At 46.1% G+C, this 72,089-nt stretch overlaps 1 long non-coding RNA gene across 3 annotated transcripts; it reads right to left on the reverse strand.

The window, feature by feature from the left end:
- Window positions 1-16,495: 16,495 nt before the first annotated feature.
- LOC140604481 (uncharacterized) lies at window positions 16,496-51,511 on the reverse strand. 3 transcript variants are annotated; one of them, XR_012007344.1, is made up of 5 exons: window positions 51,384-51,511; window positions 51,060-51,154; window positions 38,953-39,689; window positions 17,888-18,023; window positions 16,496-16,828 (listed from the first exon to the last, which is right to left on the reverse strand). It is a non-coding gene; the product is annotated as an uncharacterized lncRNA (long non-coding RNA). The 3 variants fall into 3 exon arrangements; XR_012007346.1 differs by lacking the exon at window positions 51,384-51,511 and having other exon boundaries at window positions 38,953-39,684; window positions 51,060-51,240; XR_012007345.1 differs by lacking the exons at window positions 38,953-39,689; window positions 51,384-51,511 and having other exon boundaries at window positions 51,060-51,240.
- Between the last annotated feature and the right edge of the window lie 20,578 nt (window positions 51,512-72,089).

Here is a 72,089-nt window from a genome sequence, read left to right on the forward strand (position 1 = left end):
AGGTGGGCCTTGCTCAGCCATTAGAAAAGACAAATGGCCACCATTTGATTCAACGTGGATGGAACAGGAAGGTATCATGCTGAGTGAAGTAAGTCAATCGGAGAAGGTAAACATTGTATGTTCTCATTCACTTGGGGAATATAAATAAGAGTGAAAGGGAATATAAGGGAAGGGAGAAGAAATGTGTGGAAAATATCAGAAATGGAGACAGAACATGAAGACTCCTAACTCTGAGAAATGAACTAGGGGTGATGGAAGGGGAGGAGGATGGGGGTGGGGGTGAATGGGTGACGTGTACTGAGGGGGGCACTTGACGGGATGAGCACTGGGTGTTATTCTGTATGTGGGCAAATTGAACACCAATAAAAAGTAAATTTATTATTAGAAAGAAAGAAAGAAAAAGTGGCATCTGGGTGGCTCAGTCAGTTAAGCTTCTGCCTTAGGCTCAGATCATGATCCAGGTCCCAAGGCAGGCTCCATGAAGCAGGGAACGTGCTTCTCCCTCTCCATCTGCCCCTCTCACTAATTGTTTTTCTCTCCTCTCTCTCTCAAATAAATAAATAACATCCTGTAAAAGAAACAAACAGAAGGAAGAGAAATCTCCCATGTATTAGAATTTCAAAGAAGTTGTCCAGACATTCCACCCTCAAGTTGATTAGCATAGCTTCCCACTCTTATGTGTGGAATACACATAGTAACTTCCTTCTACAAAATATAATATGAAAATCTTAATATAAAAATAATAATAATAATAATAATAATAATAATAATAAAATCACTTTACTATGGAGAAAGCTGACAAACACTACCTCAGCAAGATGATCAGATCAATACCAAGACTGATAAATCATGTTGATAATATCTATCCTTTATATGATATAATAAAAATGGCAGTATATCTCTGTATATAATCCACAAAAACAGTTCAATGATGAGATAAACAACAGACATGTCCCAACTGAGGTAAATTTTACAAAATACTCTACTTCTCAAAGTGTTCCAGTTCAACAACAACAAGGAAAGGCTGAAAGACTGTCACAATCCAGAGGAGCCTAAGAAAACACGAGTACAAATGCAATGTGATATGAAGGATAGTAACTTAGCAAAATCTAAGGAAATCTGAATAACGTATGGTCTTTGGTTAATGCGACTATTTTAATATTGATTCATTAGCTAATATTTGTACCGGATTAATATAACACCACAATCATATCCCTGCCCCACACCATTCACCACCACACCACTGGCCTCCAGCAAGGACCCAGTGCAGCTGCCCCCCTGTGGGACATGCTCAGCCTCCCCAGGGTTCTCTGGATACCCTGCTCCCATCAGAAGCCCGATTGTCCCATAGAGAACCCAGGGCTTGCAGGGAGGAGGGAAGGCAATGATCCCTGAAATGGTGGGTGCAGGTGAGTGGTGCAGAGGACACATTGGGCCCTGCCTCCGCCCACTGTCCCTCCTGGAGGTCGACACACCCTGCACAGGACACCAGCCCCTAACCCAAAGGGACCTGGGCTGACCTGGCCCCGTGCTCTGTGGGGGCTGAGGTGATTTGAGCCCCACCCAGGCCCAACACAAAGACTAATGGGATCCAGGCCCCCATGGTCCTGGCTAGCCCTGGATTCTGGCACAGGATGAGTGAGCCCTCTCACAGCTGGACGTGGCCTCTTGGGCCCTGTGTGTGCCACACAGATCCAGGTCACTGACCTAGGGCAGGCTAGGGGATCCCGGGACAACCCATGGTGGGGAGAGGATGGATAGGCCGGTTGGCCCCACCTGACCCCACACCAGGAGGCAGGCTCCAGGTATTGGGTATTGGGGCCCCAGAGGGCCCAAGGCCAGGGTCCAGCTGCCCTGTGGGTCCCAGTACAGGAGCCCATGAGCTGCAGGTCCAGGTCATCTCTGCTGTCCTCAAAACAGTCACTCAGGCTGAAAACTCAGGACACACGCCCCCACCCAGAGTCCACACATGCTCCCACAATGTGGACCCTAGCACCCACCCCCCCCCACACTGTGTGATTCTTGCCCTCCCCTAAAGGACAGAAAGGTCTCCCTCCCCAGGGGAAGGCTCACATTAGGCTCTGAGCCTGTTTGCTGTAAAAAATCAATAAAGTTTTGTGGTGCGAAAATGCATAGCCAGGCCATTTCTGTGTCTCCCAGAACTCTGCATGGGGCGTGGAGAGATACCCAGAGAGGAGGAGGGGGCACCATCCAGGCCCCAAACAGCCCCTGCAGGGGCGCCACCAGGTACACAGAGCTGACGTCCCCACGTGCCTTCCAGGGGCGGCCAGATGCCGGGGTCAGGACCCACAGACTTTCCTGGGACTCAGGCTCTGCCCACTGGACCAGGAGGGGCTGGGACAGAGTGACAGCCAGGGAGCTTCAGGTCACCAGGGTCTGTGCACAGTGACCTGGGAGGTCTGTGCTCCCTCTGTCCTGATGAACGAGGATGGCCGAGTTCTGGGGCACTTATTCCCCTCCCCACATCCCCGTGCCTGTGTGCCTGGGGCACAGAGGGCCTGTGGGGCGGTCAGCGTGGCCCTGGAAGGGATGCCAGGACACCAGGCCCTAGTGTTGTGCCCAAGATTGTAAATCAGGGAAACCACCAAGGAGCCAACACCGATGGAAACTCCCGAGGGTTTCTTTACAAGCTGGAGCTTGGGTGAAATTGCACCCAACACAGCGGAGCAGGGACATGGATCCCGAGACTAAGAGGCATAGCAGCTTTATAGGGGCCAGTGGCACATGGGATTCGCAGAAAGTTGCACGATCATGCCGGTCCACAAGCTGGTGGCTGATTGAATTACACCTTACCCTATAGTATCCAATTGAGCTGGCCTATTACTTTGGTCAGAATCGTCGCACAGTTTTGGGGGACACAAAGCAGGGTTACATTGTTATAAGCCGATTTCCAATTAGGGTGTGCCCAGCGGCCTGACTAGGGTGGGGCAGCACCTTAAGCAATAAGCAGGTCATGTGGGGGTCATAGGGGAGGTGGCGGGTGTAGCACAAAATGGAATCAGTTCTGCCCTGCTTGTCCAGGAGTAGGGGATTTTTGTTAACTTTCCTGGGTCCCACACTTGCAGCTCATGCACCTCGGCTACCCTGACCAGGTGGACTCAGCCTGCACACCTTGTGGTGCTGGATCTCTCACACCAGCGTGTGGAGGGCACCCTCCTTGCCCTAGTGAGCAGGGGCTGGATGAGCATGGGGCTCGCCACAAGGCCAGGCAGCACAGGGGACCGAAAACCCCAGCCCTCACCCCAACTTGACTCCCACACACAGGCAGCAACAGGGCTCTCCGCCATGGGCAGCTCCTCAGGATCTCCCCCAGGCAGCGCTGAGGTCTGGCTCCCTGATAGAGAGGCATCAGGGAGAAGAGAAGCAGCCTGCGCTCAGCGGGACCCCCTGCTGGACATGGGAATGTGGCCGAGTCAGAACTTCAAGCTCAGCTGACCCTCCAGAGGAAAGTCACTGCAGGAGCGAGCCCCGAGTAAGCAAGGAGAACCCAGCTATCTGCCCAGCTACAGCACCAGAAATGATGTTGGCCAACCATTTCGGCATTTGGGTGACCCAGCCAGAGGATCAGATACCTGCACGTGATATCTGCATGTGATAGACACACACACAACCCAAAACCAACAAAAGTCGGAATCCCCCAATGTTGTCAAACAGCAGTCAGATGGTTACATACACGACGCTGTGGTCCCCAATAGGATACATGGAAGACGCTATAAACCATGACTGCAGAGGTAGTGGAGGCACGGAGATGTGCCTGCTGGGTTTCAAAAAGGAGCACAGAGAGGTTGGAAGCATCCTACGGAGGGGGTGCCCCTCCTAGGATAGGACACCAGGTCCCTGTGAAGGCTACGGATGGTGAAATCTGTCCTCCTCTCTTTCACCTTCTGGTTTTCCTCCTCTTTTGTTCTTCCTAATTCTAGTTTAGCGTCCACCCTGCATCCAAGACAATGACCAAAGAGGCTTCGTTATGACATCACGTCCTAAAGGAGGCCGAGCTCTGGCTACCGGGTACAGAAATGGTCATTGCCTAGGTGTATGCTGATCCCCCGAAGTCGTGGCTTCACGGCTCTTCTCTCCCTGCAGAACGAGGGGAACCACAGGTCTTACAATGAAAGATGCCCACTTACACTGAGGCAGGACTATCCCTTGTGGAGGACGTCATCTGGGCTAAGTAGGATTAGTGGGGCGATCAAGAATAGTTCGCAGGTGAGACATAAGCAAACACTTACCTTTGAAGTCATGCTTTATTTGTTCATCCATTTATTATTTGTTAAATATTTTCATTTCATGTCCTCTCTATACCCAACATGGAGTTCAAACTCACAACCCTGAGATCAAGATCCCCCAACCAGGCCAGCCAGGCACCCCAGTGCCATGTTTCATAACTCTTTGCTTCCTTGCCTATCTCTGCATCGAACTGGAACATTAAGTCCTGGACGGGAAGCTTTAGTTACCTCCGAATCCTAGAATGTTCTCACTGTATCCCAATCCTAGATTGACATTTACCATTGAATAGCACTTTAAATAAATAGTCAGTAAAATAACTACTACAGTAAAGGAAATTATCAACTATTCACGTGTGTGGGCCCTGCTCCCTGGGCTCCCAGGGAAGCTATGGTTTCTTTCACATTGATCAGGTCCAAATGACTCCACCACACCTCAAAGCGTGGGCTCAGTTTCTGCCCTGACACATGCAAGACCCCTGCTTCAATTAACATGTATCAATCAATCAAAGAGAGCCTGACCGGCTCAGTGTGGTTCATAAGAACATGGGACTCTTGTTCTTGGGGTAGCAAGTTCAAGCCCCATGTTGGTTGTAGAGATTACAGAAAAATAAAATCTTAAAAAAATCAATCAGTTGATCTTGGAGAGACAGAGCCCCGGATCCCACAAGGGCAGAGAGCCAACCTACGAATCTACTCACAATATTATAAGCAGCAGTGCACAAAAATTGTACTTTCAGAAGTCTCCTAGAGTTGGGGACACACCAGCCTTAAGGTGTTCAAGTGGAGAAGTGGGGGGCAGTCCCTGGAGCGACAGGGTGGGCTCAGGATCCCAGGGGTCCCAAGGACAGTGGTGCCAACTGTTCCCAGGCACAGGAGCAGGAACCTGGCTGAGAGCAGTGGGGCTCGGGCCAGCTGTCTGCCCTGTGTGGCCATAAGCTGCAAACCCCTGTGCAGTTATGGGGCCCAGTTCCTGGGACAGAGCAGCAAAGGCCAGGAGTGCGTGGACACCCTCCCGGGCAGGAAGAGAACAGGTCTCCACAAGGGCAGCCCCTAAAATTTGGAGTTTTAAACTTCAGTCACTTGTCTGTGGGGAGGCTGAGAAAATTGAGGCCGTTCCACTTTAAGTTCACAGTTAGCACAAGTACTGCCATTCCAGGACCCTGTGTATAAGAGCTAAAATTTACATTACTTCAGTTACAGGAAAAAAAGAAAAAAAACTTACAGCTTAAGGTCCCAGAAAGCCCCATATTAGAATGAGAACAAAGCTCAATGCCCTTGAAGGCCTCATATCAAAATGTAAACAGAGCTTGAGGAATTGCTCCAGCCCTTCTGGAGGACCCTGAGACCAGCCCTTAAAACTAAGCTAAAACCCACCTCGGGGTCCAAGTCCCTGCTCTGCTGTGTGGGATATACTTGGACCCAACCTTGAGTTTGTAAATCAACCTTCGTGTGTTTGCATCGGTGTCTGCTTGGACAATCTTGGGCACAACACCCCCAAGTGTTGGGCACTTGCAATCTTGGGCACAACACCCCCGAGTCCCCTCCCCACCTGGGCTGATACCCTGTCCCCTCCCACCCAGGCTGACCCTCAGTCACCTCCCGCCCACAGCGGCTCACCACAGCCCCTCACAGAGGTCCCACAGCCACGGTCGGCACTCTGGCCATCCCCGGCCTCCCAGGAGAAGAAAGGAGATTTCAGCAGGACACACTCCTATGGTGGTCCCAGGGCTCCCTGCCCAGGATGGCAGCTGGTGACTGGCCGGTGTCTGTGTCCCTGACGCCGGCTCCTCCTCCCCGGTTTTCCCGCAGGAAATGAAGGAGGAGGCCTCGACTCCTCCAGGGACATCACACAGATAGACCTGGACATCAACAAGATGTTTAGCAGGCAAATTAAGTTTTGGGACTGCTAGAGGGTGGGGAGAGGCTGTTGAGTCAGGGGGCTTCTAGGCCCCGGGGGAGGCCCAAGGGCTTCTGGGTAGGGAACACGGGGCTTAAGAGGCCGGGGAAGCAACAGCAACCAGCAACACACCACTGTATGGTTGGGTGCAGGGGATGACACCCATGCCCCAATCCCCGGGGTTTGGGGGTTGAGGGGGTCACTAGGTCGGTGCCTCTAGGGGTTTCCATGGGAGCTGAACCACACAGGGGCGAGGGACGGCCCCTTGAAAAGCAGGGGGCTGCGGTGGGGCCCGTGGAGGGCAGTAACCGGACCTGCGGGCCAGGCGGCATGGCCGTGGCTGGAGCAGGACACACATCGTTCCCATGAGGGTCGGACGGGTCAGGGTGACACCCACACTCGGTGTTTTATATATATCTAAATTCTATGCATTTAATTTGAGACAATTTGCAATTTGTAAGCATACATAGTATGATGACCCCCAGATAATGCCCCCGGTCCAGCCAGTGTCCTGCACTGACCACACGGTGCCCCAGGGGCAGGTGTCACAGCAAACCCCAGACTGGGATCGCCTTTATCTCTAGACGTATCCATGTGCGTCTGAGAGAAAGTAGATGCCCTGTGTCGGCAGGCCCCCCATGTCATCCCCTCTTTCCCCACCCCTACAGCATCCCCCTTCATCATCATCCCCAATGGCATCCCACCTATATCATCCCCCTCACACTGACACAGCCCCACACAATCCCCACCCACACTATTCCCCCCACCATCCCCCCTGCACCATCCCCCACACTCCACCACCATCATGCCCTTGCCCCCACAACATCCACCCCCACAGCATCTGTCCCCAGCAAGGACCCTGGGCAGCTGCCCCCTGTGGGACATACTCAGCCTCACCGGGGTTCTCTGGATACCCTGCTCCCATCAGAAGACCGGGTTTCCCATAGAGTACCCAGGGGTTGCAGGAAGGAGGGAAGGCAGAGAGCCCCAGACAGGGTGGGTGCAGGTGAGTGGTGCAGAGGACCCACTGTGCCCTGCCTCCACCCACTGTCCCTCCTGGAGGGCAGCACACCCTGCATAGGACACGCCCCTAACCCAGAGGGACATGGGGTGGCCTGGCCCCAGGCTCTGTGGGGTTGGGGTGATTTGAGCCCCCCCAGGCCCAACACAAAGACTAATGGGATCCAGCCCCCCATGGCCCTGGCCAGCCCTGGATTCTGGCCCCAGGCTGAGAGAGCCCTCCCACAGCTGGATGTGGCCTCTTGGGCCCTGGGTGTGCCCCACAGATCCAGGTCGCTGACCTAGGGCAGCCCTAGGAATCCCGGGACACCCAATGTTGGGGAGAGAAGGGGTAGGCTGGTGGGCCCCACCCACACCCACACTAGGAGACAGGCTCCACCAGGTTCTGGGGCCCCAGGGCCCCGAGACCGGGGTCCAGCTACACTGCGGGGAACAGTGCAGGAGTTCATGAGCTCAGGTCCAGCTCAGCTCTGTTGCCCTCAGAACCGTCTCTCTTGCTGAAACCTCAAGACATGTCCCCACCCGGAGTCCAAACATGCTCCCAGGTGGGGGACTCCAGCACCCGTCCCCACTCCACATGTGATTCTTGCCCTCCCCTAAAGGACAGAAAGGTCTCCCTCCCCAGGGGAAAGCACGTGCCCTCGGCTCTGAGCCCCATTGCTGTAGATCGTCAATAAAGTGTTGTGGTGCGAAAATGCACAGCCAGTCCATTTATGTGTATCCCAGAACTCTGAGCAGAGGGCGTGGAGAGACCCCGAGAGAGGAGGAGGGGCTACATCCATGCCCCAAACAGCCCCTACAGTGGCGCTGCCAGTCACACCCAGCTGACATCCTCACATGCCTTCCAGGGGCTGCCAGACACCAGGGTCAGGCACCATAGACTTTACTGGGACTCAGCCTGTGCCCAGCAGGCCAGGAGGGGCTGGGACAGAGTGACAGCCAGGGAGCCTCAGGGTACCAGTGTCTGTGGAAGAGACCTGGGTGGTCTGTGCTCTCTCTGTCCAGGGGGCCAGGGCTGGCTGGGTTCCGGGGCACTTCCTCCCCTCCCCGTATCCCCGTGCCTGTGTGCCTGGGGCACAGAGGGCCTGCGGGGCGGTAGCGTGGCCCTGGAAGGGATGTCAGGACAACAGGCCCTTGTGTTGTGCCCAAGATTGCTAATCCGATAAACCACCAAGGAGCCCACACCGATGCAAACTCCCGAGGGTTTCTTTACAAGCTGGAGCTTGGGTCCAAGTGCACCGGACACAGAGGTGTAGGGATTTGGACCCCGAGACTAAGAGATGTAGCAGCTTTATAGGAGCCAGTGGCACATGGGAATGCTGAAAGATGTGTAGTCATGTTTGTCCACACGCAGGTGGCTGGTTGAATTACACTTTACCCTATAGTATCGACTTGAACTGGCCTATTACTTTGGTCAGAATTGGGCGCAGCTTTGTGTGGCACAATGCAGGGTTACAATGTGATGACCCGATTTCAGATTAGGGTGTGCCCAGCGGCTTGAGTCGGGTGGGACAGCACCTTAAGCCATAAGCAGGTAACGTGGGGTCATAGGGGAGATGGCTGGTGGAGCACAAAATGGAATCAGTCCTGCTCTGCTTGTCCAGGGGTAAGGGATTTTTGTTAAATTTACTGGGTCCCACACTGCAGCTCACGCACGTGGGCCACCCTCGCAAGGTGTACTCGGCGTGCACACCTTGTGGTGCTAGATCTCTCACACCAGCATGTGGAGGGCACCCTCCTCGCCTTAGTGAATAGGGGCTGGGTGAGCATGGGGCTCAGCCTGAAGGCCAGGCAGCACAGGGGACCAAAGAACCCCAGCCCCGTCCCCACCCAGACTCCCAAACACAGGCAGTCCCAGGGCTCCCCAGCCATGGGCAGCTGGCTCCTCAGGAGCTCCCACCAGGATGGCCCCGAGGTCTAGCTCCCTGCTGGAGAGGCATCAGGGAGAAGATAAGCAGCCAGCACATGGCAGGACCCACTTCCGCACATGGGAATATGGCCAAGCCGGACCTTCCAGCTCAGCCTACCCTGCAGCGGAAAATCACTGCACGCGCGAGCCGTTGGTCTGCCATGAGAGCCTAGCTAGCTGCCCAGCGCCAGCACCAGAAATGATGTTGTGCCAACCATTTCGGCATTTGGGTGAGCCAGCCAGAGAATCCAATAGCTGCACGTGATAGCTACATGTGATAGACACACACACACCACAAAACCAACAAAAGTTGGAATCCACCCAATGTTGTCTAACAGCAGCCGGATGGTTACATACACGACGCTGTGGTCCCCAATATGATACATGAAAGACGCAATAAACCATGACTGCAGAGGTGCTAGAGGCACAGAGATGTGCCTGCTGGGTTCCAACAAGGAGCACAGAGGGGCAGGAAGCATCCTACGGAGGGGAGGCCCCTCCTTGGAAAGGACATCATGTCCCTGTGAAGGCTACGGATGGTGAAATCTGTCCTCCACTCTTTCAGCTTCTGGTTTACCTCCTACATGCCATTTTCCTCAATCATAAGACCAAAAATTTATTTTATGTTTTTAAATTTCTTTTATTGGAGTCCAATTTGTATGAATTCTTGCTTCAGCAAGGGTGTCATTCAGGAGGAGAGGAGAGATAATGATTTTCTCAGACAGGCAAAATATAAAGGAGTTCATGACCATTTAACCAGTCCAGTAAGGAATTTTAAGAGGGACTTTTCTAGTGGGGGAAAAAAAGAGACCAAAAACAACAACTCTAGAAAGGCCCAGAGTACGTCACCAGAAACACCAACTCTTCCGGTAACACAAAATCACAAAGTTCATATCTTTGAATAATCACTCTGAATGCTGATAGACTAAGTAATCCATTCAAAAGATATAGGGTATCAGAGTGGCTTAAAAAACAGGATCTGGGATGCCTGGGTGGCTCAAGGTGTTGAGCATCTGCCTTTGACTCAGGGTGTGATCCTGGAGTCTGGGATCGAGTCCCATATGGGGCTCCTGGTGGGGAGTCTGCTTCTCTTTCTCCCTAATTTTTGGCCTCTCTCTCTCTCTCTCTCATAAATAAAATCGTTATTAAAAAAACAAGATCCATCTGTATGCTGCCTACAAGATGCTCACCTTAGACCTAGACACACCAGCAGATTGATAGTCAGGGGAGGGAAAATCATCTACCACGCTAATGGATATCAGACGAAAGCTGGAGGACCCATACTTATATCAGACAAATGAGATTTGAAACCAAACCCTGGGGGACACCTGGTGGCTCAGTTGTTGAGCATCTGCCTTCGGCTCAGGGTGTGATCCTGGGATCCCAGGATCGAGTCCCACATCGGACTCCCTTAGGGGAGCCTGCCTCTCCCTCTGCCTATGTTTCTGCCTCTGCTTCTCTGTGTATCTCTAATGAAAAAATAAATAAAATATTTAAATCTCAAAAAGGAAGAACAAATACTGTAAGAAGAGATGAAGAAGAACATTATTTCATAATTAAAAAGACACTCTATCAAGATCAAACAACTAAATATTTATGCTGCCAACATGAGAGTACCTAAATATAGAAACCAATTAACAACAAACGTACAGGAAATCACTGGTAATAATACACTGACAGGGGATTTCAACACCCACTTATGGCAATGGACCAATCATCTAGCAGAATCAACAAGTGAACAATAGCCTTGACACACTGGACCACAGGAATTCAACAGATATAGTCAGAATATTCGATCAGAAAGCAGAATACACATTCCTTTCAACTGCACATTGGACATTCTCCAGAACAGATAATATCAAGGCCCACAAAACAGCTCTCAACAGGTACAACAGTAACAAGAAGGTTGATATCACACCCTGTACATTTTTGGACCACAACGCTATGAAACTTGAAGACGACAGTAAGAAAAAATTTGGACAGACCAAAAATATGTTGAGTTTATGATCATCCTATTAGAGAATGAATGGAGCAACCAGGAAATTAAAGAGGAAATATAAAACAAACGAAAATTAAAACATGTTTCTCCAAACCTCTGGGATGTAGCAAAGGCAGTCCTAAGAGGGAAGTACATAGCAATACAGGCCTACCTCAAGAAACAAGAAGTCTCCAATACACATCGTAACCCTACACCTGAAGGAGCTGAAAAAGAAATAGCAAACATAGCCTAAAGCCTACAGAAGAAGGGAAAAAATAAAAAAGAGAGCAGAAATAAACAATATAGGAAAAACAAAACAGTAGAATGGAAAAACAAAACTGAGAGCTGGTTCTTTAAAATAATTAATAAAATGGATCAAGCCCTAGCAAGCCTTATCAACAAGAAAAGAGAAAAGACCTAAATAAATAAAATCACAAATGAGAGAAGAGAGATCACAATCAACACCAGAAAAATAAGACAATTATAAGGGAATACTATGAAAGATTATATGCAAACAAACTGGGAGACCTGGAAGAAATGGACAAATCCCTAGAAATGAGCAAATGAGCAGAACTGAAATAGGAAGAAATAGAAAGTGTGAACAGACCCATAACTAGCAAAGGAATTGAATCAGCAAGGCACCTGGGTGCCTCAGTGGTTGAGCATGTGCTTTGGCTCAGGTCATGATTCCGGGGTCCTGGGGGATCAAGTCCCACATCAGGCTCCCCACATGGAGCCTCATTTTCCTTCTGCCTATAACTCTGCCCCTCTGTGTCTCACATGAATACATAAATAAAATCTTTAAAAAAGACAACAAAGATGTGAAAGGACCTAAATAAAATCACAAATGAGAAAAGAGAAATAACAACCAACACTAGAGAAATACAAACGATTATAAGAGAACATTATGAAAAATTATATGCCAGCAACCTAGAACCTGGAAGAAATAGATCAATTCCTGGAAATATATAACATAGCAAAAATGAAAAAGGAAGAAATAAGAAACTTGAACAGACAGATAACCAGCAAAGAAATTGAATCTGCAATCAAGAATCTCCCAACAGGAGATGCTTAGATCAATAGAACAGAATGGAAAGCCGAAACAAGATACAAACCTGTAACTCTATGATCCATTAATCGACAACAAGGCAGCAAGGAATATCCAACGGCACAAAGACAGTCTCTTCAACAAACCCTAACCCTGACCGCAGGATAAGAACAAATGGTGTTGGGAAAACCAGGCAGCCAAATGCAGAAGAATGAAACTGGACCACTTTCTTACTCCATATATATAAAAAATAAATTCAAAATGGATGAAAGACCTAACTGTGAGACCTGAAACCATACAAAGAAGAAAAGATAGGCAGCAAAGTCTTTGACATTGGCCATTGGATGTTCTTTCTAGATATGCCTCTGAGGTGAGGGAAACAAAAGCAAAAATCCTATTGGGACTTTAAGAAATTCAAAAGCTTCCACAAAGTGAAGGAAACAACCAAAGCTAAAAGGCAACATACAAAATGAAAGGAGATATTGGTAAACAACACATCCAATAAAGAGTTAGTATGCAAAACACATAAAGCAAATATAAATCTCAAGATCCTAAAAACAAATTATGCAACTGGAGATGGGCAGAAAAATGAATGGACTTTCTCTCTGAAAGACTGCCAGATGGCGACCAGACACAAGGAAAGACACTAAGCATCACCCATCATCAAGGAAATGCAAATCAAAACCACAATGATAGTTCACCTGACAGCCGTCATAATGGCTAATATTAACAACACAAGAAAAAACAAGTTTTAGTGAGGCTATGGAGAAGGGGTCGCTCCCTTACACTCCTGGTGGGCATGCGAACAGATGTAGTCACTGTGGAAAACAGTGTGGAGGGTCCTCTAGTAGTTAAAAATAGGTGATCCCTGGGTGGTGCAGTGGTTTGGTGCCTGTCTTTGGCCCAGGGCATGATCCTGGAGACCGGGGATCGAATCCCACATTGGGCTCCCGGTGCATGGAGCCTGCTTCTCCCTCTGCCTGTGTCTCTGCCTCTCTCTCTGTGACTATCATAAAAAAAATTTAAAAAAAAGTTAAAAATAGAGCTAACCTACGATTCCAAATTTGCAGAGCTAGGTATTTACCCTGAGGACATAAAAGTACTTTAGTAGATTCGAGGGGGACACGCAGCCCAGTGTTTCTAGCAGCGTTATCAACAACAGCCAAACTGTGGATACAGCCCTACGTCCATCGGCAGATGAACGGGCAGAGACAGTGTGGTAAATATACACACTGCGACATCACTCGGTCATCAGAAGGGATGAAATGAAGCCATTTACAATGATGTGGAAGGAGTGGAAAGAATTTATGCTAAATGAACTCAGAGAAAGATAGATACCAAATACCATACAATTGCATTCACAGGTGAATTTTAAGAAACCAAACAAACTGGCAAAGGGGCTCAGGGGGGATGAGAGAAGCAAGCCAAGATACCCACTCTTAACCACAGAGAATAAACTAATAAATACCAGAGGAGGGTGAGGGGATTGGGAATCAAGGGATGGGGACAGTGGAGGGCACCTGTGACCAGTACCAGGCGTTGTATCCAAGTGTTGAATCACTAAGTGGTAAACCTGAAACTATATCATACTGTGTTTACAAACAGGAATTCAAGTAAAACTTTAAAATAATAATTGGTAGTATTGATGAAACATGTGCGCACTAGAGAAAAAATCAGAAAGGCAACTAAAAATCCAAATAAAGAGTATTTAGAGCCACAAATCCCCTCCTTAGCTCAGCTTGGAAGAAGTCTGTAATGTCTATTCTGACCCCAGCAGAAGCCTGGATTTTGAGTCTCTGGGGAGGCCACTAATTTGGTGGAGTCAGGTTATCTTTGAACCCAAAACCTAAATAGAGTGCATAAAACTCAACGACCCAAGATACTAGGAGTCCCAGTGCAGGCACATGCCAGGACCCAAACTCTAACCATACACAGACATAACCCTAACCCTACACTTAATCCTAATGTTAAACTAACCCTTAAACAAGACCCATCACTAATCGACAACCAAACACAAACCCCAAGACCAAAACACATTCAGTGAACCTTCCTGCCAACCCTCACCCTAACTCCTAAAACTATTCGAAACCCTTATCCCTGACCCCTGTCTTAAATCTAACCCTAACCTCAACTTAATGTACTCAAATCCTATTCCTAACCTTAACCTGTACCCTAACCCTAACCCTCTAATACTAATCCTATCTCATACCCCAAATGGTACTCTAATTTGTACCCTAAAACTAACTCCTAAACCACTCCCTAAACCTATCTCTTACCCTGACCTGACCCTAATCCCTAACTAAACACTAACCCTAACCCTAGCCCTAACCCCTATCCTAAACCTAATCCTTGCCCTAACCCTAAACATAGCCATAACTTTTACCCTAACCCCTAACACTTACCCCTAACCCTAACTCACACCCTAACCCCTAACCCTAAATGCAAACCTAAGCCCAACCCTAACTGTAACCATAACCCTAACCCCACCTCCAAACCTCCTGTCCTAATCCCTGAAGCCTAAACCCTAAACCTAACTGTAAACCCTGTCACTAACCCTAACCCCTTTCCCTAATCCCTAACCCCCATCTTAACTCCTAACCACTGACTCTTAACCTTATCCCTCACCCTAACCTGTATTCCTGTATACAGCTTAATCACAAACACCTAACATCTAACCTAAGCCTAACCACCAACTGCCTCCCCTCCCGACCCTACCATTCATTCTACCCATTCACTTACCCTGTGGTTCTGAGTAGTCCCTTCTGATGTGGACGTGACCCCCAACAGCGCCTCCAGAGTCCTCCAGGGGGTCCTGAGGAAGCAGGGCTCCTGTGAGTATGGACGTGGCCCCAATTGTTCCTGAGTCATAGTCAGAGGGTCCTGAGGATGCTGGGTCTCCTGTCACTGTGGACTATGCCTCACATCGTCTGGAAGCCTCACAGCAGGTCCTCAGGTGGCCCGGGGCTCCTGTCAGCCTGGACATGGCCACACGTCCCCCAGAAAACTCACCACACGTCCTGAGGAGCTGTGGGCTCCTGTCAGCATAGACGCAGCCCCATATTTCCCGAAGCCAAAGTGCATGTCCTGAGGAGGACGGGGGTCCTGTTAGTGTTGAGGTGGCCCAACATTTTCCTCAAGCCTCACCAGAAGACCTGAGGATGCTGGGGGCTCCTGTCAGCATAGATGTGGCCCCAAATCTTCTCAAACCTTCACAGTGGGTCCTGAGGAGGCTGGAGACTCTTGTCAGTGTGGATGCGGCACCCACATTTTTCTTAGGCCTCACCACAGGCCCTGACAAGCCTGGGGTCTTCTGTCCGCATGGATGCATCCCATATTTCCCCAAGTCAACACCAGGGATCCTAAGGATTCAGCATCCTGTTGTGTCGATGTGACACAACGTCCTCCCGAAGCATCACCGAGGGTTCTGAGGAGGCCGGGGCTCCTGCCACCATTAATGCGGCCCGCAGCTTCCAGAAGCCTCAACTTATGTCCTGAGGTGGCCCAGGGGCTCCTGTCAGCGTGGATGCGGGCCCACATCTTCCTGAAGCTGTGGCTCATCAGCGTGGACGTGTCCCCACGTCCTCCTCAGGCCTCCCCAGCACAGGCTGGCTCCTGTTAGTGCAGGCAGAGGAGGCCTACTGCACATTCATGCCCGCTGGGTGGGGCCTGGGCTCGGGCGCCCCCTGCAGGACGCTCAGGCGCTGTAGGAGGCTGTGCAGAAGGCAGCAGGCGCTCCAGGGGCTGCACCTGCCTCCTTCCAGGCTCCTGCTGTGGCCTGTTAGCTTTAGAAACGTCTCACTGAAACGGAGCCCAACACCTGGCTTCCCCAGAAATACTTAAGGACAAGGAATTGGAGCCCACAGGATGCAAAATGAAATGTGGACCAGGGTTTTACCACGTCCCGCAAAACCCACCCAACCCTCTTCCACTGTGGGCGGGATTGCGGGCTGGTGCAGCCACCCTGGAAACAGTGTGGAGGCTCTGCAGGGCGACTCTATTTGTAACATCCTGTGAACAGCAGGTGAACGGCCTGATTTCACTCCGAAGATACAGATGCAGTGAGACTTGGGACACCTGCACCCCAATGTATACAGCAGCCGGGTCCACAGTAGCCACACTGTGGGAGGAGCCTCGGTGACCTGTGGCAGATGATGGATAAAAAGGATGGGAGATAGATGATGGTCATAGAGAGAGGAATGGAACTCAGCTATCAAAGAGAAGGAAATATTGCCATTTGCAATGACGTGGATAGAACTAGAGGGATCATGTTAAATGAAATAAGTCAGTCAGGAAAGAGAATGACCGTGTGGTGTCATTCATAGGTGGAATTAAAAAGCAAAGCATATAACAACTGTGAAGGGAAGGAAAAACAAATAAGATGAAAACAGTTGCAGGAAATACAGACTCTTTTTTTTAATTTTTATTTATTTATGATAGTCACAGAGAGAAAGAGAGAGGCAGAGACATAGGCAGAGGGAGAAGCAGGCTCCATGCACCAGGAGCCCGATGTGGGATTCGATCCCGGGTTTCCAGGATCGCGCCCTGGGCCAAAGGCAGGCGCCAAACCGCAGCGCCACCCAGGGATCCCCGAAATACAGACTCTTAATGATAGGAAACAAAATGATGGTCGTTGGAGGCGGGGAGGTTAACAGAGGACCTGCATGAAGGAGGTCACGTGATGTCACGAGCATTGCTGTTATCTCCAACTGGTGAATCCCTGATTCTTCCTCTGAAAGTATAATACACTATCCGTTAATTAATTGGGTTTAAATTAAATTAAGTTAAAAAAATCCATTGTATCAGAGCACATTTCCTTCTGGACTCTCTGTTTTGCTCCTTCAGCTTATGCCCGAACCACCCCCCATGGGACTGGTTTGACTAAGTAGGCTCCACGCACCGTCCATGGCCCAGCCCAGGGCTAGAACTCATGACCCCTGAGATGAGTACCGGAGGTGAGGTCAGGAGTCAGATGCTTAACCAACGGAGCCAGCTGGGGGCCCGAGAACCACACTGCTTTATCCTTTGTGTCTGTGACATCGTTTGAAATAGGAAAGTGCTGCCTCCCACTCTCTCCTGCTCCTCCAGTACTGATTTGCTGTCCGGGGTCATTTGTGGGGGCAGATTGATGTTATGTTTTTTTTTTTTTTTTTTTTTTTTTGCTATTTCTAAGATATGCCACCATGATTTTGATAGGAATGACTTTGAAACTGAGGGTGGCTTCAGAAACTGTGGACATTTTCACAAGATGAGGCTCCCACCCCTCGAACCCAGGACGGCCTCCCAGAACAGAGCCATGTATGGCTCAGTGAACAAGTCTTGTGCTCCTATGGTTCAGTCTCATTATTTATTCTCCTTGATGCTCCTGAGAAGGGAGTCACGTCCTTCCTTTCCTTCCTGAGTGCTCATTGTCGGGACAGAGCAAGGCTACTCTGCTCTGTAGGGTCAGTTTGTGTCCGTGACTTTACTGAACTCACTCCTTAGTTCTAACAGGTTTTGGTGGAGGCTCCCAGGTTTCCTGTTTCCAGTATCGTGTCTTCAGCATATAGGGACAGTGTGACGTCCCCCTTCCAGGTGTGGAACCTTTTCTGTTTACAGCTTAATGTCCTAGAAAGCCCCACAATAGAATCAAAACTGAGCCCAGGCCAAGGGCAGGAAGCCCCTATTAGAATGAGAACAGAGCTCAATGCCCTTGAAGGCCCCATATAAAAATGTACACAGAACTTGAGGAATTGCTCTAGCCCTTCTGGAGGTCCCCAAGACAAGCCCTTAAACCTAAGCAAAAACTCACCTCGGGATCGAAGTCCCTGCTCCGCATTGTCAGTATACTTGGACACAAGCTCGAGCTTGTAAATAAACCCTCGTGTGTTTGCTTCGGTGTGGGCTTCTCCATGGTTTTTCGGATTCGCAATCTTGGGCACAACAGTCTGAGATAAAAAAAACAAAACCAAAAGCATTTCGGACGCGGGCAAAGTGAAAGCAGGGTTCTGAGAGATGCGCTTGGGGGCTCTTCTGTGGAGGGCTTGCAGACTGGGGGGTGGGATGCTTAGCCCCAGAACCAGAGGACCCAGTGTCCCCTCCCAAATCACGCCAAACAGCGCCAATCTCAGGGAGCACCACTGCGCCACCTGCTGGAGGCCAGAGGCGCTGAAGACCACCCCAACCCTGACACCGCAGGTGCATCTCCCAGGCAGATGTGCACCTGACAATCAGCACCATGGGCCATCCCCAGACCCCACACAGACCTTTCTCTGCCACCAAGTTGTCAGACCCAAGAGGCTGCAGAGCTTCAGCGCTGCCTGGAAAGAAGGGTCTAGCTTCCTTTGTATTTTATGCTTTATTTTCATTTATTTTTTTTATTCTATTTTATTAATTGCCTTATTTTATTTTTTATGTATGTACCTTATATATTTCTTATTTTTACTTTCATGGAACATTAATTGTGTTTGTTATTTTGGGATTTAGAATCTTTTTACAAGGAGGCCAAAATAATCTAGTGGTTTTTTTGGGGGAGGGCAGTTGTTATTGTTTTTCTTGGTTTTTCTTTTTCTTCCTACTTTCTTTTCTGGAAAATATAATGAGATCGAGAAATTCACCTCCATAAAATAACATGAGGTAGTATTCACAGCCATGAAGTCCATCAAAACAAATATATGATGTCTAAATACAGTTTAGGGATCCCTGGGTGGCGCAGCGGTTTGGCACCTGCCTTTGGCCCAGGGCGCGATCCTGGAGACCCGAGATCGAGTCCCACGTCGGGATCCCGGTGCATGGAGCATGCTTCTCCCTCTGCCTATGTCTCTGCCCCTCTCTCTCTCTCTGTGTGTGTGTGTATGTGACTATCATAAATAAATTATTAAAAAATAAATAAATAAATAAATAAATAAATAAATAAATAAATAAATACAGTTTAAAACAATGATTATAAAGATAGCAGCTGGGCTGGAAAAAGAGCACAGAAGAAAACTAGAGAATCCCTTACTGTAGAAATAAAAGAACTAAATTTTAGTCAGGCGAATGTTAAAAACAGTATAACTGAGATGCAGTCCCAAGTGGAAGCCTTAAAAACAAAGAAAGTTATGGACCACAGAGGCAGATTTAGGGAACTCAGCCACTTATTAAAACAATAACATTCATATCATAGGAGACTCAGAAGATGAAGAGAGAGAAAAGGTGGGCCTTACTCATCCAATAGAAACCACAAATACCCACCATTGCTTCAATGTGGATGTAACTGGAAGGTATTATGCTGAGTGAAGTAAGTCAATCAGAGAAGGACAAACATTGTATGTTCTCATTCACTTGGAGAATATAAATAATAGTGAAAGGGAATATAGGGGAAGGGAGAAGAAATGTGTGGGAAATATCAGAAAGGCAGACAGAACATAAAGACTCCTAACTCTAGGAAGCTAACTAGGGGTGATGGAAGGGGAGGAGGTCAGGGATCTGTATGAATGGGTGACGGGCACTGAGGGGGGCACTTGACGGGATGAGCACTGAGTGTTATTCTGTATGTTGTCAAATTGAACACCAATAAAAAGTGAATATATTATTTAAAAAAAAAGAAAGAGGGAAAGAAAGAAATAGTGGCACCTTGGTGGCTCAGTCAGTTAAGCTTCTACCTTAAGTCAGATCATGATCCAGGTCCCAATGTAGGCTCCCTGTTCAGCAGGGAACCTGCTTCTCCCTCTCCCTCTGCCCCTCTCACTCATGGTTTTTCTCTCCTCTCTCTCTCAAATAAATAAAAAACATCTTTGAAAAAGAAACTAAAAAAAACAAAGCCACAAGAAGAGAAATCTCCCACGTAGAAGAATTTCAAACAATTTGTGCAGACATTCCACCCTCAAGTTGATGAGCATAGCTTCCCACTCTTACGTGTGGAATACACATAGTAACTTCCTTCTACAAAATATATTATGAAAAACTTAAACTAATAATGATAATAATAATAAGAAGAAGAAGAAGAAGAAGGAGGAGGAGGAGGAGGAGGAGAAGAATCACTTAACTACGGAGAAAGATGACAAACACTACCTCAGCAAGATGATCAGATCGATACCAAGACTGATAAATCATGTTGAAAGTATCTATCCTTTATATGATATAATGAAAATGGCAGTATATCTTTGTATATAATCCACAAAAACAGTTCAATCATGAGATAAACGAAAGACATGTCTCAACTGAGGGAAATTTTCAAAATACTCTACTTCTCAAAGTATTCCAGTGCAACAACAAGGAAAGGCTGAAAGACTGTCACAATCCAGAGGAGCCTAAGAAAACAGGAGGACAAATGGAATGTGATATGAGGGATGGTAACTTAGCAAAAACTAAGGAAATCTGAATAAAGTATGGTCCTTGGTTAATGCAACTATTTTAATATTGATTCATTAGCTAATATTTGTACCATACTGATATAAGATATCAATAATTGGAGAAATTGAGTGCAAGTGCATGCGAATGCTCTGTACTATCTTCTCAATTTCCCTATAAATCTTTCTTTTTTTTCCTAATAAATAAGATTTATTTTGAAAATTGACTTAAATGAATCAGGCTCCAAGTGTGAAGACATTTTAAGAATAGTTAAATTAACTTTTGCCTTATTCTTAAAGACTTCCTTCGATGGGAACAAAGTAATAATTTTATATCAGAAGGAAAGAAAAACACTTATGAACACGTATAATGTCTCCTCAACCTGAAAAGCAGGAACGGATAATAAATAGCAAAAATCAGATAAAAAATACTTCTATTATAATAGACACCAAATTGCAAGGGCATTTAAAATTAGCAATGCATAACATTTATTTCCTTGACATTTGTCTTCCAAAGAGTTCACAGTGTTTCAGTGTCAGTTGAAACAGGGGAAGAATCTCAGGGAAGAATCCTTCACATAATAATAGGACCACTGGTAATAATATATCTCAGTTCTTTCCAAATCCATAAAGATGCAATTCCTGAGGAGTGACTGAGCTGTGAAGAAAAAGATGAGAAACCCTCATCCCTCTGAATTACTTGTGTCAGAATATTTTAACCATAGTACTATGGATAGTAGTAAATTATCCTTATTAACAGGAAATACGTCTCAGATTGGAATCTGAGCAATCAGAAGGGCAGAGAAAAAACACTTTGAATCGCTCTTCATCTTATAAAGAGAAAGGACAGCTTTTTTATGTACGAAGTCAGTTGTCAAGATAGCCTTAGGGAATAAGATTCTGCAGCATCGAATCCCGCTGCACAGCTGGGACGCCCACGCCCCAGGTCTTCCTGATCCCAAATCCCTGGGCCTGTCCCCCACACAGGCTGCCAGGCTGAGGTCATTTGCAATTGCTCTCTTAGGAGCTCCGGGGAAGGGGGAAGGAGCTAGATAGGATGGGAAGGGATGCAAGGAGGCCAAGAAAATGAAGGCCTTTCCACTTTAAGTTCAGCGTTCGAACACGTCCAGCCATCCCAGGCCCCCGTGAAGAAGAGATGAAATTTACATTACTTCATTTACAGGAAAAAAACAAAAGTTTACAGCTTAATGCCCTGGAAAGCCCCACAATAGAATAAGAACTGAGCCCACGCCAAGGGCTGAAAGCGCCTATTAGAATGAGAACAGAGCTCAATGCCCTTGAAGGCCCCATATCAAAATGTAAACACAACTTGAGGAATTGCTCCAGCCCTTTTGGAGGTCCCCAAGACAAGCCCTTAAAAGCAAAACTCCACCTTGGGGTCCAAGTCCCTGCTCTGCTGTGTTGGGTGTACTTGGACGCAAACTCGAGTTTGGAAATTAACCCTTGTGTGTTTGCATCAGTGTCAGCTCCGTAGTGGTTTCTCGGATTCACAATCTTGGGCACAACACCCCCATGTCCCCTCCCACCTGGGCTGAACCACTATCCCCTCCCATCCAGGCTGACACTCAGTCACCTCCCCGCCCACAACAGCTGGGCACAGGCCCTCACACAGGTGTCACGGGCACGGTGGACCCTTTCATCATGCCTGGCCTCCCAGAGGAAAGAAAGAGGTTTCGGCAGGACACACTCCCATGGTGGCCCCAGGGCTCCCTGCCCAGCACAGCAGCTCGTGACAGGTTGGGGTCTGTGTCCCTGACGCCTACTCCTCCTCCCCGGGTTTCCTACAGGAAATGAAGGAGGAGGCCCTGGTCTCCTCCAGGGACATCTTGGAGGTAGACTTGGATGTCACCAGGATGTTCGGCAGCCACACCATATTTTGGGATGGCTAGGGGGTCGGGTGAGGCTGCTGGGCCAGGGGTCTTCGGGACACCAAGGGAGGCCCGGGGCCTTCTGGGTAGGGAAAACGGGGCTACTGAGGCCGGGGGAGCAATAGCAGCCAACAACACACTGCTCCATGGTAGGATGCTGGGGCTGACACCCGTGACCACACTCCCGGTGCCTCGGGGATGAGGAGGCCACTAGGATGGGGCCTCCAGGGGTAGCCATGGGAGCTGAAGACCAAAGAGGAGAGGGACGGCTCCCTGAGAAGCAGGGGATGGGGTGGGGGATGTGGGGGCAGGAACTGGACCTGGGGGCCAGGCTGCATAGCCACGGCTGGAGCAGGACCACATCGATCCCATGAGGGTCGGACGGGTCAGAGTGACACCCACTCTCGGTGCTTTATATTATTCTAAATTTTATGCATTTAATTTGAGACAATTTGCAATTTGAAAGCATATATAGTAAAATGACCCCCAGAAAATGCCCCCGGTCCAGCCAGAGCCCTGCAATGACCACACGGAGCCCCAGGGGCAGGTGTCACTGCAAACCCCAGACTAGTCGCCTTTAACTGTAGATGTCTCCTTAGCATCATAGAGGAAGGAGATTTCCTGTGTCCGCAGGCCCCCCACGACATCTCCCACATTTCCCACTCTCACACCATCCTCCTACATCATCATCCCCAATGGTATCCCACCTACACATCCCCCTCACACCCACACAGCCCCACACAATCCGCACTCACACTATACCCCAACACCATCACCCCTACACAATCCCCCACACTCCACCACCATCATACCCCTGCCCCCACACCATCCACCACCACACCATTGGCCCCCAGCAATGACCCAATGCAGGTGCCCCCTGTGGGACATGCTCAGCCTCCCCGGGGTTCTCTGGATACCCTAATCCCATCAGAAGCCCGGGTGTCCCATAGAGTACTCAGGGGTTGCAGGGAGGAGGGAAGACAGGAAGCCCCCGACAGGGTGGGTGCAGTTGAGTGATGCAGAGGACCCACTGTGCCCTGCCTCCACCCACTGTCCCTCATTTAGGGCAGTAAACACTGCACAGGACACCAGTCCCTAACCCATGGGGATCTGGGCTGGCCTGGCCCTGGGCTCTGTGAGGGCTGGGGTGATTTGAGCCCCCAACACAGGCCCAACACAAAGACTAATGGGATCCAGCACACACAGCCCTGGATAGCCCTGGATTCTGGCCCCAGGCTGAGCCAGCCCTCTCACAGCTGGATGGTGGGCCCCACCTGCACCCACACCAGGAGGCTGGCTCCTACAGGTGCTGGGGCCCCAGGGAGCCTGAGGCCAGGGTCCAGCTGCCCTGCGGAGACCCAGCGCAGAAGCCCATGAGCTGCAGGTCCAGGTCAGGTCAGCTCTGCTGTCCTCAGAACCGTCTCTCAGACTGAAACCTCAGGACACACGCCCCCACCCAGAGTCCACACATGCTTCCAGGTGGGGGACTCCGGCATCCGTCCCCAACCCATGTCATTCTTGCCCTTCCCTAAGGGACAGAAAGGTCTCCATCCCCAGGGGAAGGCGTGCACCCTCGGCTCTGAGCCCGTTTACTGTAGAAAGTCAATAAAGTGTTGTGGTGTGAAAATGCACAGCCAGCCCACTTCTGTGTCTCCCAGAACACTGTTCACGGGGCATGGAGAGACCCCCAGAGAGGAGGAGGGGGTACCACCTAGGCCCCACAAGCCCCTGCAGGGGCGCCGCCAGGAACACCCGGCTGACGTCCCCACGTGCCTTCCACGGGTGGCCAGATGCCGGGGTCAGGACCCAACGGACTTTACTGGGACTCAGGCTGTGCCCCGCGGGCCAGGAGGGCCTGGGACAGAGTGACACCAGGAAGCCTCAGGTCACCAGGGTCTATGCAAAGCGACCCAGAGGTCTGTGCTCCCTCTTTCCAGGAGGCCGTGGCTGGCCGGGTACGGGGCACTTCCTCCCCTCCCCGCATCCCTGTGCCTGTGTGGCTGGGGCAGAGAGGGCCTGCCGGGCAGTCAGCATGGTCCTAGAAGGGATGTTAAGGACAGTACACCTTTGAGTTGTGCCCAAGATTGTGAATCCGAGAATCCACTGAGGAGCCAACACCGATGCAAACTCCCAAGGGTTCCTTACAATCTGGAGCTTGTGTCCTAGTGCACCCGACACAGCGGAGCAGGGATTTGGACCCTGAGACTAAGAGGAGTAGCAGCTTTATAGGGGCCATTGGCCCATGGGATACACAGAAAGTTGCACAGTCGTGTCGGTCCACATGCAGGTGGCCGATTGAATTACACCTTACCCTATAGGATCCACTTGACCTGGCCTATTTCTTTGGTCAGAATCGGCGTGCAGTTTTGGTGGGCACAAAGCAGGGTTACATTGTTATGAGCCGATTTACGATTACGGTGTGCCCAGCGGCTTGACTGGGTTGGGGCAATGCCTTAAGACATAAGCAGGTCATGTGGGGGTCATAGGGGAGGTGGCGGTTGTATCACAAAATGGAATCAGTCCTGCTCTGCTTGTCCAGGGGTAGGCGATTCTTGATAAATTTCCTGGGCCCCACACTTGCAGATCATGCACCTGGGCCACCCTCACCAGGTGGACTCACTGTGCATACCTTGTGGTGATGGATCTCTCACACCAGTGTGTAGAGGGCACCCTCCTCGCCCTAGTGAGTAGGGGCTGGGTGAGCATGGGGCTTGGCCCGAAGGCCAGGCAGCAGAGGACCGAGGAACACCAGCCCCATGACCACCCCTACTCCCACACACAGGCTGCCGCATGGCTCCCTGTAATGGGCACCCGGCACCTCTGGAGATCCACCTAGGGTGGCCCCGAGGTCCGGCTCCCTGCTGGAGAGGCATCGGGGAGAAGAGAAGCAGGCGGCGCTTGGGGAGACCCACTGCCGGACATTGGATTGTGGCCGAGCCAGACCTTCCACCTCAGCTGACCCTCCAGCTGAAATTCACCTCAGGAGCGAGCCCTGGGTCAGCCAGGAGAGCCCAGCTAGCCACCCAGCATCAGCACCAGAAATGATGTTGTACCAACCATTTCGGCATTTGGGTGACCCAGCCGGAAGATCTGATAGCTGCATGTGACAGCTTCATGTGATAGACACACACACACCCCACAACCAACAAAAGTCAGAATCCCCCCAATGTTGTCAAACAGCAGCTGGATGGTTACATACACGACGCCGTGGTCCCCAATAGGATACCTGGAAGATGCTATAAACCATGACTGCAGAGGTGCTGGAGGCACGGAGATGTGCCTGCTGTGTTCCAAAAAGGAGTGCAGAGGTGCAGGAAGCATCCTACAGAGGGGGGGGGCCCTCCTAGGAAAGGACACCAGGACCCTGTGAAGCCCACGGATGGTGAAATCATTCCTCTTCTCTTTCAGCTTCTGCTTTTCCTACTAAATGCCATTTTCCACAATCATAATAGCAAAAATTTATTTTATGTTTTCATATTTCTTTTTATTGGAGTCCAATTTGTATGAATTCTTGCTTCAGCAAGGGTGTCATTCAGGATAGAAAGAGAGAGAAAGATTTTCCCAGACAGGCAAAGTATAAAGGAGTTCATGACCACTAAACCAGTCCAGTAAGGAATTTTCAGAGGGACCATTCTAGTGGGGGAAAAAAGAGACCAAAATCAACAAAGACTAGAAAGGACCAGAGAACGTCATCAGAAACACTAACTCTACTGGTAACACAAAGGCACAAAGTTCATATTTTGAATAAGCACTCTGAATGCTGATACTAAATGCTCCAATCAAAAGATATAGGGTATCAGAGTGCCTTAAAAAACAAGATCCGCGATGCCTGGGTGGCTCAGGGTTTGAGCCTCTGCCTTTGAATCAGGATGTGATCCTAGAGTCTGGGATCGAGTCCCATATTGGGCTCCTGGTGGGAAGCCTGCTTCTCTCTGGGCCTAATTTTCTGCCTCTCTCTCTCTCTCTCTCTCTCTCTCTCTCTCTCTCTCTCATGCTCTCAAAAATAAACTAGTCATTAAAAAAACAAGGTCCATAGGTATGCTGCCTACTAGATGCTCACCTTAGACCTATAGACACCAGCAGATTGAAAGTCAGGGATGGAAAATCATCTATCACGCTAATGGTTATGAAAAGAAAGTTGGAGGACCAATGCTTATGTTAGAAAAACTAGATTTGAAACCAAACCCTGGGGGACACCTGGTGGCTCAGTGGTTGAGCATCTGCCTTTGGCTCAGGGTATGTTCCTGGGATCCCAGGATCGAGTCCCACATCGGCATCCCTTTGGGGAGCCTTTCTCTCCCTCTGCCTATGTTTCTGCCTCTGCTTCTCTGTGTATCTCTCATGAATAAATAAATTAAATATTCAATCTCAAAAAAGAAAGAACAAATACTATAAGAAGTGATGAAGAAGGGCATTATTTCATAGTTAAAAAGACTCTCTATCAGGATCAAACAACTAAATATTTATGCTGCCAACATGGGAGTACCTAAATATGGAAAACAATTACCAACAAATGTACAGGAACTCACTGATAATAATACAATGACGGGATTTTAACACCCACCCACTTATGGCAATGGACCGATTGTCTATGCAGGAAATCAACAGGGGAACAATAGCCTTGACACACTGGACCACAGGGACCCAACAGATAGTCTGAACATTTCTTCCTAAAGCAGAATACACATTACTTTCTTTTTTTTTTAAAGATTTTATTTATTTATTCATGATAGTCACACACAGAGAGATAGAGGCAGAGACATAGGCAGAGGGAGAAGCAGGCTCCAAGCAGGGAGCCCGATGTGGGATTTGATCCCGGGTCTCCAGGATTGCGCCCTGGGCCAAAGGCAGGCGCCAAACCGCTGCGCCACCCAGTGATCCCAGAATACACATTCCTTTCAAGTGCACATGGGACATTCTCCAGAACAGATCATATCATAGGCCACAAATCAGCCCTCAACAGGTACAACAGGTTCAAGAAGTTTGATATCACACCCTGTATATTTTTTTTTAATTTTTATTTATTTATGATAGTCACACAGGGAGAGAGAGAGGCAGAGACATAGGCAGAGGGAGAAGCAGGCTCCATGCACCGGGAGCCTGACGTGGGATACGATCCTGGGTCTCCAGGATCGCGCCCTGGGCCAAAGGCAGGCGCCAAACCGCTGCGCCACCCAGGGATCCCCACCCTGTATATTTTTGACCACGATGCTATGAAACTTGAAGTCGGCAGTAAGAAAAAATTTGGACAGACCAAAAATACGTGGAGATTATGAACATCCTACTAGAGAATGAATGGAGCAACCTGGAAATTAAAGAGGAAATTTAAAACAAATGAAAATGAAAACATGTTTCCCCAAACCTCTGGGATGTAGCAAAGGCAGTCCAAAGAGGGAAGTACATAGCAATACAGGCTTACCTCAGGAAACAAGAAGTCGGGGATCCCTGGATGGCGCAGCGGTTTGGTGCCTGCCTTTGGCCCAGGGCGCGATCCTGGAGACCCGGGAACGAATCCCACATCGGGCTCTTGGTGCATGTAGCCTCCTTCTCCCTCTGCCTATGTCTCTGCCTCTCTCTCTCTCTCAGACTATCATAAATAAATAAAAATTAAATAAAATGTTTAAAAAAAAGGAAACAAGAAGTCTCTAATACACAACCTAACCCTACACCTAAAGGAGCTGGAAAAGGCATAGCAAACAAAGCCTAAAGCCTACAGAAGAAGGGAAAAAATTAAGATGAGAGCAGAAATAAACAATACAGAAATAAAAAAACAGTAGAATGGAATAACGAAACTAAGAACCGGTTCTTCAAAATAATTAATAAAATGGATCAAGCCCTATCCAGGCTTATGAATGAGAAAAGACCTAAATAAATAAAATCACAAATGAGAGAAGAGTGATCACAATCAACACCAGAAAAATAAGACAATTATAAGGGAATACTATGAAAGAATATATGTTAACAAACTGGGAGACCTGGAAGAAATGGACAAATCCCTAGAAATGTGCAAATGAGCAAAACTGAAATAGGAGAAATAGAAAATGTGAACATACCCATAACTAGCAAAGGAATTGAATCAGCAAGGCCCCTGGGTGCCTCAGTTGTTGAGCATGTGCTTTGGCTCAGGTCATGATCCTGGGGTCCTGGGGAATCAAGTCCCACATCAGACTCCCCGCATGGAGCCTCATGTTCCCTGTGCCTATACCTCTGCATCTCTGTGTCTCGCATGAATACATAAATAAAATCTTTAAAAAAGAAAAAAGATAAAAAGATGAGAAAGGACCCAAATAAAATCAGAAATGAGAAAAGAGAAATAAAAACCAACACTAGAGAAATATAAAAGATTATAAGAGAATATGATGAAAAATTATATGCCAGCAACCTAGAACCTGGAAGAAATAGATCAATTCCTGGAAATATATAACATAGCAAAAATTAAAAATGAAGAAATAAGAAATTTGAACAGACAGTTGACCAGCAAAGAAATTGAATCAGCAATCAGGGTTCTACCAATAGGAGATGCTTAGATCAATAGAACAGAATGGAAAGTCAAAACAAGATACAAACATGTATCTATGACCCATAATGGACAACAAGGCAGGAAGGAATATCCAATGGCAGAAAGACAGTCTCTTCAACAAACCCTAACCCTGACTGCAGGATAAGAACAAATGGTGTTGGGAAAACCAGGCAGCCACATGCAGAAGAATGAAACTGGACCACTTTCTTACACCATATATATAAAAAATAAATTCAAAATGGATGAAAGACCTAAATGTGAGACCAAAAAGCATATAAAGAAGAAAAGATAGGCAGCAATGACTTTGACATTGGCCATTGGATCTTCTTTCTAGATATGCCTCTGAGGTGAGGGAAACAAAAGCAAATATCCTATTGTGACTTCATCAAATTGAAAAGCTTCTGCAAAGTGAAGGAAAGAACCAAAGCTAAAAGGCAACATACAGGAGCAGGGGCAAGATGGCGGAAGAGTAGGGTCCCCAAGTCACCTGTCCCCTCCAAATTACCTAGATAACCTTCAAATCATTCTGAAAATCTTCGAATTCTGCCTGAGATTTAAAGACAGACCAGCTGGAATGCTACAGTGAGAAAAGTTCGCGCTTCTATCAAGGTAGGATGACAGGGGGGAAAAAGAAATAAAGAAACAAAAGGCATCCAAGGGGAGGGGCCCCACGAGGAGCCGGGCTAAGGCCAGGCGGTGTGCCCCCTGGTCAGGAGAGCTTTGTCCCAGAGAAGCAGGATCGGCACCAATCTTCCTGGGCAGAATGGCACCCACAGGGATTCAGAGCAGGACCCCAGGAGGGCGGGGATACCCTCATGCTCCCTGGGACACTAAGAGACACCTGCACTCCCAGGAGAGTGCACCAAGCTCCCTAAGTGCTGCAGGGCACGTGCACTGACTTGGGAGCAGCTCAGAGGGGTTCGGGCAGGGCTCTGCGTGGAGCAGGTTGCATGCCCCGGGAGCAGCTTGGTGGCAGTGCCTCAAGCAGAGGAAGTGGCTCCGTGCAGAGGGGGCTGTGCGGCTCAGGAAGCAACTCGGAGGTGCTCAGGCGGCGGCTCCCTGAGGGGGCTGCCCGACCAGGAGCAGCTCAGAGGGGCTGGGTGGCAGCTGTGGGGAGAGAAAGCTGTGCAGACAGGAGCGTGAATCCAACAGCGCAGGCCCCAGAGCACAGGGCGCCAGGACACAGCCCAGGATTAGGCCTCCCCGGGGACAGGCAGAGGCCCGGATGGCCCAGGACAGCAAGGACGCTCCTGCCCAGAGCTGAGCAGATCAGCGGTCCCGACCCAGAGCCTCCAGGCAGTGAAGATGGACTGCTCTGGAGTTACTGTGGGGGTTGAATACAGGTATCCAGAGCTGGCCGCTGCCACTGGGGTTGTTCCTCCTGAGGCCTCACGGGGTAAACTACGCCCACTGAGCCCTGCACCAGGCAGTGGACAGAGCAGCTCCCCCAAGTGCTAACATCTGAAAATCAGCACAACAGGCCCCACCCCAGAAGTCCATCTAGACGGACAAGTTCCAGGGGAAGTCAAGGGACTTAAAGTATACAGAATCAGAAGATACTCCCCCATGTTTTTTTTTATTTCTGATTGCTTCGCCCTCCCTTTTCCCCCTTCTTTCCTTTTCTTTCTCTTTTTATTCTCTTTTTTCTTCTATCTTCCTTTATTCTTTTTTCTTTTTCTTTTCTTTCCTTCTTTCTCTCCTCTCTTTTTCTTCTTTTCCCAATAAAATTTGTTTTTGGCCACTGCACTGAGCAAAATGACTAGAAGGAGAAGCTCACCTCAAAAGAAAGAATCAGAAACAGTCCTCTCTCTCACAGAGTTACAAAATCTGGATTAGAATTCAATGTCAGAAAGCCAATTCAGAAGCACTATTATACAGCTACTGGTGGCTCTAGAAAAAAGCATAAAGGACTCAAGAGACTTCATGACTGCAGAATTTAAATCCAATCAGGCAGAAAGTAAAAATCAATTGAATGAGATGCAATCCAAACTAGAAGTCCTAACGATGAGAGTTAACAAGGTAGAAGAACAAGGGAATGAAATAGAAGACAAGTTGATGGCAAAGAGGGAAACTGAGGAAAAAAGAGACAGACAATTAAAAGACCAGAAAGACAGATTAAGGGAAATAAACGACAGTCTGAGGAAGAAAACCTACGTGTAATTGGGGTTCCCGAGGGCGCCAAAATGGACAGAGGGCCAGGATAAGTATTTAAACAAATACTAGCTGAAAAATTTCCTAATCTGGGAAGGGAAATAGGCATTCAGATCCAGAAAATAGAGAGATCCCCCCCCCCTAAAATCAATAAAAACCGTCCAACACCTTGACATTTAATAGTGAAGCTTCCAAATTCCAAAGATAAAGAGAAGATCCTTAAAGCAGAAAGAGACAAGAAATCCCTGACCTTTATGGGGAGGAGCATTAGGGTAACAGCAGACGTCTCCACAGCGACCTGGCAGCCCAGAAAGGGCTGGCAGGATATATTCAGGGTCCTCAATGAGAAGAACATGCAACCAAGAATACTTTATCCAGCAAGCTCTCATTCAAAATGGAAGGAGAGATAAGGAGCTTCCAAGACAGGCAGGAACTGAAAGAATATGTGACCTCCAAACCAGCTCTGCAAGAAATTTTAAGGGGGACTCTTAAAATTCCCCTTTAAGAAGAAGTTCAGTGGAACAATCCACAAAAACAAGAACTGAATAGATATCATGATGACACTAAACTCATATCTATCGATAGTAACTCTGAACATGAACAGGCTTAATGACTGCGTCAAAAGGCCCAGGGTTTCAGACTGGATAAAAAAGCAGGACCCATCTATTTGCTGTCTACGAGAGACTCATTTTAGACAGAAGGACACCTACAATCTGAAAATTAAATGTTGGATAACCATTTACCATTCAAATGGTCCTCAAAAGAAAGCAGGGGTAGCCATCCGTATATCAGATAAATTAAATTTACCTCAAGGACTGTAGTGAGAGATGAAGAGGAACACTAAATGATACTTAAGGGATCTATCCAACAAGAGGACTTAACAATCCTCAATATATGCCCCGAATATGGGAGCTGCCAAATACTTAAACCAATTAATAACCAAAGTAAAGAAATACTTAGATAATAATTGTCTTATACTTGGTGACTTCAATCTAGCTCTTTCTACCCTCGATAGGTCTTCTAAGCACATCTCCAAAGAAACGAGAGCTTTAAATGATACACTGGACCAGATGGATTTCACAGAAATCTACAGAACTTTACATCCAAACTCAACTGAATGCACATTCTTCTCAAGTGCACATGGAGCTTTCTCCAGAATAGACCACATACTGGGTCACAAATCGGGTCTGAACCGATACCAAATGATTGGGATCGTCCCCTGCATATTCTCAGACCATAATGCCTTGGAATTAGAACTAAATCATAATAATAAGTTTGGAAGGAGCTCAAACACGTGAGGTGAAGGATCATCCTGCTAAAAGATGAAAGGGTCAACCAGGAAATTAAGGAAGGATTAAAAAGATTCATGGAAACTAATGAGAATGAACATACAACCATTAAAATATTTGGCTTGCAGCAAAAGCAGTCCTAAGGGGGAAATACATCACAATATAAGCATCTATTCCAAAAGGCGAAACTACTCAAATACAAAAGCTAACCTTACACATAAAGAGGCTAGAGGAAAAAAAAGCAGATAGATCCTACACCCAACAGAAGAATAGAGTTAATTAACATTCGAGCAGAACTCAAGGAAATTGAGACCAGAAGAACTGTGGAACAGATCAACGGAAGGAGGAGTTGGTTCGTTGAATGAATTAATAAGATAGATAGACCATTAGCCAACCTTATTAAAAAGAAGAGAGAGAAGGGATCCCTGGGTGGCGCAGTGGTTTGGCGCCTGCCTTTGGCCCAGGGCGCGATCCTGGAGACCCGGGATCGAGTCCCACGTCAGGCTCCCAGTGCATGGAGCCTGCTTCTCCCTCTGCCTGTGTCTCTGCCTCTCTCTCTCTCACTGTGTGCCTATCATGAATAAATAAAAAAAAATTTAAAAAAAAAAGAAGAGAGAGAATATTCAAATTAAAAAATCATGAATGAGAAAGGAGATGTCACTACCAACACCAAGGAAATACAAAGGATTTTAAAAACATATTATGACCAGCCATACACCAATAAATTAGGCAATCTAGAAGAAATGGACGCATTCCTGGAGCCAGAAACTGCCAGAACAGGAACAGGAAGAAATACAAAACCTGAACAGGCCAAAAACCAGGTAGGAAATTGAAGCAGTCTTTCAAAACCTCCCAGGACACAAACGTCCAGGGCCAGATGGCTTCCCAGGGGAATTCTATCAAACGTTTAAAGAAGAAACCATACCTATCCTACTAAAGATGTTTGGAAAGTTAGAAAGAGATAGAGTACTTCCAAATTCATTCCATGAGGCCAGCATCACCTTAATTCCAAAACCAGACAAAGACCCCACCAAAAAGGAGAATTACAGACCAATAGCCATGATGAACATGGATGCAAAAATTCTCAACAAGATACTAGCCAATAGAATCCAAAAGTACATTAAGAAAATTATTCACCATGACCAAGTAGGATTTATCCTCGGAACACAGGCTGGTTCAACACTCTTCAAACAATCAATGTGATTCATCATATCAGCAAGAGACAAACCAAGAACCATATGATCCTCTCATTAGATGCAGAGAAAGCATTTGACAAAATAGAGCATCCATTCCTGATCAAAACACTTCAGAGCATAGGGAGAGAAGGAACATTTCTCGTCATCTTAAAAGCAATCTAGGAAAAGCCCACAGCAAATATCATTCTCAGTGGGGCCGCACTGGAGGCCTTTCCCCAAAGATCAGGAACAAGACAGGGATGTCCACTCTCCCACTGCTATTCAACATAGTACTGGAAGTCCCAGCCTCAGCAGACAGCAAAAAGACATTAAAGGCATTCAAATTGGCAAAGAAGTAGTCAAACACTCCCTCTTCTCAGATGACATAATACTTTACCTAGAAAACCCAAAAGCCTCCACCCCAAGATTGCTAGAACACATACAGCAATTTGGTAGCGTTGCAGGATACAAAATCAATGCCCAGAAATCAATGGCATTTCTATACACTGACAATGAGACTGAAGAAAGAGAAATTAAGGAGTCAATTTCATTTACAATTGCACCAAAAAGCTTAAGATACCTAGAAATAAACCTAACCAAGGAGGTAAAGTATATACCCTAAAAACAATAGAACACTTCTGAAAGAAATTGAGGAAGACAAAAGAGATGGAAAAATATTCCATGCTCATGGATTGGCAGAATTATCATTGTGAAAATGTCAATGGTACCCAGGCAATGAACACGTTTAATGCAAACCCTATCAAAATACCATGGACTTTCTTCAGAGAGTTAGAACAAACTATTTTAATATTTGTGTGGAACCAGAAAAGACCCCGAATAGCCAGGGGAATTTAAAAAAGACAACCTTATATGGGGACATCAGAATGCCAGATTTCAGGGTGTACTACAAAGCTGTGGTCATCAAGACAGTGTGGTACTGGCACAAAAAAAGACAAATAGATCAATGGAACAGAATAGAGAACCCAGAAGTGGACCTTGAACTTTATGGTCAACTAATATTCGATAAAGGAGGAAAGACTATCCATTGGAAGAAAGACAGTCTCTTCAATAAATTGGGCTGGGAAAATGGACATCCACATGCAGAAGAATGAAACTAGACCACTCTCTTTCACCATACACAAAGATAATCTGAAAATGGATGAAAGATCTAAATGTGAGACAAGAGTCCATCAAAATCCTAGAGGAGAACACAGGCAACACCCTTTTTGAACTTGGCCACAGTAACTTCTTGCAAGATACATCCACGAAGGCAAAAGAAACAAAAGCAAAAATGAACTGTTGTGATTTCATCAAGATAAGAAGCTTTTGCACAGCAAAGGATACAGTCAACAAAACTAAAAGACAACCTACAGAATGGGAGAAGATATTTGCAAATGATGTATCAGATAAAGGGCTAGTTTCAAAGACCTATAAAGAACTTCTTAAAATCAACACTAAAGAGACAAAGAATCCAATCATGAAATGGGCAAAAGACATGAAGAGAAATCTCACAGAGGGAGACACTGACATGGCCAACATGCACATGAGAAAATGCTCTGCATCACTTGCCTCAGGGAAATAGAAATCAAAACTACAATGAGATACCACCTCACACCAGTGAGAATGGGGAAAATTAACAAGGCCTTAAACCACAAATGTTGGAGAGGATGCGGAGAAAAGGGAACCCTCTTACACTGTTGGTGGGAATGTGAACTGGTGCAGCCACTCCGGAAAACTGTGTGGAGGTTCCTCAAAGAGTTAAAAATAGACCTGCCCTATGACCCAGAAATTGCACTCTTCCCTATTTACCCAAAATATTCAGATGCAATGAAACGCCGGGACACCTGCACCCCGATGTTTTTACCACGAATGTCCACAATAGCGACACTGTGGATGGAGCCATGGTGTCCATTGAAAGATGAATGAATAAAGAAGATGTGGTTTATGTATACAATGGAATATTCCTCAGCCATTAGAAACGACAAATACCCACCATTTGCTTCAACGTGGATGGAACTGGAGGGTATTATGCTGAGTGAAGTAAGTCAATCGGAGAAGGACAAATGTATGTTGTCATTCAATGCGTTAATATAAATAATAGTGAAAAGGAATATAAGGGAATGGAGAAGAAATGTGTGGGAAATATGAGAAATGGAGACAGAACATAAAGACTCCTAACTCTGAGAAAGTAACTAGGGATGCTGGGAGGGGAGGAGGGCAGGGGGTGCGGGTGAATTGGTGACGGGCACTGAGGGGGGCACTTGCCGGGATGAGCATGGGTGTTATTCTGTTTGTTGGTCAATTGAACACCAATAAAAAATAAATTTACTAAAAAAAAAAGTTCAAACAGCTAAACATTTATGCTGCCAACATAGGAGTACCTAAATATAGAAACCAATTAACAACAAACATACAGGAAATCACTGATAATAATACAATGACAGGGGATTTTAACACCCACTTATGGCAATGGACTGATCGTCTATGCAGAAAATCAACAGGGGAACAATAGCCTTGACACACTGGATGACAGGGACTCAACAGATATAGTCTGAACATTTCTTCCTAAAGCAGAATACACATTCCTTTCAAGTTCACATGGGACATTCTCCAGAAAAGATCATATCATGGGCCCTTAACAGGTACAACAGGTACAAGAAGGTTGATATCACCCCTTGTACATTTTCGGACCACCACGCTATGAAACTGGAAGTCGACAGTAAGAAAAAAAATTGGACAGACCAATAATACATGGAGATTATGAACATCCTACTAGAGAATGAATGGAGCAACCAGGAAATTAACAAGGAAATCTAAAACAAATGAAAATGAAAACATGTTTCTCCAAACCTCTGGGATGTAGCAAAGGCAGTCCTAAGAGGGAAGTACATAGCAATACAGGCCTAAAGAAACAAGAAGTCTCCAATACACAACCTAACCCTACACCTAAAGGAGCTGGTAAAGGAATAGGAAACGAAGCCTAAATCCTACAGAAGGGAAAAAATAAAGATGAGAGAAGAAATAAACAATGCAGAAAAAACAAAACATTAGAATGGAATAACGAAACTAAGAGCTGGTTCTTCAAAAATTAATTAATAAAATGGATCAAGCCCTAGCCAGCCTTATCAACGAGAAAAGAGAAAACCTAAATAAATAAAATCACAAATGAGAGAAGAGAGATCACAATCAACACCAGAAAAATAAGATGATTATAAGTGAATACTATGAAAGATTATACACTAACAAACTGGGAGACCTGGAAGAAATGGACAAAACCCTAGAAATGTGCAAACGAGCAAAACTGAAATAGGAAGAAATAGAAAATATGAACAGACCCATAACTAACAAAGAAATTGAATCAGTAAGGCACCTGGGTGCCTCAGTGGTTGAGCATCTGCCTTGGCTCAGGTCATGTTCCCGGGGTCCTGGGGGATCACGTCCTACATCAGACTCCCTGCATGAAGCCTCATTTTCCCTCTGCCTATAACTCTGCTTCTCTGTGTCTCTCATGAATACATAAATAAAGGTGAAGCCACTGTGGAAAACAGTCTGGAGGGTCCTCGAGAAATTAAAAATAGGGGATCCCTGGGTGGCGCAGTGGTTTGGTGCCTGCCTTTGGACCAGGGCGTGATCCCTGAGACCCGGGATCGAATCCCACTTCGGGCTCCCAGTGCATGTAGCCTGCTTCTTTCTCTCCCTGTGTCTCTGCCTTTGTCTCTGTGACTATCATAAAAAAAATTTTAAAAAAGACGTTAAAAATAGAGCTACCCTACGATTCCAAAATTGCACAGCTAGGTATTTACCCCGAGGATACAAAAGTAGTTTAGTAGATTTTAAGAGGAACATGCAGCCCAGTGTTGGTAGCAGCGTTATCAACAACAGCGAAACTGTGTATAGAGCCGAGATGTCCATCGACAGATGAATGGGCAGAGACGATGTGGTAAATATACACACTGCGACATCACTGGGTCATCAGAAGGGATGAAATGAAGCCATTTACAATGACGTGGGAGAAGTGGAAGGGACTTATGCTAAATGAACTCAGTCAGTCAGAGAATACAGATTCCAAATACCATACAATTGCATTCACATGTGAATTTTAAGAAACCAAACAAACTGGCAAAGGGGCAAAGGGTGAGATGAGACATGCAAACCAAGAAACACACTCTTAACCACAGAGAATAAACTAATAAATACCAGAGGAAGGTGGGGGGTGTGAAATCAGGGGATGGGGATAGTGGAGGGCACCTCTGACCAGTACCAGGCGTTGTATTCAAGGGTTGAATCACTATGTGGTAAACCTGAAACTATATCATACTGTGTTTACAAAGAGGAATTCAAGTAAAACTTTAAAATAATAATTGGTAGTATAGAGAAAACATGTGCACACAAGAGATAAAATCAGAAAGGCAACTGAAAATCCAAACAAAGAGTCTTTAGAGCCACAAATCCCCTCCTTCGCTCAGCTCACAAGAATCCTGCCATGCCTATTCTCACCCCAGAGAAGACTGGATTTTGATTCTCTGGGGAGGCCACTGACTTGGTGGAATCAGGCTATCTTTGAAACCAAAACCTAAATAGAGTGCATAAAACTAAACTGCCCAAGATGCTAGGAGTCCCAGTGCAGGCACATGCCAAGACACAAACTCTAACCATACACAGACATAACCCTTACCCTACACTTAAGCCTAATGTTAACCTAACACTTAAACAAGAACTATCACTAATCAAAAACCAAACACAAACCCCAAGACCAAACCACATTCACTGAACCTACCTGCCAAGCCACACCCTAACTCCTAAACCTATTCTGAGGTTTCCTTAACTCTGACCCTTACCTTAAATCTAACCGTAACCCTAACCTCTAACCCTAACTTAATGTACTCAAATCCTATTCCTAACCTTAATTTGTACCCTAACCCTAACCCTCTAATACTAACCCTATCTCATACCCCAAACTGTACACTACCCATACCCTAAAACTAATCCCTAACCCACTGCCTAACCCTATCTCTTACCCTTTTCCAAAACCATACCCTGACCCTACCCTGACCCTGACCTGACCCTATCCCTAACCCCTAACCAAACACTAACCCTAGCACTAAACCCTATCCTAAGCCTAACCCTCACCCTAACCCTAAACCTAGGCCTAACTTTAACTCTAACCCTTAACGCTAACCCCTAACCCTAACTCACACCCTAACCCCTAACCCTAACTGCAAACCTAATCACAACCCTAACACCAACCATAACCCTAACCCCAACTCCTAACATCCTGCCCTAATCCCTAAGCCTAAACCCTAACCCTAACTCTAAATCTGTCCCTAACACTAACCCTAACCCCTTTCCCTAATCCCTAACCCCCAGCCTAACTCCTAACCATTGACCCTTACCCTTATCCCTCACGCTATCCTCTAATCTGTAACCATAAGCATAATCACTAAACCCTAACATCTAACCTAACTTAACCACCAACTGCCTCCCCTCCCCTGACCCTACCATTCATTCTACCCATTCACTTACCCTGTGGTTCTGAGGAGTCCCTTCTGATGTGGACGTGGCCCCCAACGGCACCTCCAGAGTCCTCCAGGGGGTCCTGAGGAAGCCAGGATCCTGTGAGTGTGGATGTGGCCCCACGTGTTCTTGGATCATAGTCAGCAGGTCCTGAGGACACGGGTCTCCTGTCACTGTGGACTATGCCTCACATCCTCTGGAAGCCTCACAGCAGGTCCTCAGGAGGCCGAGGGCTCCTGTCAGCCTGGACATGGCCCCATGGCCCCCAGAAAACTCACTGCGCGTCCTGAGGGGGCTGTGGGCTCCTGTCAGCATAGACGCAGCCCCATATGTCCTGAAGCCAAAGTGCTGATCCTAAAGAGGCTGGAGACTCCTGTCAGTTTGGATTCGGCACCCACATTTTTCTTACGCTTCACCACAGGCCCTGGTAAGGTTGGGCTCTTCTGTCTGCATGGAAGCATCCCCATATTTCCCGAAGTCTACACTGGGGGTCCTGAGGACGTCAGCGTCCTGTTGTGTGGGCGTGGCCCCCAGTCCTCCCATAGCCTCACTGTGGATTCTGAGGAGGCCAGGGCTCCTGACACCATGGATGCGGCCCCCACCTTCCAGAAGACTCAAATTATGTCCTGAGTGGCCCGGGAGCTCCTGCCAGAGTGGACGCAGCACCACAGCTTCCTGAAGCCTCCCTGCAGGTCCTGAAGCGGCCCAGGTGTTCCTGTCAGGGTGGATGTGGGCCCACATCTATCCTGGGAATATGAGCAATCAGATGGGCAGAGAAAAAAACACTTTGACTCGCTCTTTGTCTTATAAAGAGAAAGGACAGCTTTTCTATGTACAAAGTCAGTTGTCAAGATAGCCTTAGGGAATAAGAGTTGCAGCATCAAATCCCGCTGCATAGCTGGGATGCCCGAGCCCCAGGTCTTCCTGATCCCAAATCCCTGGGCCTGTCCCCTTACACAAGCTGCCAGGCTGAGATCATTAGCAATTGCTCTCTTAGGAGCTCTGGGGAAGGGGGAAGGAGCTAGATAGGATGGGAAGGGACACAAGGAGGCCGAGAAAATGAAGGCCTTTCCACTGTAAGTTCAGCATTCCACAAGTCCAGCCATCCCAGGCCCCTGTGAAGAAGAGCTGAAATTTACATTACTTCAGTTACAGGAAAATAACAAAAGTTTACAGCTTAATACCCTGGAAAGCCCCACAATAGAATAAAAACTGAGCCCAGGCCAAGTGCAGGAAGCCCCTATTAGAATGAGAATAGATCTCAATGCCTTTGAAGGCCCCATATCAAAATGTAAACAGAACTTGAGGGGGATCCCTGGGTTGGCACAGCGGTTTGGCACCTGCCTTTGGCCCAGGGCGCGATCCTGGAGACCCAGGATCGAATCCCACGTCGGGATCCCGGTGCATGGAGCCTGCTTCTCCCTCTGCCTGTGTCTCTGCCTCTCTCTCTCTCTCTCTGTGACTATCATAAAAAAAAATAAAATATTTAAAAAAAAAAGAAGTTTAAAAAAAAAAAAAAGAACTTGAGGAATTGCTCCAGCCCTTCGGGAGTACCCCGAGACCAACTCTTAAAACTAAGCTAAAACCCACCTCAGGGTCCAAGTCCCTGCTCCGCTCTGTCGGGTATACTTGGACACAAGCTCAAGCTTGTAAATAAACTCTCATGTGTTTGCCTTGGTGTCAGCTTCTCGGTGGTTTCTCGGATTAGCAATCTTGGGCATAACAGTCTGAGATAAAAAAACAAAACCAAAAGAAGCTCGGACACAGGTAGAGTGAACGCAGGGTTCTGAGAGAAGCCGCGGAGACCTGGGGGCTTGGCCGCTCTTCTGTGGAGGCCCCAGCAGACTGGGGTGGGGGATGCTCTGCCCCAGAGCCAGAGGACCCAGAGACCCCACCCGCATCCGCCTATCAGGGCCAGGTCTCAGGAACAGGGCAGCACAGCCCACTGAGCCCAGAGGCGCTGACCCCCACCCCGCCTCTGACCCGCGCAGGTGCATCTCCCAGGCAGATGTGCACCTGACAATCAGCGCCATGGCCCATCCCCAGACCCCACACAGAGCATTCGTTGCCACCAAGTTGTTGGACCACAGTGGCTGCAGAGCTAAAGCTCTGCCTGGAAAGTAGGGTCTAGATTCCTTTGTACTTTGTGCTCTTTTTTCATTTATTTTCTTTGATTCTTTTTTATTAATTGCCTTATTTTAATTTCTATGTATGTACCTTATATATTTCTTATTTTTGCTTTCATAGTACTTTAATTGTGATTCTTTTTTAAATTTTTTTCAATTTATTTATGATAGTCACAAACAGAAAGAAAGAGAGAGAGAGAGAGAGAGAGAGAGAGGCAGAGACACAGGCAGAGGGAGAAGCAGGCTCCATGCACTGGGACCCCGACGTGGGATTTGATCCAGAGTCTACAGGATTGTGCCCTGGGCCAAAGGCAGGCACTAAACCGCTGTGTCACCCAGGGATCACTTTAATTGTTTCTATTTTGGGATTTAGAATCTTTTAACAAGCAGGCCAAAATAATCTGGGTTTTATTTTGTTTTGTTTTGTTTTTTTTGGGGGGAGGGCAGTTGTTATTGTTTTTCTTGTTTTTTCTTTTTCTTCCTTCTTTCTTTTCTGGAACAAATAATGAGATGGAGAAAATCACCTCCATAAAATAACATGAGGTCTACTCACAGCCAGGAAGTTCATCAATACACATATATGATGTCTAAATACAGTTTAAAATAATGATTATAAAGACAACAGCTGGGCTAGAAAAAGAGCACAGAAGAAAACTAGAGAAACCTTTACTGTAGAAATAAAAGAACTAAAATCTAGTCAGGCCAATGTTAAAAATGGTATAACTGAGATGCAGTCCCAAGTGGAAGCCTTCAAAACAAGAATGGTTATGGACCACAGAGACAGACGTAGGGAAGTCATCCACTTATTAACAATAACATTCATACCATAGGAGACTCAGAAGATGAAGAGAGAGAAAAGGTGGGCCTTTCTCAGACATTAGAAACAACAAATACCCACCATTTGCTTCAACGTGGATGGAACTGGAATGTATTATGCTGAGTGAAGTAAGTCAATCGGAGAAGGACAAACATTGTATGTTCTCATTCATTTGGGGAATATAGATGATAGTGAAGGGAATATAAGGGAAGTGAGAAGAAATGTGTGGGAAATATCAGAAAGGGAGACAGAACATAAAGACTCCTAACTCTGGGAAATGAACTAGGGGTGATGGAAGGGGAGGAGGGTGGGGGTGGGGGTGAATGTGTGACGTGTACTGACGGGCTGAGCACTGGGTGTTATTCTGTATGTGGGCAAATTGAATACCAATAAAAGTAAATTTATTACTAAAAAAAGAAAAAGAAAGAAAAAGTGGCATCTGGGTGGCTCAGTCACATAAGCTATTGTCTTGGGCTCAGATCATGATCCAATTCCCAAGGCAGGCTCCCTGTTTGCAGGGAACCTGCTTCTCCCTCTCCATCTGCCCCTCTCGCTCTTGGTTTTTCTCTCCTCTCTCTTTCAAATAAATAAATGACATCTTTAAAAAGAAACAAAAAAACAAACCCAGAAGGAAGAGAAATCTCCCATGTAGAAGAATTTCAAAGAAGTTGTACAGACATTCCACCCTCAAGTTGATTAGCATAGCCTCCCACTCATATGTATGGAATACACATAGTAACTTCCTTCTACAAAATAGAATATGAAAATGTGTATATAAAAATGATAATATAGTAATAATAATAATAATCACTTTACTACGGAGAAAGCTGACAAACACTACCTCAGCAAGATGATCAGATTGATACCAAGACTGATAAATCATGTTGATAATATCTATCCTTTATATGATATAATTAAAATGGCAGTATATCTCTTTATATAATCCACAAAAAGAGTTTAATCATGAGATAACAGACATTTCCTAACTGAGGTAAATTTTACAAAATACTCTACTTCTCAAAGTGTTCCAGTTCAACAACAATAAGGAAAGGCAGAAAGACTGTCACAATCCAGAGGAGCCTAAGAAAACATGAGGACAAATGGAATGGGATATGAGGGATGGTAACTTAGCAAAAACTAAGGAAATCTGAATAAAGTATGGTCTTTGGTTAATGAGAATATTTTAATATTGATTCAAGGCTAATATTTGTACCTTCCTAATATACCACCAACATCATATCCCTACCCCACAACATCCACCCCCACACCATCGGCCCCCAGCAAGGACCCAGGGCAGCTGCCCCCTGTGGGACATGCTCAGCCTCCCTGGCGTTTTCTGGATACCCTGCTCCCATCAGAAGCCTGATTGTCCCATAGAGAACCCAGAGGTTGCAGGGAGGAGGGAAGGCAGAGATCCCCGAAAGGCTGGGTGTAGGTGAGTGGTGCAGAGGATACATTGGGCCCTGCCTCCACCCACTGTCTGTCCTGGAGGGCGGCACACCCTGCACAGGACACCAGCCCCTAACCCAGAGGGACCTGGGCTGACATGGCTCTGTGCTCTGTGGGGACTAGGTTGAATTGAGCCCCTCCCAGGCCCAACACAAAGACTAATGGGATCCAGGTCCCCATGGTCCTGGCCAGCCCTGGATTCTGGCCCCAGGCTGAGCGAGCCCTCTCACAGGTGGATGTGGCCTCCTGGGCCCTGGGCATGCCCCACAGATCCAGGTCGCTAACCTAGGGCAGACTGGGGGATCCCGGGACACCCCAGGGTAGGGAAAGGATGGATAGGCCGGTTGGCCCCACCCAACCCCACACCAGGAGGCAGGCTCTTCCAGGTATTGGGGCCCCAGAGGGCCCAAGGCAGGTGTCCAGCTGCCCTGCGGGGCCCCAGTACAGGAGCCCATGAGCTGCAGGTCCAGGTCATCTCTGCTGTCCTCAGAACAGTCACTCAGGCTGAAATCTCAGGACAAACGCCCCCACCCGGAGTCCACACATGTTCCCACAATGTGGACTCTAGCACCCGCCTCTCCACACCGTGTGATTATTGCCCTCCCCTAAAGGACAGAAAGGTCTCCCTCCCCAGGGGAAGGCGCGCATTACGCTCTGAGCCCCTTTGCTGTAAAAAGTCAATAAAGTGTTGTGAAAAAATGCACAGCCAGCCCGTTTCTGTGTATCCCAGAACTCTGTGCATGGGGCGTGAAGAGACTCCCAGAGAGGAGGAGGGGGCACCATCCAGGCCCTAAATAGCCCCTGCAGGGGCGCCACCAGGTACACAGAGCTGACGTCCCCACGTGCCTTCCAGGGGCAGCCAGACTTCAGGGTCAGGACCCCACAGACTTTACTTAGACTCAGGCTGTGTCCCCCAGGCCAGGTGGGGCTGGGACAGAGTGACAGCCAGGGAGCTTCAGGTCACCAGGGTCTGTGCACAGCGACCTGGTTGGTCTGTGCTCCCTCTGTCCTGGGGGCCAAGGATGGCCGAGTTCCGGGGCACTTCCTCCCGTCCTCGCATCCCCGTGCCTGTGTGCCTGGGGCACAAAGGGCCTGTGGGGCGGTCAGCGTGGCCCTGGAAGGGATGTCAGGACACCAGGCCCTGGTGTTGTGCCCAAGATTGTAAATCAGGGAAACCACCAAGGAGCCCACACCGATGGAAACTCCCGAGGGTTTCTTTACAAGCTGGAGCTTGGGTGTAATTTCACCAAACACAGCGGAGCAGGGACGTGGATCCCGAGATTAAGAAGCATAACAGCTTTATAGGGGCCAGTGGCCCATGGGATATGCAGAAAGTTGCACAGTCATGATGGTCCACACGCAGGTGGCCAATTGAATTACACCTTACCAAATAGTATCCACTTGAGCTGGCCTATTACTTTGGTCAGAATCGTCGCACAGTTTTGGGGGGCACAAAGCAGGGTTACATTGTTATGAGCCGATTTCCGATTAGGGTGTACCTAGCGGCCTGACTAGGGTGGGGCAGCGCCTTAAGCAATAAGCAGCTCATGTGGGGGTCATAGGGGAGGAGGTGGGTGTAGCACAAAATGGAATCAGTCCTGCTCTGCTTGTCCAGGGGTAGGGGATTTTTGTTAACTTTCCTGGGTCCCACACTTGCAGCTCACGAACCTGGGCCACCCTCACCAGGTGGACTCACTGTGCACAGCTTGTGGTGCTGGATCTCTCACACCAGTGTGTAGAGGGCACCCTCCTCACCCTAGTGAGTAAGGGCTGGGTGAGCATGGGGCTCGCCAGAAGGCCAGGCAGCACAGGGGACCGAGAACCCCAGCCCAGACCCCAACTCGACTCCCATACACAGGCAGCAACAGGGCTCCCCGCCATGGGCAGCCAGCTCCTCAGGATCTCCCCCCAGGGCGGCGCTGAGGTCTGGCTCCCTGCTGGAGAGGCATCTGGGAGAAGAGAAACAGCAGGTGCTCAGCGGGACCCCCTGAGGACATGGGAATTTGGCCGAGTTGGACCTTCCAGCTCAGCTGACCCTCCAGTGGGAAGTCACTGCAGGAGCGAGCCCCGAGTCGGCAAGGAGAGCCCAGCTATCTGCCCAGCGCCAGCACCAGAAATGATGTTGTGCCAACCATTTCGGCATTTGGGTGACCCAGCCAGAGGATCAGATACCTGCACGTGATAGCTACATGTGATAGACACACACACACCCCAAAACCAACAGAAGTCGGAATCCCCCCCAATGTTGTCTAACAGGAGCCAGATGGTTACATACACGACGCTGTTGTCACCAGTAGGATACATGGAAGATGCAATAAACCATGACTGCAGAGGTGCTAGAGATACAGAGATGTGCTTGCTGGTTTCCAACAAGGAGCACAGAGGTGCAGGAAGAATCCTACGGAGGGGAGGCCCCTTCATGGAAAGGACACCATGTCCCTGTGATGGCTACGGATGGTGAAATCTGTCCTCCTCTCTCTTAGCTTCTGGTTTTCCTCCTAAATGCCATTTTCCTTAATCATAAGACCAAAAATTTATTTTATGTTTTTAAATTCCTTTTTATTGGAGTCCAATTTGTATGAATTCTTGCTTCAGCAAGGGTGTCATTCAGGAGAGAAGGAGAGAGAAAGATTTTCTGGACAGTCAACATATCAAGGATTTCATGACCACTTAACCAGTCCAGTAAGGGATTAAGAGGGACTCTTCTAGTGGGGGAAAAAAAGAGACCAAAAGCAATAAAGACTAGAAAGGACCAGAGAACATCACCAGAAACACCAACTCTTCTGGTAACACAAAGGAACAAAGTTCATATCTGTGAATAATCACTCTTAATGCTGATAGACTAAATTTTCCAATCAAAAGATATAGGGTATCAGAGTGGCTTAAAACACAGGATCTGGAATACCTGGGTCGTTCAAGGGGTTGAGCATCTGCCTTTGACTCAGGCTGTGATCCTGGAGTCTGGGATTGAGTCCCATATTGGGTTCCTGGTGGGGAGTCTGCTTCTCTCTCTCCCTAATTTTCGGCCTCTCTCTCTCTCTCTCTCTCTGATAAATAAAATCATTATTAAAAAAACAAGATCCATCTGTATGCTGCCTACAAGATGCTCACCTTAGACCTATAGACACCAGCAGATTGATAGTCAGGGGAGGGAAAATCATCTATCACGCTAATGGATATCAAAAGAAAGCTGGAGGACCCATACTTATATCAGACAAACGAGATTTGAAACCAAACCCTGGGGGACACCTGGTGGCTCAGTGGTTGAGCATCTGCCTTCAGGCTAGGGTGTGATCCTGGGATCCCAGGATCGAGTCCCACATCACCCTCCCTTTGGGGAGCCTGCCTCTCCCTCTGCCTATGTTTCTGCCTCTGCTTCTCTGTGTATCTCTCAAAAATAAATAAATAATATATTTAAATCTCAAAAAGAAACAACAAATATTGTAAGAAGAGATGAAGAACATTATTTCATAATTAAAAAGACTATCAAGATCAAACAGCTAACTATTTATGCTGCCAACATGAGTACCTAAATATAGAAACTGATTAACAACCAACGTACAGGAAATCACTAATAACAATACACTGACAGAGGATTCCAACACCCACTTATGGCAATGGACCGATCGTCTATGCAGAAAATCAACAAGGGAACAATAGCCTTGACACACTGGGCAACAGGGACTCAACAGATATAGTTAGCATATTAGTTCCAAAAGGAGAATAAACATTCTGTTCAATTGCATATGGGACATTCTCCAGAACAGATCCTATCAGGGCCCACAAATCAGTCCTCAACAGGTACAACAGGTACAAGAATGTTGATTTCACACCCTGTTCATTTTCAGACCAAGGCGCTATGAAACTGGAAGTCGACACTAAGAAAAAAATTGGACAGACCAAAAATACGTGGCGTTTATGATCATCCTACTAGAGAATGAATGGAGCAACCAGAAAATTAAAGAGGAAATTTAAAACAAATGAAAATGAAAACATGTTTCTCCAAACCTCTGGGATGTAGCAAAGGCAGTCCTAAGAGGGAAGTACATAGCAATACAGGCCTACCTCAAGAAACAAGAAGTCTCCAATACACAATCTAACCCTACACCTGAAGGAGCTGAAAAAGGAATAGTAAACAAAGACTAAAGCCTACAAAAGAAGGGGAAAAAATTAAGATCAGAGCAGAAATAAACAATACAGAAACAACAAAACAGTAGAATGGAATAACAGAACTAAGAGCTAGTTCTTTAAAATAAGTAATAAAATGGATCAAGCCCTAGCCAGCCTTATGACGAGAAAAGAGAAAAGACCTAAATAAATAAAATCACAAATGAGAGAAGAGAGATCACAATCAACATCAGAAAAATAAGACAATTATAAGGGGATACTATGAAAGATTATACGCTAACAAACTGGGAGACCTGGAAGAAATGGACAAATCCCTAGAAATGTGCAAATGAGCAAAACTGAAATAGGAAGAAATAGAAAATGTGAACAGACCCATTACTAGCAAAGGAATTGAATCAGCAAGGCACCTGGGTGCCTCAGTGGTTGAGCATGTGTTTGGCTCAGGTCATGATCCCGGGGTCCTAGGGGTTCAAGTCCCACATCAGGCTCCCCGCATGGAGCCTCATTTTCCCTCTGCCTATACCTTTGTATCTTTGTGTCTCTCATGAATACATAAATAAAATATTTAAAAAAGAAAAAAGATAAAAAGTTGAGAAAGGACCCAAATAAAATCAGATGAGAAAAGAGAAATAAAAAACAACACTAGAGAAATACAAACGATTATAAGAGAATATGATGAAAAATTATATGCCAGCAACCTAGAACCTGGAAGAAATAGATCAATTCCTAGAAATATATAACATAGCAAAAATTAAAAATGAAGAAATAAAAAATTTGAACAGACAGATAACCAGCAAAGAAATTGAATCAGCAATCAGGGTTCTCCCAACAGGAGACGCTTAGATCAATAGAACAGAATGGAAAGCCAAAACAAGATACAAACCTGTATCTATGACCCATAAAGGATAACAAGGCAGGAAGGAATATCCAATGGCAGAAAGACAGTCTCTTCAACAAACCCTAACCCTGACCCCAGGATAAGAATAAATGGTGTTGGGAAAACCAGGCAGCCACATGCAGAAGAATCAAACTGGACCACTTTCTTACACCATATATATAAAAAATAAATTCAAAATGGATGAAAGACCTAAATGTGAGACCTGAAACCAATCAAAGAAGAAAAGATAGGCAGCAACGTCTTTGACATTGGCCACTGATTTTTCTTTCTAGATATGCCACTGAGGTGAGGGAACAAAAGCAAAAATGCTACTGGGACTTCATCAAAATGAAAAGCTTCTGCAAAGTGAAGGAAACAACCAAAGCTAAAAGGCAACATACAAAATGAAAGGAGATATTGGTAAACAACACATCCAATAAAGAGTTAGTATGCAAAACACATAAAGGAAATATAAATCTCAAGATCCTAAAAACAAATTATGCAACTAGAGATGGGCAGAAAAATGAATGGACTTTGTCTCTGACAAGACAGCCAGATGGCCACCAGACTCACAGAAAGACACAAAGCGTCACCCATCATCAGGGAAATGCAAACCAAAACCAGAATGATATGTCACCTGAGAGCTGTCATAATGGCTAAAATTAACAACACAAGAAACAACAGGTGTTGGTGAGGTGTGGAGAAAGGGTAGCCTCCTTACATTCCTGGTGGGCATGCGAACACATTTAGCCACTGTGGAAAACAGTGTGGAGGGTCCTAGAGAAGTTAAAAAAATTGGATCCCTGGGTGGTGCAGTGGTTTGGTACCTGTCTTTGGCCCAGGGTGCGAACCTGGAGACCCGGGATTGAATCCCACTTTGGGCTCCAGGGCATGGAGCCTGCTTCTCCCTCTGCCTGTGTCTCTGCCTCTCTCTCTGTGACTATCATAAAAAAAATTTTAAAAAAGAAGTTAAAAATAGAGCTACCCTACGATTCCAAAATTTCACAGGTAGGTATTTATCCCGAGGATAGAGAAGTACTTTAGTAGATTCGAGGAAGGACACGCAGCCCACTGTTTGTAGCAGCGTTATCAACAACAGCCAGACTATGGATACAGCCCAGATGTCCATCGACTGATGAATGGGCAGAAAGATGTGGTAAATATACACACGCAACATCACTCGGTCATCAGAAGGGATGAAATGAATCCATTTACAGTGACGTGGAAGGAGTGGAAAGGATTTATGCTAAATGAACTCAGTCAGAGAAAGACAGATACCAAATACCATACAATTGCATTCACTTGTGAATTTTGAGAAACCAAACAAACTGGCAAAGGGGCGGAGGAGGCATGAGAGAAGCAAACCAAGATACAGACTCTTAACCACAGAGAATAAACTAATAAATACCAGGGGAAGGTGGGGAGGATGGTGAATCAGGGGATGGGGATAGTGGAGGGCACCTGTGACCAGTACCAGGCGTTGTATCCAGGGGTCTAACCACTATGTGGTAAACCTGAAACTATATCATACTGTGTTTACAAACAGGAATTCAAGTAAAACTTTAAAATAATAATTGGTAGTATAGAGAAAACATGTGCACACAAGAGATAAAATCAGAAAGGCAACTGAAAATCCAAATAAAGAGTCTTTAGAGCCACAAACCCCCTCCTTAGCTCAGCTCGGGAGAAACCTGCCATGTCTATTTTCACCCCAGCAGAAGCCAGGATTTTGATTCTCTGGGGAGGCCACTGACTTGGTGGAGTCAGGCTATCTTTGAACCCAAAACCTAAATAGAGTGCATAAAACTAAACTGCCCAAGATGCTAGGAGTCCCAGTGCAGGCACATTCCAAGACCCAAACTCTAACCATACACAGACATAAGTCTAACCCTACGCTTAATCTTAATGTTAACCTAACCCTTAAACAAGACCCATCACTAATCGAAAACCAAACACAAACCCCAAGACCAAAACACATTCATGGAACCTTCATGCCAACCCTCACCCTATATCCTAAACCTATTCTAAACCCTTAACCCTGACCCCTACCTTAAATCTAACCCTAACCTCTAACCCTAACCTTAACTTAATGTACTCAAATCCTATCCTAACCTTAACCTGTACCCTAACCCTAACCCTCTAATACCAATCCTATCTCATACCCCAAACTTTACTCTAACCTGTACCCTAAAACTAACTCCTAAACCACTCCCTATACCTATCTCTTACCCTTTTCCAAAACCGTACCCTGACCCTGACCTGACCCTAAACCCTAAATAAATACTAATCCTATCCCTAGCCCTAACCCCTATCCTATACCTAACCCTTGCCCTAACCCTAAACCTAGCCCTAAATTTTACCCTAACCCCTAACCCTTACCCCTAACCCTAACTCACACCCTAACACCTCACCCTAACTGCAAACCTAAACCCAACCCTAACTGTAACCATAACCCTAAACCCACCTCCAAACCTCCTGCCCTAAACCCTAAAGCATAACCCTAACCCTAACTCTAAATACTGTCACTAACCCTAACCTCATTCCCTAATCCCTAACCCCCATCCTAACTCCTAACCACTGACCCTTACCCTTATCCCTCACCCTAACCTCTAATCCGTAACCATAAGGTTAATCACAAACACCTAACATCTAACCTAAGCCTAACCACCAACTGCCTCACCTCCCCTGACCCTACCATCCATTCTACCCATTCACTTACCCTGTGGTTCTGAGGAGTCCCTTCTGATATGGACGAAGCCCCCAATGTCTTGTGCTCTTTTTGTTCAGTCTCCTTATTTATTCTCTGTGATGCACCTGAGAAGGGAGTCACATCCATCATTTCCTTCCTGAATGCTCACTGTCAGGACACAGCAAGCCCACAATAGAATAAAAACTGAGCCCAGTCCAAGGGCAGGAAGCCCCTATTAGAACAGATCTCAATGCCCTTGAAGGCCCCATATCAAAATGTAAACAGAACTTGAGGAATTACTCCACCCTTCAGGAGTTCCCCGAGACCAACTCTTAAAAATAAACTAAAACCCACCACGGGGTCCAAGTCCCCGCTCCACTGTGTTGGGTATACTTGGACACAAGCTCGAGCTTGTAAATAAACCCTCATGTGTTTGCATTGGTGATGGCTTCTCGGTGATTTGTGATTTCTCAGATTCACAGATTCACAATCTTGGGCACAACAGCCTGAGATAAAAAAAGAAAACCAAAAGAAGCTCGGGTGCAGGTAGAGTGAACGCAGGGTTCTGAGAGAAGCTGCGGAGACCTGGGGGCTTCGGGGTTCTTCTGTGGAGGCCCCAGCAGACTGGGGGGTGGGATGCTCAGCCCCAGAGCCAGAGGACCCAGCGTCCCCACCTGCATCCCGCCCATCAGGGCCAGGAATCAGGGAGCAAAACAGTGCCTCCCCCTGGAGCCCAGATTCGCTGACGCCCACCCCGACTCTGACCCCCACAGGTGCAACTCCCAGGCAGATGTGCACCTGACAATCAGCGCCAAGGCCCATCCCCAGACCCCACACAGACCATTCGCTGTCACCAAGTTGCCAGACCACAGAGGCTGCAAAGCTTCAGCTCTGCCTGGAAAGTAGGGTCTAGATTCCTTTGTACTTTGTGCTCTATTTTTAATTATTTTCTTTGATTCTTTTTTATTAATTGCCTTATTTTAATTTAATGTATGTACCTTATATATTTCTTATTTTTACTTTTATGGTAGTTTAATTGTGTTTCATATTTTGGGATTTAGAATCTTTTAACAAGCAGGCCAAAATAATCTGGTGGTTTTTTTTTGGAGGGCAGTTGTTATTGTTTTTCTTGATTTTTCTTTTTCTTCCTTCTTTTTTTCTGGAAAAAATAATGAGATAGAGAAATTCTCCTCCATAAAATAACATGAGGTAGTACTCACAGCCAGAAAGTTCATCAATACACATATATTATGTCTAACTACGGTTTAAAACAATGATTATAAAGATAGCAGCTGGGCTGGAAAAAGAGCACAGAAGCAAACTAGAGAATCCCTTACTGTAGAAATAAAAGAGCTAAAATCAAGTCAGTCCAACGTTTAAAATGCTATAACTGAGATGCAGTCCCAACTGGAAGCCTTCAAAACAAGAAAGGTTATGGACCACAGAGGCAGACGTAGGGAAGTCAGCCACTTATTAAAACAATAACATTCATATCATAGGAGACTCAGAAGATGAAGAGAGAGAAAAGGTGGGTCTTACTCAGCCATTAGAAACAACAAATACCCACCATTTGCTTCAAGGTGGATGGAACTAGAAGGTATTATGCTGAGTGAAGTAGGACAATCGGAGAAGGACAAACATTGTATGTTCTCATTCATTTGGGGAATATAGGTAATACTTAAAGGGAATATAAGGGAAGGGAGTAGAAATGTGTGGGAAATATCAGAAAGGGAGGCAGAACAAAAGACTCCTAACTCTTGGAAATGAACTAGTGGTGATTGAGGGGAGGAGGGCAGGGTTGAGGGTGAATGGGTGACGGGCACTGAGGGGTCACTAGATGGGATGAGCACTGGGTGTTATACTGATTTGGCAAACTGAACACCAATAAAAAATAAATTTATTATTTAAAAAAAAAAGAAAGAAAGAAAGAGTGGCACCGGGGTGGCTCAGTCAGTTAAGCTTCTACCTTAAGTCAGATCATGATCCAGGTCGCAAGGAAGGCTCCGTTTTCAGCAGGGTACCTGCTTCTCCCTCTCCCTCTGCTTCTCTCACTCATGCTTTTTCTCTCTTCTCTCTCTCAAATAAATAAACATCTTTGAAAAAGAAACAAAAAAAAAGAAACCCACAAGGAAGAGAAATCTCCCTTGTAGAAGAATTTCAAACAATTTGTGCAGACATTCCACTCTCATGTTGATGAGCATAGCTTCCCACTCTTACGTGTGGAATACACATAGTAACTTCCTTCTACAAAATATATTATGAAAGACAAAATAACATGATGATGATAACAATAATTAATAATAATGAAAAGAATCACTTAACTATGGAGAAAGATGACAAACACTACCTCAGCAAGATGATCAGATCGATACCAAAAATGATAAATCATGTTGATAGTATCTATCCTTTATATGATATAATAAAAATGGCAGTATATCTCTGCATAAAATCCACAAAAACAATTCAATCATGAGATAAACAACAGACATGTCCCAACTGAGGGAAATTTTACAAAATACTCTACTTCTCAAAGTGTTCCAGTGCAACAACAAGGAAAGGCTGAAAGACTGTCACAATCCAGAGGAGCCTAAGAAAACAGGAGGACAAATGGAATGTCATATGAGGGGTGGTAACTTAGCAAAAACTAAGGAAATCTGAATAAAGTATGGTCTTTGGTTAATGCGACTATTTTAATATTGATTCATTAGCTAACATTTGTACTGTACTAATATAAGATATCAATAATTGGAGAAATTGAGTGCAAGTGCATGCGAATGCTCTGTACTATCTTCTCAATTTCCCTATATATCTTTGTTTTTTTCCTAATAAATAAGATTTATTTTGAAAATTGACTTAAATGAATCAGGCTCCAAGTGTGAAGACATTTTAAGAATAGTTTAATTAACTGTTGCCTTATTCTTAAAGAGTTCCTTTGATGGAAACAAAGTAAAAATTTTAGATCAGAAGGAAATAAAAACACTTATGAACACGTATAATGCCTCCCTAACCTCAAAAGCAGGAACGGATAATAAATAGCAAAAATCAGATAAAAATACTTTTAGTATAATAGACACCATATTGCAAGTGCAATTAAAATTAGCAATGCATAACAATTATTTCCTTGACTTTTGTCTTCAAAAGAGTTCAGTGTTTCAGTGTCAGTTGAAACAGGGGAAGAATCTCAGGGAAGAATCCTTCACATAATAATAGGACCATTGGTAATAATGTCTCTCAGTTCTTTCCAAATCCATAAAGATGCATTTCCTGAGGAGTGACTGAGCTGGGAAGAAAGAGACGAGAAACCCTCATCCCTCTGAATTACTTGTGTCAGAATATTTTAACCATAGTACTATGGATAGTAAATTATCCTTATTAACAGGAAATACATCTCAGATTGGAATCTGAGCAATCAGATGGGCAGAGAAAAAAGGCTTTGACTCACTCCTCATCTTTTAAACATAAAGGACAGCTTTTCTATATAAAAGTCAGTTGTCAAGATAGCCTTAGGGAATAAGAGTCTGCAGCATCGAATCCCGCTGCACAGCCGGGGTGCACGCAACCCAGGTCTTCCTGATCCCAAATCCCTGGTCCTGTCCAACACACGCTGCCACACTGAGGTCATTTGCAATTGCTCTCTCAGGAGGTCCGGGGAAGGGGAAAGGAGCTAGATAGGATGGGATGGGATGCAAGGAGGCTGAGAAAATGAAGGCCTTTCCGCTTTAAGTTCAGCATTCGAACACGTCCAGCCATCCCAGGCCCCTGTGAAGAAGAGATGAAATTTACATTACTTCAGTTACAGGAAAAAAACAAAAGTTTACAGCTTCATGTCCTAGAAACCCCCACAATAGAATAAGAACTGAGCCCACGCCAAGGGATGGAGGGGCCTATTATAATGGGAACAGAGGTCAATGCCTTTGAAGGCCCCATATCAAAATGTAAACAGAACTTGAGGAATTACTCCAGCCCTTCTGGAGGTCCCCGATACAAGCCCTTAAAACTAAGCAAAAACCCACCTCGTGGTCCAAGTCCCTGCTCCGCTGTGTCGGGTGTACTTGGACGCAGGCTCGAGTTTGGAAATTAACCCTTGTCTGTTTGCATCAGTGTCAGCTCCATAGTGGTTTCTCGGATTTGTAATCTTGGGCACAACATCCCCATGTCCCCTCCCACCTGGGCTGAACCCTTATCCCCTCCCACCCAGGCTGACCCTCAGTCACCTCCTCGCCCACAACAGCTGGGCACAGGCCCTCACACAGGTCCTACGGGCATGGTGGGAACACCCGCCATGCCCGGGCTCCCAGGGGAAGGAAGGAGGTTTCGGCAGGACACACTCCCATTGTGGCCCCAGGGTTCCCTGCCCAGCATGGCAGCTCGTGACAGGTGGGGGTCTGTGTCCCTGACGCCTACTCCTCCTCCCCAGTTTTCCCACAGGAAATGAAGGAGGAGGTCCTGGTCTCCGCCAGGGACATCACCCAGGTAGACTTGGACGTCAACAGGACATTCGGCAGCCACACCGTATTTTGGGATGGCTAGGGGGTCGGGTGAGGCTGCTGGGCCAGGGGGCTTCAGGGCCCCGAGGGAGGCCCGGGACCTTCTGGGTAGGGAAAACGGGTTTCTGAGGCCGGGGGGAGCAATAGCAGCCAACAACACACTGTTCCATGGTAGGATGCTGGGGATGACTCCAGTGCCCACACTCCCAGTGCCTCGGGGATGAGGAGGCCAGTAGGATGGGGCCTCCAGGGGTTGCCATGGGAGCTGAATGCCAAAGGGGAGAGGGACGGCCGCCTGAGAAGCAGGGGATGGGGTGGGGGTCGTGGGGAGCAGGAACCGGACCTGGGGGCCAGGCAGCATGGCTGCGGCTGGAGCAGGACACACATTGATCCCATGAGGGTCGGACGGGTCAGGGTGACACCCACTCTCGGTGCTTTATATATTTCTAAATTCTTTGCATTTCATTTGAGACAATTTGCAATTTGAAAACATACATAGTATAATGACCCCCAGATAACGCCCCCAGTCCAGCCAGGGCCCTGCACTGACCACACGGTGCCCCAGGGGCAGGTGTCACTGCAAACCCCAGACTAGTCGCCTTTAACTGTAGATGTCTCCTTGTGCATCTTAGAGGAAGGAGATGCCCTTTTTCCACAGGCCCCCCACGACATACCCATCATTCCCCACTCCCACTCCATCTGCCTACATCATCATCCCCAATGGCATCCCACAGACTCCATCCCCGACAAAACCACGCAGCCCCACACAATTCCCACTCACACCATACCCCAACTCCATCACCCCTACACCATTCCCCACTCTCCACCACCATCATACCCCTGCCCCCACACCATCTACCACCACACCATTGACCCCCAGCAAGGACCCAGTGCAGGTGCCCCCTGTGGGACATGCTCAGCCTCCCTGGGGTTCTCTGGATACCCTGATCCCATCAGAAGCCCGGGTGTCCCATAGAGTACCCATGGGTTGCAGGGAGGAGGGAAGACAGGGAGCCCCCAACAGGGTGGGTGCAGGTGAGTGGTGCAGAGAACCCACTGTGCCCTGCCTCCGCCCACTGTCCCTCATTGAGGGCGGCACACCCTGCACAGGACACCAGCCCTTAACTCATGGGGATCTGGACTGGCCTGGCCCTGGGCTCTGTGAGGGCTGGGGTGATTTGAGCCCTCACCCTAGGCCCAACACAAAGACTAATGGGATCCAACCCACATGGCCCTGGCCAGCCCTGGATTCTGGCCCCTGACTGAGGGAGCCCTCTCACAGCTGGATGTTGACTCCTGGGCCCTGGGGTAGGATGGTGGGCCCCGCCCGCACCCACACAAGGAGGCAGGCTCCTCCAGGTGCTGGGGCCCCAGGGATCCCGAGGCCGGGGTCCAGCTGCCCTGCGGGGCCCAGCACATAAGCCCATGAGGTGCAGGTCCAGGTCAGCTCTGCTGTCCTCTGAACTGTCTCTCAGACTGAAATCTCAGGACACACGCCCCCACCCAGAGTCCACACCTGCTCCCAGGTGGGGGACTCCAGCACCCGCCCCCCAACACATGTCATTCTTGCCCTCCCCTAAAGGACAGAAAGGTCTCCCTCCCCAGGGGAAGGTGTGCACCCTCGACTCTGAGCCTGTTTACTGTAGAAAGTCAATAAAGTGTTGTGGTACGAAAATGCACAGCCAGCCCGTTTCTGTGTCTCCCAGAACACTGTTCACGGGGCATGGAAAGACACCAAGAGAGGAGGAGGGGGTATCACCTTGGCCCCACCAGCCCCTGCAGGCGCGCCAAGAGGAACACCCAGCTGACGTCCCCACGTGCCTTCCACAGGTGGCCAGATGCCGGGTTCAGGACCTGACAGACTTTACTGGGACTCAGGCTGTGCCCCACGAGCCAGGAGGGCCTGGGACAGAGTGACAGCCAAGAAGCCTCAGGTCACCAGGGTCTGTGCAAAGCGACCCGGATGTCTGTGCTCCCTCTGTCCAGGAGGTCGTGGCTGGCCAGGTACGGGGCACTTCCTCCCCTCCCCACATCCCCTTGCCTGTGAGCCTGGGGCAGAGAGGGCCTGCAGGGCAGTCAGCATGGCCCTAGAAGGGATGTCAGGACAGTAGTCCCTTGTGTTGTGCCCAAGATTGTGAAACCGAGAAACCACTGAGGAGCCAACACCGATGCAAACTCCCAAGGCTTTCTTTACAAACTGGAGCTTGTGTCCAAGTGCACCCGACACAGCGGAGCAGGGACTTGGACCCTGAGACTAAGAGGCATATCAGCTTTATAGGGACCAGTGGACCATGGGATATGCAGAAATTTGCACAGTCATGTCAGTTCACACGCAGGTGGCCGATTGAATTGCACCCTACCATATAGTATCCACTTGAGCTGGTCTATTACTTTGGTCAGAATCGGCGCACAGATTTGGTGGGCACAAAGCGGGGTTCACTGTTAAGAGCTGATTTCTGATTAGGGTGTGCCCAGCAATCTGACTAGGGTGGGGCAGCACCTTAAGCCATAATCAGGTGATGAGGGGGTCATAGGGGAGTTGGCGGGTGTAGCACAAAATGGAATCAGTCCTGCTCTGCTTGCTCAGGGGTAGGAGATTTTTGTTAAATTTCCTGGGTCCCACACTTGCAGCTCATGCACCTGGGCCACCTGCACCAGGTGGACTCAGCGTGCACACCTTATGGTGCTGGATCTCTCACACCACCGTGTGGAGGGCACCCTCCTTGCTCGAGTGAGTAGGAGCTCGGTGAGGATGGGACTCAGCCTGAAGGCCAGGCAGCACAGGGTTTGAGGAACCCCATCCCCGTCCCCACCCCGACTCCCACACACAGGCAGCCCCAGGGCTCCCCTCCATGTGCACCCGCCTCCTCAGGAGCACCCCCCAGAGCGGCCCTGAGGTCTGGCTCCCTGCTGGAGAGACATCAGGGAGAAGAGAAGCACATGGTGCTTGGCAGGACCCACTGCAGGACCTAGGAATGTGGTCAAGCCGGAACTTCCATCTCAGCAGATACTCCAGTGGAAAGTCATTGCATGAGCCAGCACAGGGTCGGTAGGAGACCCCAGTAGCCACCCAGCTCCAGCATCAGAAATGATGTTGTGCCCACCATTTTGGCATTTGGGTGACCCAGCCGGAGGATCCGAGAGCTGCACGTGATAGTTGCATGTGATAGACACACACACACCCCAAAACCAACAAAAATCAGAATCCCCCCAATGTCAAACAGCAGCCAGATGATTCCATACACGACGCTGTGGTCCCCAAAAGGATACATGGAAGATGTTATAAACCACGACGACAGAGGTGTCAGAGGTACAGAGATGTGCCTGCTGGGTTCCAACAAGGAGGGCAGAGGAGCAGGAAGCATCCTATGGAGGGGGGGCCCTCCTAGGAAAGGACACCAGGTCCCTGTGAAGGCTACGGAGGGTGAAATCTGTCCTCCTCCCTTTCAGCTTCTGGTTTTCCTCCTAAATGCCATTTTCTTCAATCATAACACCAAAAATTTATTTTATGTTTTTAAATTTCTTTTTATAAGAGTCTAATTTTTATAAATTCTTTCTTCAGCAAGGGTGTCATTCAGGATAGAAGGAGATATAAAGATTTCCCAGACAGGCAAAATATAAAGGAGTTCATGACCACTTAACCAATCCAATAAGGAATTTTAAGAGGGACTCTTCTAGTGGGGGAAAAAAAGAGACCAAAAGCAAAAAACTAGAAAGGACCAGAGAACGTCACTGGAAACACCAACTCTACCGGTAACACAAAGGCAGTAAGTTCATATCTTTCAATAATCACTCTGAATGCTGATAGACTAAATGCTCCAATCAAAAGATAGAGGGTATCAGAGTGCCTTAAAAAACAGGATCTGGGATGCCTGGGTGGCTCAGGTGTTGAGCCTCTGCCTTTGACTCCGGGTGTGATCCTGGAGTCTGGGATTGAGTCCCATAGTGTGCTAGTAGTGGGGAGCATGCTTCTCTCTCTGCCTAATTTTCTGCCTCTCTCTCTCTCTCTCTCTCTCTCATGCTCTCAAATATAAAATCGTTATTAAAAGAACAAGATCCATCAGTATGCTGCCTACTAGATGCTCACGTTAGACCTATAGAAACCAGGAGATTGAAAGTCAGGGGATGGAAAATCATCTATCACGCTAATGGTTATGAAAAGAAAGCTGGAGAACCCATACTTATATCAGACTAACTAGATTTGAAACCAAACCCTGGGGGACACCTTGTGGCTCAGTGCTTGAGCATCTGCCTTCGGCTCAGGGTGTGATCCTGGGATCCCAGGATTGAGTCCCATATTGGCATCCCTTTGGGGAGCCTGTCTCTCCTTCTGCCTATGTTTCTGCCTCTGCTTCTCTTTGTATCTCTCAAAAATAAATAAATAAAATATTTAAATCTCAAAAAAGAAAGAATAAATACTGTAAGAAGAGATGAAGAAGGACATTATTTCATAATTAAAAAGACTCTCTATCAGGATCAAAGAACTAAATATTTATGCTGCCAACATGGCAGTACCTAAATATGGAAACCAATTAACAACAAACATACAGGAACACACTGATAATAATACACTGACAGGGGATTTCAACACCCACTTATGGAAATGGACTAATTGTCTATGCACAAAATCAACAGGGGAAAAATAGCCTTGACACACTGGACCACAGGGAATCAACAGATATAGTCTGGACATTTCTTCCTAAAGAAGAATACACATTCCTTTCAAGTGAACATGGGACATTCTCCAGAACAGATCATATCATGGGCCACAAATCAGCCCTCAACAGGTACAACAGGAACAAGAAGGTTGATATCACACCCTGTACCTTTTCAGACCACGACTCTATGAAACTCGAAGTCAACAGTAAGAAAAAATTTGGACAATCCAATAATACGTGAAGATTATGAACATCCTACTAGAGAATGAATGGAGCAAACAGGAAATTAAAGAGGAAATTTAAAACAAATGAAAATGAAAACATGTTTCCCCAAACCACTGGGATGTAGAAAGGCCAGTCCAAAGAGGGAAGTACATAGCAATACAGGCCTACCTCAAGAAAGAAGAAGTCTCTAATACACAACCTATCCCTACACCTAAAGGAGCTGGAAAAGGAATAGCAAACAAAGCCTAAAGCCTACAGAAGAGGGAAAAATAAAGATGAGAGCAGAAATAAACAATACAGAAATTAAAAAAACAGTAGAATGGAATAACGAAACTAAGAGCTGGTTCTTCAAAATAATTAATAAATGGAATCAAGCCTTATCCAGCCTTACAAATGAGAAAAGAGAAAAGACCTAAATAAATAAAATCACAAATGAGAGAAGAGTGATCACAATCAACACCAGAAAAATAAGACAATTATAAGGGAATACTATGAAAGAATATATATTAACAAACTGGGAGACCTGGAATAAATGGACAAATCCCTAGAAATGTGCAAAAGAGAAAAACTGAAATAGGAAAAAATAGAAAATGTGAACAGACCCATAACTAGCAGAGGAATTGAATCAGCAAGGCACCTGGGTGCCTCAGTGGTTGAGCATCTGCTTTGGCACAGGTCATGATCCCGGGGTCCTGGGGAATCAAGTCCCACATCAGGCTCCCCGCATGGAGCCTCATTTTCCCTCTGCCTATACCTCTGCCTCTCTGAGTCTCTCATGAATATATAAATAAAATATTTTAAAAAGAGAAAAGATAAAAAGATGAGAAATTACTGAAATAAAATCACAAATGAGAAAAGAGAAATAACAACCAACACTAGAGAAATACAAACGATAATAAGAGAATATGATGAAAAATTATATGCCAGCAACCTAGAACCTGGAAGAAATAGATCAATTCCTAGAAATATATAACATAGCAAAAATTAAAAATAAATAAATAAGAAACTTGAAAAGACCGATAACCAGCAAAGAAATTGAATCAGCAATCAGGGATCTCCCAACAAGAGATGCTTAGATCAATAGAACAGAATGGAAAGCCAAAACAAGATACAAACATGTATCTATGATCCATTAATGGACAACAAGGCAGGAAGGAATATCCAATGGCACAAAGACAGTCTCTTCAAGAAACCCTAAACCTGACCCCAGGATAAGAACAAATGGTGTTGGGAAAACCAGGCAGCCACATGCAGAAGAATCAAACTGGACCACTTTCTTATACCATATATATAAAAAATAAATTCAAAATCGATGAAAGACCTAAATGTGAGACCTGAAACCATACAAAGAAGAAAAGATAGGCAGCAACATCTATGACATAGGCCATTGGATCTTGTTTCTAGATATGCCTCTGAGGTGAGGGAAACAAAAGCAAAAATGCTATTGGGACTTCATCAAATTGAAAAGCTTCTGCACAGTGAAGGAAACAACGAAACCTAAAAGGCAACATACAGGAAGAAGGGCAAGATGGCAGAAGAGAAGAGTCCCCAAGTCACCTGTCCCCACGAAATTACCTAGATAACCTTCAAATCATCCTGAAAATCTAGGAATTCGACCTGAGATTTAAACATATATCAGCTGGAATGCTACAGAGAGAAAAGTTCGCGCTTCTATCAAGGTAGGAAGACCAAAAAAGGAGTAAAGAAACAAAAGGCATCCTAGGGGGAGAGGCCCCCGAGGAGCCGGGCTAAGGCCAGGGCGAATGCCCCCCGGTCAGGAGAGCTCTGTCCCAGAGATGCAGGAGCTGCACCAATCTTCCAGGGTGGAATGGCACCCGCAGGGATTCAGAGCAGGACTCCAGGAGGGTGGGGATACCCTCGGGGTCCATGGGAAACTAACAGACACCTGCACACCCAAGAGAGTGAACCGAGCTCCCTAAGGGCTGCAGGGCACATGCATTGCCTCAGGAGCAGCTCTGAGGGGCTCAGGTGGCGGCTGTGTGTGGAGGGGGCTGCGGGTCCCTGGGAGCAGCTAGGTGGCGGCACCTAGGGCAGAGGAAGAGGCTCCATGTGAGGGGGCTGCGCAGCTCCTACAGCAGCTCAGAGGGGCTAGGGCGGCAGCTCCGTGGAGAGGTGGCTGCATGGCTGGGAGCGAGAATCCAACAGCACAGGCCCCGGAGCACAGAGCGCCATGACACAGCCCAGGATTCGGCCTCCCCCAGGACAGGCAGAGGCCCGGAGGGCCCAGGACAGGCAGAGGCCCGGAGGGCCCAGGACAGCAATGACGCTCCTGCCAAGAGCTCAGCAGATCAGCAGCCTCACCCTGGAGCCTCCAGGCCCTGCAGATGGACTGTTCTGGAGTTACTGTGGGGGCTGAATACCAGTTTTTAGACCTGGCCACTGCCACTGGGGTTGTTTCTCCTTGGGCTTCATGGGGTAAACTACCCTCATTGAGCGCTTCACCTGGCAGGGGGAGAGGAGCTCTCCCAAGGGCTAACACCTGAAGATCAGCACAACAGACCCCTCCCCCAGAAGACCATCTAGACGGACAAGTTCCAGGGGAAGTCAAGGGACTTAAAGTATACAGAATCAGAAGATACTCCCCCATGTTTTATTTATTTCTGATTGCTTCCCCCACCCTTTTTCTCCCCCGTTCTTTCTTTTTCTTTCTCCTTTTATTCTCTTTTTTTGCTTTTTTTAGTCCTTTTTCCTTTTTTCTTTTTCTCTTCTCTTTCCTTTTTTCTATCCTCTCTTTTTCTCTTATTCCCAATACACTTGTTTCTGGCCACTCTGCTTTGAGCAAAATGACTACAAAGAAAAGCTCACCCCAAAAGAAAGAAACAGTCCTCTCTCCAACAGAGTTACAAATCAGGATTACAATTCAACGTCAGAAAACAAATTCAGAAGCACTATTATACAGCTACTGGTGGCTCTAGAAAAAAACATAAAGGACTCAAGAGACTTCATGACTGCAGAATTTAGATCCAATCAGGCCAAAATTTAAAAGTCAATTGAATGAGATGCAATAGAAACCAGAAGTCCTAAAGATGATGGTTAACGAGGTGGAAGAACGAGTGAGTGACATAAAAGACGAGTTGATGGCAAAGAGGGAAACTGAGGAAAAAAGAGACAGACAATTAAAAGACCAGGAAGACAGATTAAAGGAAATAAACGACAGTCTGAGGAAGAAAAACCTATGTGTAAATGCGGTTCCAGATGGCGCCAAAAGGGATAGAGGGCCAGAATATGTATTTGAACAACTCCTAGCTGAAAACTTTCCTAATCTGGGAAGGGAAACAGGCATTCAGATCCAGGAAATAGAGAGATCGCCCCCCCCTAAAATCAATAAAAACCGTCCAACACCTCGACATTTATTAGTGAAGCTTGCAAATTCCAAAGATAAAGAGAAGATCCTTAAAGCAGCAAGAGACAAGAAAATCCTGACCTTTATGGGGAGGAGCATTAGGGTAACAGCAGACGTCTCCACAGCAACCTGGCAGGCCAGAAAGGGCTGGCAGGATATATTCAGGGTCCTCCATGAGAAGAACATGCAACCAAGAATACTTTATCCAGCAAGGCTCTCATTCAAAATGGAAGGAGAGATAAAGAGCTTCCAAGACAGGCAGGAACTGAAAGAATATGTGAACTCCAAACCAGCTCTGCAAGAAATTTTAAGGGGGACTCTTAAAATTCCCCTTTAAGAAGAAGTTCAGTGGAAAAATCCACAAAACAAGGACTGAATAGATATCATGATGACACTAAACTCATATCTGTTGATAGTAACTCTGAACGTGAACGGCCTTAATAACCCCCTCAAAGGCGCAGGGTTTCAGACTGGATAAAAAAGCAGGACCCAACTATTTCCTCCCTCAAGAGACTCATATTAGACAGAAGGACACCTACAATTTGAAAATAATGGGTTGGAGAACAATTTACCTTTCAAATGGTCCTCAAAAGAAAGCAGGGGTAGCCATCCTTATATCAGAAAAACTAAAATTTACCCCGAAGACTATAGTGAGAGATGAAGATGGACACTAAATCATACTTAAAGGATCTATGCAACAAGAGGACTTAACAATCCTCAATATATACTCCCCAAATATCGGAGCTACCAAATATTTAAACAAATTAATAACGAAAGTGAAGAAATACTGGTGACATCAATCTAGGTCTTTCTACCCTCGATAGGTCTTCTAAGCACAACATCTCCAAAGAAACGAGAGCTTACAATGATACACTGGAGCAGATAGATTTCACAGATATCTACAGAACTTTATATCTAAACTGAACTGAATAAACATTCTTCCCAAGTACACATGGAACTTTCTCCTGAATAGACCACATGCTGGGTCACAAATAGGGTCTGAACCGATACCAAAAGATTCAGATCATCCCCTGCATATTCTCAGACCATAATGCCTTGAAAGTAGAACTAAATCACAACAAGAAGTTTGGAAGGACTTCAAACACATGGAGGTTAAGGACCATCCTGCTAAAAGATGAAAGGGTCAACCAGGAAATTGAGGAAGAATTAAAAAGATTCATGGAAACTAATTGGAATGAAGATACAAACGTTCAAAATCTTTTGCATGCAGCAAAAGCAGTCCTAAGAGGGAAATACATCACAATACAAGCATCCATTCAAAAACTGGAAAGAACTCAAATACAAAAGCTAACCTTACTCATAATGGAGCTAGAGAAAAAAACAGCAGCTAGATCCTACGCTCAAGAGAATAAGAGATTTAATTAAAATTTGAGCAGACCTCAAGGAAATTGAGACCACAAGAAATGTGGAACAGATCAACAAAACCAGGAGTTGGTTCTTTGAAAGAATTAATAACATACATAAACCATTAGCCTGTCTTATTAAAAGAGAGAGAAAACTCAAATTAATAAAATCATGAATGAAAAAAAATAAAATCATGAATGAGAAAGGAGAGACCACTACCAACACCAAGGAAATACAAACGATTTTAAAAACATATTATGAACAGCTATATGGAAATAAATTAGGCAATCTAGAAGAAATGGAGGCATTCCTGGAAAGCCACAAACTACCAAAACTAGAACAAGAAGAAATAGAAAACCTAAACAGGCCAATACCCAGGGAGGAAATTGAAGCAGTCATCAAAAAACTCCCAAGTCACAAAAGGCCAGGACCAGATGGCTTCCCAGGGGAAATCTATCAAACGTTTAAAGAAGAAACTATACCTATCCTACTAAAGCTGTTTGGAAAGATAGAAAGAGATGGAGTACTTCCAAATTCGTTCTATGAAGCCAGCATCACCTTAATTCCAAAACCAGACAAAGACCCCACCAAAAAGGAGAATACAGACCAATATCCCTGATGAACATGGATGCAAAAATTCTCAACAAGATAAAGCCAATAGGATCCAACAATACATTAAGAATATTATTCACCATGACCAAGTAGGATTTATCCCCGGGACACAAGGCTGGTTCAACACTCATAAAACAATCAATGTGATTCATTATATCAGCAAGAGAAAAACCAAGAACCATATGATCCTCTCATTAGATGCAGAGAAAGCATTTGACAAAATAGAGCATCCATTCCTGATCAAAACACTTCAGAGGGTAGGGATAGAGGGAACAATCCTCGACATCTTAAAAGCCATGTAGGAAAAGCCCACAGCAAATATCATTCTCAATTGGGCAGCACTGGGAGCCTTTCCCCTAAGATCAGGAACAAGACAGGGATGTCCACTCTCACCAGTGCTATTCAACATAGTATTGGAAGTCCTAGCCTCAGCAATCAGACAACAAAAAGACATTAAAGGCATTCAAATTGGCAAAGAAGAAGTCAAACTCTCCCTCTTCGCCAATGACATGATACTCTACCTAGAAAACCCAAAACCCTCCCCGTGAAGATTGCTAGAACTCATACAGCAATTTGGTAGCAAGGCAGGATACAAAATCAATGCCCAGAAATCAATGGCATTTCTAGATACTAACAATGAGACTGAAAAAAGAGAAATTAAGGAGTCAATTTCATTTACAATTGCACCCAAAAGCATAAGATACCTAGGATTAAACCTAACCAAGGAGATAAATGATCTATACCTAAAAACTATAGAAAACTTCTGAAAGAAATTGAGGAAGACACAAAGAGATGGAAAATATTACATGCTCATGGATTGGCAGAATTAATATTGTGAAAATGTCAATGTTACCCAGGCAATGTACACGTTTAATGCAATCCCTATCAAAGTACCATGGACTTTCTTCAGAGAGTTAGAACAAATTATTTTAAGATTTGTGTGGAATCAGAAAAGACCCCGAAAAGCCAGGGGAAGTTTATTTTATTTTATTTTTAATTTTTATTTATTTACGATAGTCACACATGGAGAGAGAGAGAAGCAAAGACACAGGCAAAGAGAGAAGCAGGCTCCATGCACAGAGAGCCCTATGTGGGACTTGAAACCGGGTCTCCAGGATGGCGCCCTGGGCCAAAGACAGGCGCCAAACCGCTGCGCCACCCAGGGATCCCAAGCCAGGGGAATTTTTAAAAAGAAAACCATATCTGGGGGCATCACATGCCAGATTTCAGGTTGTACTACAAAGCTGTGGTCATCAAGACAGTGTGGTACTGGCACAAAAACACACATGGATCAATGGAACAGAATAGAGATCCCAGAAGTGGACCTTGAACTTTATGGTCAAGAAATATTCAATAAAGGAGGAAAGACTATCCATTGGAAGAAAGACAGTCTCTTCAATAGATGGTGCTGGACAATTGGACATCCACCTTCAGAAGAATGAAACTAGACCACTCTCTTTCACCATAAACAAAGATAAACTCAAAATGGATGAAAGATCTAAATGTGAGGCAAGAGTCCATCAAAATCATAGAGGAGAACACAGGCAACACCCGTTTTAAACTTGGCCACAGCAACTTCTTGCAAGGTACATCCATGAAGGCAAAAGAAACAAAAGCAAAAATGAACTATTGTGACTACATCAAGATAAGAAGCTTTTGCACAGCAAAGGATACAGTCAACAAAACTAAAAGACAACCTACAGCATGGGAGAAGATATATGCAAAAGACGTTTTAGATAAAGGGCTAGTTTCCAAGATCTATAAAGAAATTCTTAAAATCAACACCAAAGATACAAACAATCCAATCATGAAATGGGCAAAGACATGAAGAGAAATCTCACAGAGGAAGACATTGACATGGCCAACATGCACATGAAAACATGGTCTGCATCACTTGCTCTTAGGGATATACAAATCAAAACCACAATGAGATACCACCTCACACCAGTGAGAATGGGGAAAATTAACAAGGCAGGAAACCACAAATGTTGGAGAGGATGCGGAGAAAAGGGAAGACTCTTACACTGCTGGTGGGAATGTGAACTGGTGCAGTCACTCTGGCAAACTGTGTGGAGATTCCTCAAAGAGTTAAAAATAAAGCTGCCTGACGACTCAGCAATTGCACTGTTGGGGATTTACCCCAAAGATTCAGATGCAATGAAACGCCGGGACACCTGAACGCTGATGTTTATAGCAGAATGTCCACAATAGCCAACTGTGGCAGGAGCCTCGGTGTCCATCAAAAAATGAATGGATAAAGAAGATGTGACTTATGTATATAATGGAATATTACTGAGACATTAGAAACGACAAATACCCAACATTTGCTTCAACGTGAATGGAACTGGAGGGTATTATGCTGAGTGAAGTAAGTCAGTCGGTGAAGGACAAACAGTGTATGTTCTCATTCCTTTGGAGAATATAAAGAATACTGAAAGGGAATATAAGGGAATGGAGAAGAAACGTTTGGGAAATATCAGAAAAGGAGAGAGATCATAAAGACTCCTAACTCTGGGAAAAGAACTAGGGTTGTTGGAAGGGGAGGAGAGAGGGGGGTGGGGGTGAATGGGTGACGGGCACTGAGGGGGACACTTGACAGGATGAGCACTGCGTGTTATTTTGTATGTTGGTCAATTGAACACAAATAAAAAATAAAATTATTTTTTAAAAAAGATCAAACAACTACATATTTATGCTGCCAACATGGGAGTACCGAAATAGAGAAACCAATTAACAACAAACGTACAGGAACACACTTATAATAATACAATGACAGGGGATTTTAACACCCACTTATGGCAATGGACTGATCGTCTATGCAGATAATCAACAGGGGAACAATAGCCTTGACACACTGGACCACAGGGACTCAACAGATATAGTCTGAACATTTCTTCCGAAAGCAGAATACACATTCCTTTCAAGTGCACATGGGAAACTCTCCAGAATAGATTATATCATGGACCACAAATCAGCCCTCAACAGGTACAAGAAGGATGGTATCACACCAGTACATTTTCGGACCATGAGGCTATGAAACTCGAATTCGACAGTAAGAAAAAATTTGGACAATCCAAAAATTCATGGAGATTATGATCATCCTACTAGAGAAGGAATAGAGCAACCAGGAAATTAAACAGGAAATTTAAAACAAATGAAAATGAAAACATGTTTCTTCAAACCTCTAGGATGTAGCAAAGACAGTCCTTAGAGGGAAGTAGATAGCAATACAGGCCTACCTCAAGAAACAAGAAGACTCCAATACACAACCCAACACTACACCTAAAGGAGCTGGAAAAGGAATAGGAAACAAAGCCTAAAGCCTACAGAAGAAGGGAAAAATAAAGATGAGAGCAGAAATAAACAATACAGGAACAACAAAACAGTAGAATGGAATAATGAAACTAAGAACTGGTTCTTCAAAATAACTAAGAAAATGGATCAAGCCCTAACCAGCCTTATCAACAAGAAAACAGAAAAGAACTAAATAAATAAAATCACAAAAGAGAGAAGAGTGATCACAATCAACACCAGAAAATAAGACAATTATAAGGGATACTATGAAAGATTATACGCAAACAAACTGCGAGACCAGGAAGAATTGGAGAGATCCCTAGAAATGTGCAAACGAGCAAAACTGAAACAGGAAGAAATAGAAAATGTGAGTAGACCCATTACAAGCAAAGGAATTCAATCAGAAAGGCACCTGGGTGCCTCAGTGGTTGAGCATCTGCTTTGGCTCAGGTCATGATCCCGGGGTCCTGGGGAATCATGTCCCATATCAGGCTCCCTGCATGGAGCCTCATTTTACCCCTGCCTATACCCCTGCCTCTCTGTGTCTTGCATGAATACATAAATAAAATCTTTAAAAAAGAAAAAAGATAAAAAGATGAGAAAGGGGATCCCTGGGTGGCGCAGTGGTTTGACGCCTGCCTTTGGCCCAGGGCGCGATCCTGGAGACCCGGGATCGAATCCCACATCGGGCTCCCGGTGCATGGAGCCTGCTTCTCCCTCTGCCTGTGTCTCTGCCTCTCTCTCTCTCTCTCTCTGTGACTACCATAAATAAAAAAAAAATCTTTAAAAAAAAAAAGATGAGAAAGGACCTAAATAAAATCACAAATGAGATAAGAGAAATAACAACCAAAACTAGAGAAATACAAACGTTTATAAGAGAACATTATGAAAAATTATATGCCAGCAACCTAGAACCTGGAAGAAATAGATCAATTCCTGGAAATATATAACATAGCAAAAATGAAAAAGGAAGAAGTAAGAAACTTGAACAGATAGATAACCAGCAACGAAATTGAATCAGGAATCAAGAATCTCCCAACAAGAGATGCTTAGATCAATAGAATAGAATGGAATGCCGAAACAAGATACAAACCTGTAACTCTATGATCCATTAATCGACAACAAGGCAGCAAGGAACATCCAATGGCACAAAGACAGTCTCTTCAACAAACCCTAACCCTGACCCCAGGATAAGAACAAATGGTGTTGGGAAAATCAGGCAGCCACATGCAGAAGAATGAAATTGGACCACTTTCTTACACCATATATATAAAAAATAAATTCAAAATGCATGAAAGACCTAAATGTGAGGCCTAAAACCATACAAAGAAGAAAAGATAGGCAACAACGTCTTTGACATTGGCCATTGGATCTTCTTTCTAGATATGCCTCGGAGTTGAGGGAAACAAAAGCAAAAATACTATTGGGACTTCGTCAAATTCAAAAGCTTCTGCAAAGTGAAAGAAACAACCAACGCTAAAAGGCAACATACAAAATGAAAGGAGATATTTGTAAACAACACATCCAATATACAGTTAGTATGCAAAATACGTAAAGCAAATATATATCTCAGCATCCTAAACACAAATTATCCAACTGCAGATGGGCAGAAGAAATTAATGGACTTTGTCTCTGACAAGACATCCAGATGGCCACCAGACATCGAAAGACACTCAGCGTCACCCATCATCAGGGAAATGCAAATGAAAACCACAATAAGATGTCACCTGACAGCCATCAGAATGGCTAAAATTAACAACAGAAGAAACAACAGGTGTTGTTGAGGCTATAGAGATGAGGAAGCCCCCTTACACTCCTGGTGGGCATGCGAACAGGTGCAGCCACTGTGGAAAACACTGTGGGGGGTCCTCGAGAAGTTAAAAATAGGGGATCCCTGGGTGGTACAGGGGTTTGGCACCTGCCTTTGGCCCATGTCACAATCCTGGAGACCCAGGATCGAATCCCATGTCGGACTAACAGTACACGGAGCCTGCTTCTCCCTCTGCCTGTGTCTCTGCCTCTCTCTCTGTGACTATCATAAAAAAAATTTTAAAAAGAAGTTAAAAATAGAGCTACCCTACGATTCCAAAATTGCAGAGCTAGGTATTTACCCCAAGGATACAAAAGTCGTTTAGTAGATTCCAAGTGGGACAAACAGCCCATTGTTTGTAGCAGCGTTATCAACAACAGCCAAACTGTGGATACAGCCCAGATGTCCATCGACTGATGAATGGGCAGAGACGATGTGGTAAATATACCCACTGCGACATCACTGGGTCATCAGAAGCGATGAAATGAAGCCATTTACAATGACGTGGGAGAAGTGGAAAGGACTTATGCTTAATGAACTCAGTCAGACAAAGATACCAAATACCATACAATTGCATTCACATGTAAATTTTAAGAAACCAGACAAACTGGCAAAGGGGCAGAGGGGAGATGAGAGAAGCAAACAAAAAAACACACTCTTAACCACAGAGAATAAACTAATAAATACCAGAGGAAGGTGATGGGGATGGGGAATCAGGGATTGGGGATAGTGGAGGGCACCTGTGGCCAGTACCAGGCGTTGTATCCAAGGGTTGAATCACTATGTGGTAAACCTGAAACTATATCATTCTGTGTATACAAACAGGAATTCAAGTAAAACTAAAATAATAATAGGTAGTATTGATGAAACATGTATGCACTAGAGAAAAAATCAGAAAGGCAACTGAAAAATCCAAATAAAGTCTTTAGAGCCACAAATCCCCTCCTTAGCTCAGCTCCGGAGAAGCCTGCCATGTCTTTTCTGACCCCAGCAGAAGCCTGGATTTTGATTCTCTGGGGAGGCCACTGACTTGGTGGAGTCAAGCTATCTTTGAACCCAAAACCTAAATAGAGTGCATAAAACTAAACTGCCCAAGATACTAGGAGTCCCAGTGCAGGCACATGCCAAGACCCAAACTCTAACCATTCACAGACATAACCCTAACCCTACACTTAATCCTAATGTTAACCTAATCCTTAAATAAGACCCATCACTAATCGAAAACCAAACACAAACCCCAAGACC

This window comes from Canis lupus, chromosome 15 (assembly GCF_048164855.1).
Source record: "Canis lupus baileyi chromosome 15, mCanLup2.hap1, whole genome shotgun sequence".
In the NCBI taxonomy this organism is placed as follows: Eukaryota; Metazoa; Chordata; class Mammalia; order Carnivora; family Canidae; genus Canis; species Canis lupus.